Raw genomic sequence first — 72,089 nt, forward strand, 5'->3', positions numbered from 1 at the left:
AGCTGACATGGTTAATCGTGAATAACTTTATGATGCAGATACAAATCGACTAAGATGTCGATGGCGTTATGTTCACAAATACCTGAACTTATTGTATGACATCTGCGATATATTTATTTCGACTATCACTTACCGTTACAGCCATCTATTGCAAAACGGTGGAAGCAAAGTTGTACGTTTTATATAAATATTCATATAAATATCTTAATATAAATATATTTGAGAGGTTAGGCTTGATATCGGTGTAATCTGGGATTTGGTCCCAAAGAAAAACTCGCAGCCCATAACGGCAAACCCCCTCAAAATTTAAGGCTGGGACCGCCCTTGATTTGTCGTAATGGAAAGTTATTTGCATCAAATATTTTCATGTGAGGAAGGACGAAACGGTTTGTTCTAGGAAAAAAATCATGTAGAATTCCACCCTAGAATCAGCATAGTATACCGAGTGAATCTTCTAAAATCAGCTAACGATAAAATGTTTCCGAAAAAAAACTTTCATTTTCTAGACGGACACCCAGTGAAGGATCTACCGGCATAGTGACGGGGTCCAAGGGGCGGAGCCCCTTCGGCGAGCAGAGCGAGTCATGTTGATGAAAATGGTTGCTGCATATTTTCGACGAGGAAGAAGGGTTAAAATCAATTCTTCCTCAGCTTTCATCCAGTTCCCTTCAATTTGTCATCCTTTGGAAAACTGTGAATAAATATTTCCTTTACGTATGAAATTCAGAAGCTATTGGAAGATATAAATACTTACGAATGGAATTTCAACTTTTAGCTTTTTTCTAATCTAGCTGTACAATTGAAGGCTGTTCAAGTGTGAGGCATTTCATTTAAAATTAGTTCTTCTGGTGCTTTGAATTTCGGAATAGCAGATTGATTAACCTCTAGAAAAACATGAGCTTTCGATTAATTTTCAAGATGAAATCGGCCTTTCAATAAGTTTCATGAACTTATTGAAATTCGAGAAAGATTTCAGGGAATATTCACCGCTAATTTCTTTTTTTAGAATGTTCAACACTTTTACAAATCGAATCCATCAGATTAACTATGTTTTCAATTCAGAATGAGAGAAAAATTAGCGATTTTCTGAATGTGAGTTCAATGTTTTGATCATATGATTTTGACGTTGACCAAACTAGCTCCATCTCTCTTTTTCATATGCGGCATGCCAGAATTTCTCTCTAAAGGCTTGTCCATTTGATATTAGGTCTATGTGTTATACATAGAGTCAATTTCATTCGATCTGTTTCCAGACAGACTAGCAATAATATCCTGTGATCATAGAAATTTAAATGTCTAATTACTTTACATGTGCTTTCATTGTCAAAGTAACACTGATTCGATTTCACTAGTTCCGCTCATCAAATGACAAAATTCTGGATATATTTTTCTCTAATTCTGGTGCAAATCCGTTCATTTTGGCGCATCCTCTGAAACAAAATAGAATAGAACGGATTTATCTATTTTATCTGTCAAATTTGTGATACAGAAAACTGTTCTGTCAACCACATTCTTCAGTGCAAACGATATTTATGAAAATAATTCTATAATTTCAAATGAAATTCAGTGAATTAGAGAAAATAATATATAATACTCGTACAGAAGGCTCATTCAACCACTTGTTCATTTTGAACTTGTGGGAGAATATCAATTCCTTCTGCACTTGTATTATAAATTACATTATTGTTGCATTCATCATGAATATGGCATTCCATATTGACGATGAAAGCAATTATTGGTAGAACTCATCGAACATTAAATCAGAAATTTCCTCATCTTCATCATTTAAATGAGGAGATACATATCTTGATGGATGTTTCATACTTTGTGAATATCCTTTATACTAGAGTGGTAAATGTGGATAATTCTGATTAAATGCTCGACAAGTTCTCGAAACAATTCTGTTGCATTCACCGTGGATATGGAATAGATCCAAAATTTCATTATTTGAATACCGAGGATTTATTTCGTGAAATCATATTCTACTAGCTACAATAATTAATACACCTGTCACTTCGAAATAATTGCTGCTTTGTAACGCACTCTAGAAACAGATTGAATAAAATTGACCCTACGTATACATAAATTCATAAAATCTCCAAGAACTCTATTGAATTTGGAAGTATAGTCATGTTTGGACACTACTTTCATTTTTTCCGTAGAATCCAACGCAATCATAAAAAAATTGGGTTCTGATTTGAAAATCGAGAGTTATGATCAAATTTTGTTCACAATTTTTGGCACAATATTTGAAACACTATGTGATGATATTCCTCAAGTTCAAGATATGCACGATATTCCTACATCATTCTAGTTCTAGACAGTGAATCAAGTATACGCATAGGATATTCACAGTAGAAATAATTCACGTAATAGTGGAATATCTCAATATTTTGAAAACTATGAGGACTTACGCAAAAATTTCAGTGAGGAGTAATTGAGAATGGAAATTTTAATAATATCTAAGACAAAATGAAAAAAAAAAGTTTTTTTCGACACATTTTTTTCATTTCTTGTATAACCGGAAATGCCGGAGCTCTGAAAATATTTTAATTGAATAGGGCATCATGAACAATGTCATATTTCGAATTTTCAGATTTCAAATAGGCCCCGTTCTCCAAAAACGTCTAATAGGCAGTCGAACTTGAAACACTCTGTATATATACAAGTTGAATGTATAGGTACCTATATATATATATATATATATATATATAGCCCTACCAGCTAGCTTCAGTTCCTTGAATTCAAAGATCTACAAAGAATGATTTAAAGGCAGCTCACTTTATTCGATTAATGATTCATTTTGAAAATTTGATGAAAAAATGCATTTTATTAATTCGTTCATTATATACATTTCATAGTAACACCAGTTTTGGCTAAGAAATTGTCAATACTACTTTTGATGATTTGATCACTTTTTTTCACTAATCGGCAGTAGAAATTGGTTTCTGTTGTATTTACGTACAATGTTCTCTGCCTGATTGAAGATAAATCAAATAAGTATGTTTGCTTGAAACTAGATAACTTCGTAGAAAATAAACACAAGAATTCAAGAAAATAAACGCTACGCAATCCACTTACCGCAATGGAAATTGATAAACCAGAATTCAAATATCCTCAGAACATTGCCTGATTCATAAGAAAATAAAACAACTGATGGCATGTGCGCAAAAACACTGAACACATAAATCGGAATCGAATGTCTCCACTTAAGAGCTTGTTCGTCGCTTGCTTAGATATTTATTGTTGGAACGCATCCATCCAGTCACCAATTAATTTGTCTTGAGAGTTAGTAATTGAGCATTTCCTGCTACTGATAGGCGCTCGAATAAAGTAGGGATGATTAGTTTGTGACTGCCGATTTCAGATCCGATTACTGACAACGAGCAGACCATAAATAAAACGAACATTTATAAATACGAAAAACGAATAATTCAGTCTGGAAGTTCAAGATGACTTGCTGCAAAGTTATGACAATTGTGTATCTAAGTGCGCTATATCGATTTATTAGTTTCAAATCAATTCGGACAATCAATTTCAGAACTTGACCAAACACGTGAATAATTTGAACAAAATAGTCGAAAATGGTCGTCAGATTTGATGGGTATACAAAACCACACAAAAAAAGATGTCACCACCTTCGTGAGTTGAGCCTTGTAGGTAATCGCATAAAAACTTTCGATAGTTCTCATCAAAAATAGTACCTCTATAATGAATATTATGAAGATATTGTTGGCAACCCCTATAACAATAAGCCTATTCATTGTTACTTTCTGCTGACAGCAGCATTTATCATATCAATATAAAAGAAGCAGCACACCGCCATTAAATCAGTTCAGTTCTTTCATCCGAGCGGTATAGTTCATATTTTTCATCCGATCAGTTACGATCATTCTTCCGAGTAATCTTAATAAATATCGTTCTTAAAGATTTCGTATTCTTCCTTAACGAGTGCATCTCCTAAAAAACCCTAATAAGTGAAAGTTAAGTGTAACTACAAGTGAACTCAACCCATCATCGCATCTACCCTCAGCAATCTCTTTTCTTCTCATCTCATCAAGTTTTACGGAGCTTTCCTCAATAAAGCTGCCCTGGTGACAGCAATCCTGCTATTCTTTCTTCTACATCGTGCATTATTCCAAAGAGGAATACAACACGAAATCTGGTGACAAAGCGTTGGGAAAGCCACTTTAATTTTGGAAATAATTAAATATCTCCAAAGTGACGAAGCCTAGGTGAGAGGACAACACCTGACCATCTGTGTAACTGGATCAGTCGATTCACCGGACCATAGGGAGTCAACGCACAGAGCATTGGACCAGGATTCCTCCACTTCAGCATAGCTGTTCATAGGTCGTACCCTCTAAGCAACCCTCTAAAACCACCCCGCTACTCCACTTCTGTTACTGGATCTGAAGATCCACCGGACCATCGGGTGTCTACGCAGAAGCAACCCACTGTGCTACTGAGTCTGAAGATTCACCGGACCATCGGGGTGTACACACAGTTTTTTCTCTTCAAATAAACAAACTAAAGTATTAATGCAACAACAAATTTCCATTTTATCTTCAACTATTTCTAATTTCAACAGTTCTTTTCGTAAAATGAATGAAAATATCGAAATCCTCAATAATAATTTGAAAGCATTCTACGTTTATTCAAAACAAGTAGAGAGAATGAAAGAATCTTTTGAAATCGAAACTCATATCGCCAATCATTTATTGTTACTTATAGAAATGACTGATGAAGTATTGAATACTCTTGAAAATTATGTCAATGATTTCATTTTATTACAACATGGTATTATAAGCTATATAATACTTTTTCCAGAACAATTGCTTCATGAATTATCAATTATATCTTCAAAGTTCACTCTTCCAATTTCTCTTAACATTGAAAATGTTTATCTTTATTATAAAATCATGAATTTAAAATCATTTCTAACAAAAGACTTATTAATTATTGCTTTTGAGATACCTCTTGCTTCTCTTGAAAAACTTGACATTTATCATATGTTGTCATTACCTACTCCACATAAAAATGATAAAACTTTATTTTCCTATATTGAACCATCAAAATTCTTTCTCCTCATCTCCCATATGAGAACTAGTTATTTGATGGTCGATACTTTGGCAAATTGTGAAGAATACCATCCAAAGGAATGGATATGCAAGAAGATGCCTTTTCTTAGAAAGACCGATGCTGCATGTGAAGTTCAATTAATATCTGCTGTGAGAAAATCGATTCCAAAGTCATGTAAAACAAGAAATTTAATTGCTGACGCTGAAATCTGGCATGAAATTGACAACAATCTATGGCTATTTTCTGTTTCTACTCCAACTCAACTAACGATTATTTGCGATGAAGATCCTTTGAAAAATGAAGTTATCAAGCAAATGGGAACCTTAGAACTTAATCAAAATTGTAAAGCCTTCACCAACCAAGTCAATCTTGAAACCAATTCTATTTTGATGTCTACTAATTCAAGTTTTGAAATCCCTTCTACAAATATAGTCGATGATGACTGTTGTGAAAAATTAAAAGAAAATATTACTCTGAACTCCATACATTTGGAACCTCTCAAGTTCACACAAATTAATCTTCATGAGTTTAAATATGCTCAACACAAACTAAGTGAATTTGATGAGCAACTTCAACAACAACTGAACAAACCCTTTGTGATCCAACATTCATCATGGCTTCAAACAATAATTCCAATAATACTTGGCTTGATTACTCTCATCATTGGTTACAACATTCTAAAATGGTGTGGTTTCCTTCAATTCTTAAGAAGATACCTCTGCTGTACCAAGGAACCCAGAGCAATCGAAGGAAGTCCATGTTTCCAGATATTCAATCAATGCTGTACAACGCCAGTCGAGCAACCAATTCCAGTCTTCTACGATGTAGAGTTAGAGCGTCTCAACTACCCTTAACCTTCTACTTCACGTCCTTCTGAAGATACCATCAGTACCGGATCCCAGTCAATGAGAAGATCCAAGAGACTCCAAGGAATCAAGATTAATCCTTTATAACTTTATTTTCAGCTTACCTTGAACTTTTGAAAAGAATTTTGAATTTTAATAATCTCAACATATTTTGATATTTTAATAACATTCTTAATTTTCATGATTATTAATGTTTTCATATTTAATATTTTAATTCTGGAAAATGCCATGTTTTCTTATTTTATTGACTCATTTGTTATTTATAATATTGTACCTATGTATCAGCTCCATAACTCAGATATTTTTATGTTTTGTAAGGTGATCTGTTGCTTCTAGATTTTTGCTCTTTATTTAAAAAATGTAATCAAAAATCGTTTTAGGGGGGAGGTGTTGGCAACCCCTATAACAATAAGCCTATTCATTATTACTTTCTGCTGACAGCAGCATTTATCATATCAATATAAAAGAAGCAGCACACCGGCATTAAATCAGTTCAGTTCTTTCATCCGAGCGGTATAGTTCATATTTTTCATCCGATCAGTTACGATCATTCTTCCGAGTAATCTTAATAAATATCGTTCTTAAAGATTTCGTATTCTTCCTTAACGAGTGCATCTCCTAAAAAACCCTAATAAGTGAAAGTTAAGTGTAACTACAAGTGAACTCAACCCATCATCGCATCTACCCTCAGCAATCTCTTTTCTTCTCATCTCATCAAGTTTTACGGAGCTTTCCTTAATAAAGCTGCCCTGGTGACAGCAATCCTGCTATTGTTTCTTCTACATCGTGCATTATTCCAAAGAGGAATACAACAATATATTGACTAGATTTGAAGAACATATTAAAACATATACCATTCAATTGCAACAGATGGTGTTTGAATGCAGGATAATTTCCGCGTGAATACGTGTTTTTATGATTCCAATCACTGTACTGCAGATTGCCTCCTTCCACTAATTCTTGTTCCTTACCTTTGTTGCTTACCATTTCATTTCCGTGGCCAACCCTATCTGTATCTAAGCCTCTTTTATCGGCGCGAGAGAGTGAAATTCTGTGATTTTCTATTCTATTTCTGCTACAAATATCTGCCCTTTATGCTTTGTTCAGAACGAATTTCCTCTACGTTTTGGGATGGATGGTAGATCTCTTCGTGGTGAATCAATCTCCTCGTCGGCGCAGGTCGATTCTCAACAATTAAAGTCAGCTTCTCTGAGCTCAGATCAGTTTGCTTTACTCATGAGAAAACTGAATGAGATATCTACTGATATTTCCATAATTAAAGCTAATCAATAAATCCTTCAGTCAGATCTTTCTGAGTGTGAATCCATACTTGAGAAGCACTCGTCTGAAATACTTCGTCACAACGATATATTGGCCACCCATTCTCAAACCATTTATCAGCATGGTTTGGATATTGCCACTTGCTCCTCCAGGATTGATCTCTTGACTGAAAGCCACAGGTTCCTCAAATGTTTGAGGGACCTGTGGTTTGATTAGTAGAATCTACAGCGTCTGCTGTAGATTCTACTCTACTGAAGGCTATCAAGATTTAAAAAGTCTAAGCTCTCCACTAGTACCTGTCCTTATCCAAGCATGCAACCATCCGAAATGCTTGATCGTCTTCGGAGATCCCACAATGTTTTGATCTGTAGTGTACCCGAGACGAATATCAATGAGGATTCCTCTGTTGTTACGAGGATTCTTGATTGTGTAGCTTCTGAAGCAAAGTCGCACCGAATCTCAGTTGCAAGAATTGGCGCCCCTTCTACCGATCGTCCTAGAATTATAAAAGTTTCATTCACTAACCCAATGATTGCTACTAAGATCCTGAAGAATAAAACAATGATTAAAAATAAACCTGATTGCCGAAATTTTAGCATCTCGGACGACAAGACACCTATGCAAATCACGGCACTTAGCGAGTTATGTGAAGAGCTCAAGCGCAGAATAAATGCAGGAGAATCTAATATCAACATAAAATATCTATCTGGTACTCCTGTTATCACTAATATAACAGAAACCAAACAGCCAAAAAACTAAATAGGCCTGGTAAGTGGTATATCGTTTATACGAACGCACAGTATTTGCTGTCCAAATACCCTGAACTGATGGCCTATGTTGAATTTTACCGCTCGACTTTCAGTCTTGTGGCTGAATCCTGGCTTCACCCTTAAACCCCGAAGTACGATAGCACAACTACGATTGGTCACGAATTCCTTCTCGCCCCAGTCTTCAACACCTTGGCATTCAAATGAAATTGTGTAATTTTATTGTGTTATTTTTTTTTCTCCAGATAATCTCTGTTATTTTTCACTCCTCAAGCACTTTACCTTGTTCTCATCTTAAAATTTTTTTTTTCTAAGAGCTTATAGGCATTGCCTTAACTTTAAACGATGTTTAATAATCATTATAATAAAACATACTCATTCGGTATAGTTCCATGGAGCAAAACAAATTTAGAAAATCTGCAACGCAAAATGAGAACCTTGATGACAAAAGCACACAAGCGCCATCCGAGAAGTAGCATTGAGAGGACGACACTGCCGAGGAATAAAGGAGGAAAAGGTCTGCTAGACATCATGGAAGTTGCTAGTGGGCAGATAGAAAGCCTACGGAAATACTTCAGAGACCAAGCAAATACATCAGAGTTCTACAAAACTTTGTGTGAAGCAGACGAATCAACACCTTTACAACTTCACAAGGAGCAATTTTCATACAACCACCAGACAAACCAAGAAAAACTGCAAAGATGGAGTGAGAAGCCTCTGCATGGAAGACATTTCAACGAGGTGAACCAGGATCCTGTCGACATTGAAGCGTCGAACTATTGTCTCGCATCGGGTGCAATGTACCCAGAAACGGAAGGTTTTCTTCTAGCCATCCGAGATCAAGTGATCTCAACTATAAATTAGTGCAGGCATATTATGATGAAGGATCGAACTATCACTGACGATCGATGCCGATATGGGAGTCCAACAAATGAGACAATCCAACATATCACGGGAGGATGTCAAATGTTTGCAGGAAATGAATATAAAGACATACACGATGCAGTAGGAAAGATACTACACTCAGAATTGGCAACCATGTCAAAACTAATTCATTCTGGAAAAATGCCATATCACAAGTACCGACCGGAGACCATCCTGGAAAACGAACGCTATAAGCTGTACTGGGATCGTACAGTTTTGACTGATAAAACAGTCCCTCACAATTGACCAGATATATTACTAGCCCATAAACATAAGAAGACAGCAATACTCGTTGATGTAGTAATACCAAATAACAACAACTTGCTTCAAAAGGAGGTCGAAAAAATTTCAAAATATAGGTACCTCGAATTTCAGATAAAGCGTCAGTGGGGAATGATATCAACGAAACTATTCCAATTATCATCTCAACAACTGGAATAGTGCCCAAAAATCTCAAGAGCAATACCAAGCAACTGGGACTTGGTGAGTATACAGAGTGAGTCTTTGACTTGTATATATATTTTAACCGAAGATTCCTGAGGTCAAAGAAACACTTTTTTCCTTTACCGTTTTTTCTGATTCGGCCCGGTTAAAATAATACAGGCTGTTGAAAATCGATAAAAAAATGTGATTTTCGGCTATATCTCGTAAATGGTTCTATTGAAGGAAATGATTTTTGGAATATAGCTCTTCCTTGACATGACACATCTTTTCCGAACACAAGATTCCATACACATATTTCAGTTTCTTCATTATGAACATAACATACCAGAAATTCGAAGAACCCAACTTTTAAAAGTAATTTGAACGTTTATTCAAGAATATTCGGCTAATTTGAAAAATAAAAGTATTCTTCATATTTCCTCCTACAAAGCGCCGTTTTCGAGTAACTTGATTTAAGAAAAAAATTATCTGTGAAATTCAAAAAATTGGGTACTTTGGCTGAATGCATCTCTGTTCTGTTGTGGAAAAAAACCACAGAAATGTATATTTACTATGATGTCATGTCTCAGATTTTAGAATTGAGGTACTAGCCAATTTTAGTTTGAAAATGTGGTTATTTTAATAAGCTCACCTCAATTCCTTTATTTGATTACAAATTACTGAGCTTTGGCACAGCTCTGATAATAAGAAGATACTCCATTAAAATCAATATTCTATTTTGAAAAGTCCAGATCACCCATAAAGCCCATGTTTAAAAAAGTTTTCACAAAATAGTCCCATTATAATGACAACAATCAATATCCCACTAAAGACAGCTGCTATCGAACATTACTGTATTCTTCTTCAGGTCATTCAAACTCACATCGAAACATACCACTAGGTACATACTAGACAAATATTCATGTGATTGAGATTGAATACTTTTATTCTTTTGCTATTCCATAAATTCATCCTAGAGCATATGATTGACATACTTCCAAGAGTGCCATAATTGTTTTAATGTGAAAACAAATTGAGTGAGTTGAAAGAAACAGGATATTCAATTATGGATATTCATATTGAATACTTATCATTTATTGTCAATGGCAAAATCAAGATGAATCAAGTAGTAGAGTTGGCTATAATGTAGGTACATATTATAGAACAAATTTGATTACAAGTGGAGTCTAACATTTTCCATTGATTACAGATCCATAACATTTCATTCCAATATTTTCATACTGATGGCTTCAAAAATATTGATGCAGTTCAATATTTTTATGAGATAGTTGGAACAAATCGAATAATTCATTCCATAAAGAAATTGCTTTCTATCAGAATGCACAGTAATTTACTCAGTATCCACACAATTATTTTGCAAATTGTTTTTAAATTTCTCGAAAATATGTATGGAACTTCAATATTCTGTTGGGATTCTTCAAATCTTCGATGATTTTCATTTCATGCTAACATAATATCACCGATTACTAGTCTGTGATAATATTATCAAATATCATAATAACAACAACAGTGTAAACTGTAAATAAATATTTTAGGTTAGAACATAGATTATTAGAACAGCTGTGTTTAAATTTGCAACACTCGAAATTTGAAGTTCAAACTTAAAACCACAGATTACTAGTGTTAGAACATTCACAGATGAATATTATTTATTTGAGAATGTGAGATTAAATGGCAATTTTGTAGATACGAACTTAAATAAACAACGATATATTATAAATGCGATATAATAAATGAATGGATATGAATTATGAATATCAGAACTAAGCTAATTTGGGTGGTAGCGAGCTCAATTCGTTATGATTATCGAAAATGAAATAGAAAATCAAGAGAAAAATATTTAATCTTTATCGTCAATGAAATTGGAATAACTCATTTATTGTCTTGTAACGTTTTTCAGTTAATTAAATAAGTCAACTTCCTACTAATACTAATTTATTTATTGATTTACACATATGATTCACTTCAACTACATTAATTTATTTTCACTATTTATCTGTACTGGAGTGTACGGCACTGGAGCGTCAATCCGTCGACTGTGTCCTCCTCTGCATTAGCATTGGTTTAAATACTACCGGCATCTCTCTCTAGAAGACACTCGATCGTTCTAGCTTTGCCTGGACGCTTCGGGTCTGTTCCAGAAGAACGCAGTGGCGTAGGGCTTGCGATCTCGTTACACTGCCTCCTTCCTAGGCTGTTCAGTCCCTGAAGATGTTCGGTACGGTGACTAAATCGGCAGGATTCTCCACTTCTGCAGTTTCCTTGATGATGGAAATAGCACCCAACAGTCTTCTCAGGATTAGTGATTTTATTTAAGGTGCATACCAGAATTTGCAGCCCGGTTCCCTGAAAAATGAATTCAAGCATATTACGAACAATTCTCCAATTGAGTTGATCTAAACCACAACCCAACTTTGGAACGGCCAATATCTTTACATTGTGCTTCATTATCTCTTCCCTCAAACTCAACAAAGTTCTCCATAATTCTTGATAACTCGGTTTTTCGTGGGAGAGTTCTTTAGTTATTAGATAGAACAGGAACCGTTGACGGTCGAATAGCTTCAACGCCTTCCCAAGTTGAGGTTTCTGTCAGACCAACTCGCTCACACGGCCAAACTTCTTCCTGAAGACTACGGCTATTCCTCTGGACATACGCAGATCTTGTGCTACACAGTGGGCTAGTGAGTAGTCTCCTGGCACTAAAAAAAGATCTCGCTGCTCTTCGATGGTAACCCCAAATCTTGCCTTGCCGGTATCACCATAGTTAGCCATGAAGGTCTTAAAACTCATGTCTTCGTACTCCTCACTTATTGTTCGTCTAACTCGGTTGACGTCTGGAATAGAGTAGTCAGCCTCGTATTTTGCCAATCGGTTCACATGGACTACTCTCCTTTTACCCTTGGGGAAACTCTGGATACGATACACAACATCGTTCATCATCTTGATCACTTTATATGGGCCTTCCCAATCTCTTTGCAACTTTGGTGATAGTCTTCGTTTCCTCTGAGGGTTGTACAACCACACCAAATCACCAATATTGAAACCTCCCTCGGATGCTTTAATGTCGTAGCGGGTCTTCATGCGATCACTTGCTATCTGTAAATTCTCTCTCACTCTTTCATGAATATAATGTAGTATTTTCTTCAGAAGGTTGACAAAGGCTTCACCAACTACATCCTCACCAGGTTTGCATCCAAACTCGAGATCGCATGGCAACCGTATCTCTCGACCGAACATTACACATGCTGGAGTTTCTCCTGTTGATTCTTGTACTGATGATCGATAAGCCATTGTAAACAGATGCAGATATTTATCCCAGTCCCTTTGATGGTCAGAGACTACTTTAGTCAGATATTTTCCTACAGTCCTATTCATTCTTTCAACCATTCCATCAGACTGTGGGTGGAGAGCTGTTGTCTTTGTCTTGCGGATCCCTAATAACTCACAGACATTTTTAAATAGGTCGGATTCAAAGTTCCGTCCTTGATCGGAATGGAGTTCTAGTGGGACTCCAAACCGACTGAACATCTCTTTGATCAGAACTTCTGCAACTGTGGCGGCTTCTTGGTTTCGGATGGCATAGGCTTCGACCCATTTGGTGAAGTAATCCATCGCTACCAATATGTATTTGTTTCCTTCATCAGTTTCTGGGAATGGAACCGCAATATCGATTGCCACGCGTTCTAAGGGACTACCTACATTATATTTCCTCATGGGTGCTCTACGTCTTCCCCTCGTCCATTTGCGGAGGCACATAACTGGCACTTGCGGCACCATTCCTTTACGTCATCTTTACAGTTTATCCAGAAAAAACGTTCTCTTACTTTTTCTAATGTCTTTTTGATGCCAAAATGACCACCAGAAGTTCCGTCATGTAACTTCTTTAGTATTTCTGGTACTCGGCTTCTTGGGACTACCAGCTGATGTCTGGTTTCCGTACCATCGATATTCTCTACGGATCTTTTCAGCAGATCGTCATCTAAAACCAAGGAATCCCACTGGGCCCAGTACGACTTGATTTTAGGGTTAAGATGGCACACTCTTTCCCAGCTTGGTCTTTCTCCTTCTCTTTTCCATCCTATGAGAAATTTCAATTCTGGATCAGTTTCTTGGTCTTCCTTCAGCCTTTCTGGTTCCCAGTAGCTATCCACTACCGTCGTCCTCAAGCACTGCACCTTTTCCTCCATCTTGCTGCAATGCTTGCACTCTAATGGGCATGGTCTCCTTGACATTGCATCAGCATTCGAATGGATTTTTCCTGCACGATGTTCTACAGTGAAATCGTATTCTTGTAGTCTCTCTATCCATCTTGCGACCTGTCCTTCCGGATTCTTGAACTGCAGGAGCCATTTCAAGGCAGCATGGTCTGTCCGCAGTAAGAAGTTACGTCCATACAGATATTTATAAAAATGTTCCATAGACTTAATGGCCGCGAGAAGCTCTCTCCTGGTCACACAATAATTTCGTTCAGGTTTGGATAGCGGATAGCACTTTGCTGAAGTATCCTATGACCTTCTCCTGGCTATCTTGAATTTGCGAAAGCACACCACCTATGGCCATATTACTAGCGTCTGTATCCAGAATGAACATCCCATCTGCCTGAGGATAACTCAAAACGGGAGCTGATGTTAATGCCCGTTTCAAACAATTGAAAGCAGTCCTACATTTTTCATCCCAGACAAAATCTTTTCCGTCTTCGGTCAACCTAGTCAATGGCTTAGCAATATTTGCAAAGCCTAGGATGAACTTTCGATAATAAGTGCATAGTCCAAGAAAGCTTCGCACTTGATGCTTGTCTTGTGGTTCTGGCCACTCCTGCACTACCCGTATCTTATCTGGATCAGCACTGATACCTGTTTGGGACACGACATGTCCCAAGTACTTCACTTTTTTCTTGAAGATGTGACACTTTGCAGGGCTCAATTTGAGGTTGGCCGTTCGTGATCTTGTAAATGATATTCAAAATGTCACAAAAATGTTCACATTACTGTCCACAGAAATGTTGACGATTTAATTAACTCTTGGTTCGAAAACACACGCATATCCCACTTCTGACACCAATTGTAACGTTTTTCAGTTAATTAAATCAGTCAACTTCCTACTAATACTAATTTATTTATTGATTTACACATATGATTCACTTCAACTACATTAATTTATTTTCACTATTTATCTGTACTGGAGTGTACGGCACTGGAGCGTCAATATGTCGACTGTGTCCTCCTCTGCATTAGCATTGGTTTGAATACTACCGGCATCTCTCTCTAGAAGACACTCGATCGTTCTAGCTTTGCCTGGACGCTTCGGGTCTGTTCCAGAAGAACGCAGTGGCGTAGGGCTTGCGATCTCGTTACAGTATTATAAATACTACTGTGTTCAACGAATGGAATGTTAAAAGTGAGTTTATGATGGTTTTTCAAATTCAATAGCTTATTTCCAAGGTTCAAATGGTATATCTTATACTTGCGAAAACTTCAGTGTTCCGGTTCCCAGGGGTGAATTAGCTCATTATGAACATTTAAAATGGCTATATCTTTGTAACAGGGCCGAATCGGAAAAAATTGTAAATGAAAAAAGCGTTTCTTTTGACTTCAAGAATTTTCGGTTGAAATATATGTACAAGTCAAAGACTCACCCTGTATATGTAATATAATGCAAAAAGCTGTTCTTTTAGGTACTGCAAGGATGGTGAGAAAATTCCTAGGAAGCGAAGGACAGGCCCAAGGATCACTTGTAAGAGGACCAGAAGTTCGACGAGAACCAGGAGGACCACAAGGACCAGAAACGACCGAGCTCTACCCTTCTGATATATTAAATATCTGGGATTAAGTCAATGTGCCTCTTAGCGGGGAGTGAGAAGCCGACGCCGACGGCGAGAAGAAATCCTTCGGGTATAGGCAAAAGTCGGGGAATAATAAGAATAATGTGTTTTTCAGAATGTAAATCATAAAAATTTATACAGGTTGTCCCGGGAAAAATGCGAAAAACGGATACCATGAAATAAGGTCATCATAGAGGACTCGTAACAAAAGGTTTCAATCAGAGTGCCTTCGTTTGGGATATACAGGGTGGTGTACATCGTATGAGTAAAATTTCACAGTTCAATAACTCTTTAACTAATCGACCGAATAATTTCAAATATTGAAGGTTTGTCACCCATTACTATCGCCTTCCTTCAATATTTCTGAAATCGAGTAAATCAGATTCGGACTAGGAAAATTTCCGACTTTTCCTATTTTCGTGAATATTGGATCAACCTGTACGTGAACATTATTATTTTTTTCCGTTTTTGTAACCACAAACTATGAATTCATTATAAAAATTTCAAATCTCTGCTTGACACGGTCATACAGGGTGAACAATGAACATTCCCTTATGAATGAAATTTTTTTAGTTCAATAACTCTTCAACTAATCCTACGAATGATTTCAATTATTGAAGTTTTGTCACCCTTTACAATCGCCTTCCTTCAATATTTCTGAAATCGAGTAAATCAGATCAGAACTAGGAATTTCAGACTTTTCCTATTTTCGTAAACATTAGATCACACTGTAGGTGAATATTTTGATTTTTTTTCGTTTTCTTAACCAAAAAGAATTAATTCATGATAAAAATTCGTTCGTATCAATTTTCTTATTTATTACTTCTTCACTTTTCTTCATCTCAATCATTTCATGGATTAGTGTTTTTTGATAATTTTTCTCAGTTTATAAAACTTTACACCTTCGAAATATACACGGTGGTCCATATTATGTGCATATATAGCTAGAGCACATCTTTCTTTATATTTTGTTATATCCGATTTGTGTAGTGCTACTCTACTTTCAACCCGTTGGGAGGTTTGTCCAATGTAATTTCGTTTGCTATCTATACACTCTATTTGGTAGACAACGTTGCTTTCTAGTGGAATTGGTATGGGGTCTTTTATTCTACTATATAAATTTCTAACTGTTTTCGGATTATACACTGCAATTTTTACAGTCTCATCCTTGAATATATTTTTTAATTTTGTTGTTAAGTTGTCAATATTCGGGTATGATGCAAATTGTATTTTGGTCTTGTATTTGTTGTGATGTTTGGTTTTCATATTTGCATAGAGTAGTTCATTCAATATGTTATTTATGTACGTTAGTTTTGTGAACTTGCTATTTAAAATGTTTTTATTTAATATACAGGGTGTCGCATAAGTGGCACGTCATAGTGACACCGGAGGTAGGTCAGCTAAAGAGGGACCTAACCAGCCTAACATGACCCCAGTAAAAGTTGCATGGTTTTCGAGTTATTACCAAATTACGTTTTTTAGTGAATTTTCACCTTTTTTAACATTGTCAAGGTCAGAATTCTGCTGGAAAGCTCTCGAAGCTTATTTTTTTGTTGTAATGGAATCTTAAATAGTTATTTAAGATGACATGAGTATGATTCTGTCAAAAAGTTATGTGGATTTCCGTAAATTAATGGATAAATCTTGATTTCAATTGCTAGCAAAACGAGAACTTCGGCTTTGGACACCTGCTGTGAAAAAAAAATCCTTGAAACAAAACGAGCAAGTAACATCAAAAAATTGGGCATTTTAGACAGATTTAGAAATGGTACAATACACGAATCTTATGCCCATAAAACTAGGTATTTTCATCATTTTACCGATGCCCTACTTAACTAAGTTGAAACTAGGAACCCCGCTATCAGGTAATTTTGCCGCTTGCTATGACATTACATTTGATACCGGGCTTTGTTATCTATTCTATACTATATTAAACTCGTAAGCGCTCCTCCCACCGAAAATCGAACGATTTTGGACCGATTTTGCGGTCGAGTGTTCTCGGCTCTGGGAGAGATACGAGAAAAACTAAAAGTACGGGAAGAAAGAGAAAATGTCGAATTAACTCCCGCGGATATTCCCGTTTCCCGATTTTTCGGGATTACCTGGGAATGAACGGATAAAGTTTGTGAAATTTCCCGACGAATTTCCAGATTCACGTGAACGTGAACGACCAATAGGAAAATACTACGATGTCCTTGGGTAGCAACGGGCCTAGCAACGTCCGCGGCAATTGACGTTTCTAGAATATTTCTAATTGTCGATCGAACCAGAAATAATGATCAATTCATTTAATTATATCGATTCAAATACAGAAATTCCATATTTGACTAAAATATCGATACTAAATATGCCCCGATGGATGCTTTTCGAATTTTAGAAGCTGCAATAAGTCAATACTTGGACAGAAGACGACAAATGTCAAAATTTATTCATGCCGTGATTTCTTTCCATAATTAGATCATTGCATTGATTATATTAACGATGCAACGGTCAATATTATCATTCATCTCATTTTAGGACATTCTACAATTAATCATATTTTGAAATTAAATGGGAAATGAAATGATGCCTTTCATACTATTGTCCCGATCAGAATCCATTTAATGAGCCAATATTTAACATGTAAGTATAAATTTCTATAAGTATTGATATAAATATGCATTTAGTTTTATATTATTTGGCAGTGAATGCTATGGAATAGTGAATTGGATCAATTTTTTTTTGGTCTATTGTGAGAATGATTTCGTAGTATACACATATAATTATGTTTTTGCGTGATTTTCAAAGTACATATAAGAATAACGATTATACATTGTTTCTTTCAAGTTGCCTATTGGAGGTTTTTCGATAAACCGACCGATTTGAAATTTGAAATGAAAGGGATTCCTACATTTCTATATTATACAGGGTGAACAATTTTCGAGCGTCAATTATGCTTTTCTATAAAATTGAAAACTTATGAAATCTGAAAATTGAAATTTCAAGTTAGATTTCTCTCACAGAATTTGCGAAAATATACGTGCTAGAATAACGTTTATACAGAGTGTACAATTTCCGAGATGTCTCTGGAGAAGTGAAAACTTTTCTTATAGTTGTCATGTTAGCTCTATAGGTTATCATTCAATTGCATAATTCTTGAAGGTATACAGGTGGGGATTGACGATTATATACAGGGTGTACAATTTTCAAGCGCCAATTATACATTTCTGGAAAATCGAGACCTTATGAAATCTGAAAATTGGAATAAGAGCTTTAGATTTGTTTTCTCTTGCATAATTTGCGAAGATATACGTACGTACCATGAATATTTTTTATACAGAGTCCACAATTTTCGACTTCCAATTGGACGACTCTGGAGAACTGAAACCTGTTGAAATCTGATAGTTGAGATCTTAGATCCAGGTTATTTTTTTTTTGCATAATTCTTGAAGGTTTACACTAAGCGATTGACGATTTCATACAGGGTGTATGATTTTGAGTGACAATTAGACGTTTATGCAAAAATGTAACCTATTGAAACATCGGATCATAAGCTGCAAGTTATTCTTCGTTTTCATAATTTGTGAGGAATAATTTAATAATTGATTGAAAGTTATACAGGGTGTATTAAATTGGGATACCAATTTGATATTTTTGGAAAAATAGGCAAACTGAAATCTGGAAATTTGGATAATAGCTTTAGGTTAGTCTTAGACATTCCTGATTCCGTATGGAATTCGAGAATTGGTTTCATAGTATTTGCTTTTTCTGCCATCTTGAAAGTATTCGAATAACGAGTCGGGCATGTTCATTGGTGTTTTCGGTTGCTTTTTTGTGTTTCAACAAAAACTTGATATACAGGATGTTTAGTGTCGACTTGATTGAAATTATTCCTCAAATTACATACAGGCTGTGCGTTGTCTATTTGTCCGATATCGATAATACAGGAGATATTCAGTATTCGAATGAATTTCATATAGGGTGTACATCTGTGGCCAATGCAGATCTATGGACATTGAGGATCTATGGTCAATGTAGATCTACCTACAAGGTGTATCTACTGGCAATGCGGATCTATGAGCTACATTGATCTACCTGAAAGGTAGATCTATTGGCAACATTGATCTACCTACAAGGTATCTCTGTGGGCAACATTGATCTACCTACAAGGTAGATCTATGAGCAACATTGATCTACCTACAAGGTAGATCTATGGGCAACATTGATCTACCTACAAGATAGATCTATGGGCAACATTGATCTACCTTCAAGGAATATCTATGGGATATATTGATTTACCTACAAGGTAGATAAGGGCGCTTACTAGTCTATACTATATTAAACAGAGTGTACAATTTCCGAGATGTCTCTGGAGAACTGAAAACTTTTCTTATAGTTGTCATGTTAGCTCTATAGGTTATCATTCAATTGCATAATTCTTGAAGGTATACAGGTGGGGATTGACGATTATATACAAGGTGTACAATTTTCAAGCGCCTATTATACATTTCTGGAAAATCGAGACCTTATGAAATCTGGAAATTGGAATAAGAGCTTTAGATTTGTTTTCTCTTGCATAATTTGCGAAGATATACGTGCGATGAATATTTTTTATACAGTGCGATATCGATTTTACAGGAGATATGGAAGTATTTATGAATGAATTAAAATATGGATCTATGGGCTATATTGATCAACCTAAAAGGTAGATCTATGGGCTATGATGATCTACCTACAAGGTAGATCTATGGACAACATTGATCTACCTACAAGGTAGATCTGTGGGCAACATTTATCTACCTATTAGGTAGATCTACAGGATATATTGATCTACCTACAAGGTAGATCTATGGGCGTACTAGTTATTTGTTAAAGTCACAATAGGGAAAAAGATGGATTAGGGCAAGCGAAAAAGGAATATTATTAAAAAAAAAGGTAAATTAATTAAAAACAGACTTAACTTTCGATTATTTATTTAATTCCTAAATCTAACTTACAGTAAATGTTCAAACTGTTTCCCTCGGACTCTAATGCATAAATGACAACGTTTTATAAAATTACGATTCAATTTTCTTAAACTAATTTCCGATATGGTCCGGGCTGCGTCGAATAAGAAGCGAGGAAGAATTGCGTGAACGCGTATTCGACGCAGCCCGGACCATATCGGAAATTAGTTTAAGAAAATTGAATCGTATATATATATATTGGAATATATTTAAGGTATATAAGATACTAATACACAGTTGTTGATATTAATCGTTTATTATTAAACACTCTAGCTAGTCTCTGAGCAAGCTCTGTACAGAAGAGAAGTTTTGAAGGACTTGCTAACTCAGGTTATATCGCTGACATTTGCTCTCGATCATTGAAGGTCTTTCTTGTTCTTCCTCTCGATGGCCTCGTAACTCGCTTGAGCGCTAGCAGCGCTACGGTCGTGAGATGAAGTAACAAGAATAGGTAGCGAGTAATGTTGGTTGCCTCTCTCGGAATTTGTTCAGATGAAGTAATACTCTAACACTCCCTCCCTTCATCGAACTACAACCAGCATTATCCACTCTAAGATTAATCTGTAAACAGAATTCAATAAGCTTATACTCTAGAAATATTCTGAAAACAAAAATTCAATTAAGTTTTTGAGTCAATCTCTTATGACCGTCTGATGGTAAAGGTTTTGTCATTATGTCAGCCACATTCTCCTTGGTTGGAATCCATCTCACTGTGATTTTCTTTTCTTCAACACATTGTTTTATGAAATCACCATGTGTTTCAGCCATGTGTCTTCTGAGTCCAGATTTCTCTCTATGTAGTAGGTCGTCATTTATTACCTCTAAATGATCATCAAATACTTTTAGTTTGTGGCTACCATCTTTTTTGGTGCAGTCTCCAGCGGATTTGTTATCACACCAGACTGTTATAGGAAACATAGTTTTTCCTACCACAAATCTAAGTGCCTTATCGAGAGATATTAATTCTTGACACGCATCACTCATAGCTAGGTATTCGGCTTGACAGGTGGACAATGTGACATATGTTTGTTTATGGCTTCTCCAAGCTATTACGTCTCCAAACAATGTAATAACATACCCTCCAGTTGATGAAGAGTCAGTATGGTCCCTAAAGCTTGCATCGGTAAATGCTTCTAAGCCTTCAGTTTGAGCAGTGAATTTAAGGCCCAAATTCACAGTACCTTTCAAATACCTGAAGATTCTCTTTACATCTTTCCAATCAGCTTCGGTGGGCTTTAGTTGTTTTCTCGCTAAATAGTTAACGGCAAATGTTATATCTGGCCGTGTACCATTTGAGAGATACATTAGGCTACCAATCGCTTCTCTATAAGGAACTCTCTTCATCTCTTGTTCATCTGAGTCATTTTGTTGATTTGCTGATTGATTTTTCTTAGTCCTGTTTTCTACCTGTCTGGTTACCATAGGAGTATTTTGAGCATTGCAATCATTCATATTAAATCTCTCTAATATATTCAAAGTATAATTTGATTGATCAATTTTTATATATCTATCTTCTCGGTTTCTTTTTATATTTATACCTAGAAAGTTTTTAGGTTCTCCCAGATCCTTCATTTCAAATGCTGCTCGCAAATGGTCTTTTATTTCTTGCAGTTTTTTTATGTCATTACTGGCTAGCAGTATATCATCTACATATATGACTAGTACTGCCATTTTACCATTTCTCCTCCAAGTATATAAGCAGGGCTCATGTAAATCATTCTCCAAACCTAGTTTCTTGATTTCTTCGGTGAATCTCTTATTCCATCGCTTTGGACTTATCTTTAGTCCATAGAGAGCTTTCTGGAGTTTACATACATGAGATCGTTTGATCTCATTGTCGATGTCTACTCCATCTGGAATCTCCATATAAATTTCCTCCTCTATAGTGCCATTTAGAAAAGCAGTTTTTACATCTAATTGACAAGCATGTAAGTCATACTTATTTATTATTGCGAATGTAGCTCTAATTACAGGAAGTCTTGATACTGGTGCATACGTCTCTTTAAGGTCATAAATATTTTTGTCCTTGAAGCCTCGTATGACTAATCTTGCCTTATATCGTGTAAGGCCGTTTGCCTCTAATTTTCTCTTAAATACCCATTTCGAGTCTATAATGTTTGCCCGTTTTCCAGATATTTGAAGATTCCTTTTATCTACCAAAATCCAAACCTTGTTTTGTATCATGGAATCAATTTCTTCTTTTATAGCTTTCTTCCATAAGTGGCCTTCTTTAGAATTTATAGCTTCCTCAAATTTTATTGGTTCTTTATTTAATGAAGAAATGAGATAAAGCCTCATTTCTTCTTCTCTATCGGTTTTCTCATATTTCTCTAAAATATTATTCTCAGAGTAATTAAGAAACCTCGCATAGCTTACGTCCTCTACGGTTTTCTCTAAGTGTACCAGATTCCTTGCCTTTTCATCGGCATTTCCCTTATTTTGACTCCTCGTATATGGTTTCGAGGTGTTAACTGTATCTCCAAGTTTTGGAATATTTGATTTAGTTTCTTTTCTAGGCCTGCCTCGTTTCCTCGGTTCGGCCATCTCTACTTCTTGTTGTTCCTCATTGGTCTCTTCAATGTTTTTCATCCAATCCCAGTCTATTATATTTTCCTGGGTCTCTAATTTTGCTCTTGTGTCTTCGAGTTGTTTATTTTTATAAACATCTTTGTAGACAAGTTTCTCGTTACATCTCACATGTCGAGATTCGAAGAACTTTCCGGAGCTTGGATGCCACATCAAGTATCCTGTAGCGGTGTAACCCACTAAGACAGCTTTCAGGGCACGTTCTCCAAATTTCAAGCTGGGTTTTGGAATTTTTACGTATGCAATACATCCAAATCTCTTGATTTGATCAAAGTGGCATTTTGCATTTGGTACAAACTTTGTCAATGGTGTTTCATATCCGATAGACTTGTGTGGTGTTCTGTTGTACGCATGTATAGATGCATCAACAGCAAGCTCCCACATACTCTTAGGTAGTCCGGAATCAAACATGTATGCACGAACCTTCTTTTGGATTGTAGAGTTAAACCTTTCTGCTACTCCGTTGTGTTCAGGCGTATATGGTGCTGCAAACTCGTTCTCTATATTTTCTCTACTTAGTAATTCTAGGAATTTCTTTCCGGTAAATTCTGTTCCTTGATCTGACCTGATGTAACACACCTTCTCATTTTTCCCCAACAAGTTTCTTGTTGATATTAGGAATTTTTCTAATGCTTCAGCCGACTTGCTTTAGCAAGTCTCGAATAATCGTCTATGTAGACGTTAATGTATCTTTTCTGACCTGGATGAGATGGTGGTTTGATAGGTCCCATCGTGTCAGTGTGTATCAGCTGGAGTTGTCTCTCAGCTCTCATTCTAGTTTCTTTAAACGGTAGTTTCTCCATTTTTGACATTATACATACTTCACATTCTAAAATAGATTCGTCAAATATGACTTTCTTAAGTTTGTCATTTAACTTCTGCATTTTCTTAAGATAGTTAAGTGAAGCATGTCCAAGTCTACAATGCCATAACATTGCTTCGTTAATTTTTCCTGAATTATATGAGTTATTGTCTAATGGACTTACGATACATAATTCCTCTAAGTTTTGCAGTGATTCCAAGTCATCGATCTTAATTACATTTCTACTGATATGACTGCAGTCCCAATTTTTCTCTTGTTGCTCAGATTTCATTTCGTCTGTTTCGTCAGTTGACACTTGTAGAAGTTTCTTTTTAGGTGAAGAGATGAGATTATTCTCTTTCTCCCTCCCAATCGCAGATTCCGGTTCTCCCTCCGAACCTAATAACTGGTTATTGGAATGTGTCTGCGATTGCAAGCTCATCTCATCTTCTTCGCTTATCGTTGCTCTGCAACAATAAACTTCGTACTGATTTTCAGTTTCAGTTTCATCGGAAGTCTGCTTTCTCACTTTGAAGTTTAGAATCCAGTTCGGTTTTTCATACTGTCCCTCTAAAACAATCTCATTATTAACCTTGTTGTAAACTCTAAGAACTTTGTTATCTAGGTAAATCTTGAACCCAGAGTCTGCAAGTTTACGTAAGGAAAGCAAATTCTCAGAAACATCTTTGGCTGCAAATACATTTTGCAATTTCATCGTTTTCTCACCTCTAAAATCTGAATCCAAGATTAACTCACCTTTACCATCGATTACAATATCTGCTATCTCCTTTTTATTAGCACTCTTTATACTCGTATTTTGACATCTCTCAAAATTTCTCAAAATCAGACTATCATTTACGATATGGTGTGTTGCTCCAGAATCTGCAATGAAGGTAATGGTTCGACTGAGCTTACCTGTTTTGTTTTTGGGTTCTCTCGACTCTATACTTCCAACCCTTCTTGCCTTGACATGAACATCTTTGACGAGTCTTCCGTTTCCTCTCATTCTCCTCTGGCCTATGTGGCCCTGTCTCGTAGTCCTCGTCTTCGTGTTGAAGCTTGACTTGATTAACCTGCCTCTACTCGATCCTCTGAATTTAACAGGCCTAGTCTTGTTCGTATTACTGTTGTTAGGGCAATCCTCCTTCTTATGGCTCTTGATTTCCCCACAGCCGAAGCAGTACCATTTATTTTGTTGCCTCAGATTGCACTCTGTTGACCAGTGTCCCTCTTCGTTGCAGCGGAAGCATTTCAATTTTTGTACCCGTTGAATTGTTGGGATCTCCTTTTTAATCTCAGACCTCTTCTCAGCCTCTAATCGAGAGATGAAAGTCTTGATCTCATCTAGGGTCATTTCTTGATTTGAGGTCTGTCTCCGGATCAGATCTGCATTTCTTAGTTCGGGTGTGACTGGTGATACAGCCTGGTAAAAAGCAGATCTCATCTCTTGGGCGGTGAGCTCGATCACATCCTCGCACGCTTCATATTCTATCACTATTGAGTCAAATCTTTCGCAGAAATCATCTACTGTTTCGTGTCTCTCCATTTTGATGGAGTACAAGCGAGATCTTACTGAAGTGTGCGTCACATTCGATTCGCACTTCCTGGAGGACCTCAAAATTTTAATTATCTCAACAGGATCTCGGATATTGAGAATTTTCTTATGGTAGTTCTCGTCAATCCTGTTGATGATTATATCTCGTACCCAATTGCTTCTTTTAGATTTGTTTGCCTCTGACCAAGTGTGGTCACTCGTACTTGGCTCTATGACATCCAACAAATCATTTGTCAAAAGCTCGGATCTCAGACTGTCGATCCAGATCTCAAAATTTGCATTTTTCTTGAGCTTATATTCCCTCTTAATACTCATCTTGTTGCTAAGCAGCTCTTGCTCCGACAAGTCTCTCGATCCTTCTTCCTGGTTTGAGCTGTTGTCCACAGAAGTTTTTGCCCTTTTTGCCGCGGTCCCATTGTCTTCCGTGGTTTTTCTTTTTGGGGCTTGAGCTTCCGCTTGAACAAGGTTCCTGTTCTTTTCTTCGATAATTTTGAGACGGGTTTTCTCTGCTTCCAGATTGTTTTGTGATAGCTGTGTTAGAGCCTGTACCATTTGTCTAGCACTGTTCATCACTTCCTTCAATATAATGGAGGACTCTAGTAATTGATCAGCCATCACTTTATTCCTCTTGGCCACCTCTTTAGTCCTATTCTCTAACAATCTCAGCCGTTCTCCAGCAGCTTGAATTGTTATATTTTCTACTAGGTTAATTTCATTGTTTTGTCCTACATTTTCGGATCCCTCTGTAACATGGATTTGTTTTATAAACCTGGGTTCTCTCACACTCTACATCTCTAAAATTAACCTCTAAAAAAATATTCTCACAACTCTAAATCTCTAAAATTTAATAAAAATTATTCTCATAACACTAGTTACCTCTGTAACATGAATTAATTTTTATATACCTGGGTTTTCTAATACTCTTATATTCTCATAACTCTACTTTTTTTGTTTTATAAACCTGGGTTCTCTCACACTCTACATCTCTAAAATTAACCTCTAAAAAAATATTCTCACAACTCTAAATCTCTAAAATTTAATAAAAATTATTCTCATAACACTAGTTACCTCTGTAACATGAATTAATTTTTATATACCTGGGTTTTCTAATACTCTTATATTCTCATAACTCTACTCTCTCTATTGTCGACAATTTCTCCTCTCTCAAATCTCTAATATCTCAAAAGGGGTCAATTCTCTAAAATATTTCATTTAGTCTCTTAAGTATCACTCATTGATACTGCTCTAATCAAGTAAAATCAAGTAAATGGCAACTATTAATCTCAGAAGAAACTTACGTTGGTTCTGCCAATTCTCTCTTTCCTCGTTATGTATGAACCCTCTGTGTTCTGCACTTATGGAAGTGCTGGAATCTGAATCACTATCATACTCCACCAATGGGTTTCCTTGATTTTCTTTGGCTGCCATCTATTTCAGGTTTTATGAAACAAAAATATTTATATCATGTATTTCAAGCAATTTTTGTGAATTATATGCTCTCTTAGTACATCTAATATTTTCTACTACCAGGTATAGGATATAAAATTATGTTTCGTGCTTCTGAATTGTCTCAGACGCACAGCAATCTAATACAATTCGAAACAGGCTATGAAGTTTTCAAAATATCACCACCTCATATATATACACCTTACTACAAAAAGCGGTATCACGCACTGCAATGAATACCTGTTGAGTTAGGTATGGCCATTGTACAGATACGGGGTGAATACTTGAATTCTATAATAACCCTAGCTTACAAACAAACAACACAGCACAGCAAGCATTGTATGAGAGAAGCCCTGAAATATTGATTATCACTAATCTTACCATACTGCAGTTTTTGTAGTTTAGTGAAATAAATAGTTCCCCAAAATTTTATCAGGCATTATGAATATATATACTTTCAAAATATCTACATCTCTGGCTTATGTATGTGGAATGTGAAACATCCAATTTTACATTACCAAACCTCTAGGTGCTGTAGGTATGTAGAATCTTCAAATCTAAAACAGACAGTATGTTAGCAAAATCACTATAGTAAAACTAAAGTTCAACCTCTGAATCTAAATCTATAAATCATGTGTATAGTAAAATATCTCATTTCTCTAATAGAAAGGTAAACACATTATTTCCAAATACAATATATACTGTATAACAGGAATTCTCTATTTCAGGAATGAATATGAAATAATTCATTTCCATTCACTGAACTAAATAAAATATCTTGTATTGTAATTTTGTTGAAATTCAACTCACCTCAATATTTATCTCGTGTGTACAGAACAGTTGTTTACCTCGTTGCGCAGTTTAAAGCGTGCACTGAGCCTATAACCTATTGGAATATATTTAAGGTATATAAGATACTAATACACAGTTGTTGATATTAATCGTTTATTAGTAGTCTCTAAGCAAGCTCTGTACAGAAGAGAAGTTTTGAAGGACTTGCTAACTCAGGTTATATCGCTGACATTTGCTCTCGATCATTGAAGGTCTTTCTTGTTCTTCCTCTCGATGGCCTCGTAACTCGCTTGAGCGCTAGCAGCGCTACGGTCGTGAGATGAAGTAACAAGAATAGGTAGCGAGTAATGTTGGTTGCCTCTCTCGGAATTTGTTCAGATGAAGTAATACTCTAACAATATATATATATATATATATATATATATATATATATATATATATATATATATATATATATATATATATATATATATATATATATATATATATATATATATATGTATATATATATTCATATAGTTATAAGTTTGATGAGGGGTGTGGGAAAATTGATAAGTGTTATAGTGTTATAATGTCACTCTTCTTTATTTCATTTAGTCGACGTTTCGATCCCGATGGGGACCTTCTTCAGGACTCTACAATAGCAATAGAAAACAGTCAAAACATGGCAATCACCAAACATGTAAAAATAGTACGTACCGAAATACAGAGTTGTAAAGATCTTATTTGAACACAAATCTATAACTCTCAAGAAAGCAATGAACAAAAACATCAACAAATTTAGCGAAAAAAGATCTGATACTTCGTCAGCAAAGGAGTAGAAATCAATTTTAATATGTAAATAAGGTAAACAGAATAATAAACAAAATGAGAGGTTGTAGAAAATGTTGTCAACCAGACTTGCCACAGAATACACGCACATGACAGATGAAACATAGAATAGCATTAAATCACATTGGTACGTACTATTTTTACATGTTTTGTGATTGCCATGTTTTGACAGTTTTCTATTGCTATTGTAGAGTCCTGAAGAAGGTCCCCATCGGGAGCGAAACGTCGACTAAATGAAATAAAGAAGAGTGACATTATTGTTCACGTGGATTTTGATTGGGTGTGATCCTTGCTCATTGATAAAGAAAAATACGTATAAACTACTGAAAACTTTATTGTAAAACAATAATCAAAAACTGAAATCTTAGCGTAAGAAATACAGTTATAAATTACAATGTGACTGTCGTTGCTTGCTTCTTATCTTTCACTGGGGATGGGCCGCTGGTGGTCGTTATGAAAAGATGGCCGCTTTGGCGTCACCCGGTCGTACCCGATTTCGTAAGGGTTCGCCCGAAGTCCCTGGTTGCCAGGATTGACTAGCGGCTGGCGTGAACATTCCGGCCCCCTTGAAAGTCTTGACTTTCGAAATCGATTGGTAACGGGCAAATCTTGGTCACAGATCTTCGATATTCTCCATTCATAGTTCGTACTGATGCAACTCGGATCTGACCATCTTGCCCTGGAAAAACCTCAATTATACGTCCTAATGGCCATTTAAGGGGCGGGGTCTTCTCGTCCTTAATCAGCACCATTCTACCCATAAGGAGTTGTTCATTTGCTGCAGTCTTCCCTTTCCATTTGGTACGTTGGTGTAGAGTTGTTAGATACTCCTTCTTCCAACGTGCCCAGAAGTGCTGTAACATTTGCTGCAACATCTTATATTTGGTGAGTTTATTCATTTGGATTGCGGTGACATCGACCTGAGGGATGCTTGTTAAAGCATCGCCGATCAGAAAGTGAGCTGGGGTGAGGGCAACAAGGTCGGTAGGTTCAGAGGAAATTGGGATAAGAGGTCGTGAATTCAGGACGGCTTCTATCTGCATCAGAACAGTACTTAATTCTTCATAAGTCAAACTGACGTTACCGACTACTCGAGCTAAGTGAAATTTCGCAGACTTCACCGCCGCTTCATAAAGACCACCAAAATGTGGTGATCGTGCTGGTGCAAAGTGCCACCTTACGTGATTTTCTAAAAAATATTTATTTATCTGCTCATTGTGAGGAGCCTCAGAAAAAAGGGCATATATCTCCTTCAACTCATTATTGGCACCAACAAAGTTAGTGCCGTTATCCGAATAAATGTCCGTGCACAATCCTCGTCTGGATACAAACCGCTTGAATGCGTTTAAGAAACTCTCTGTTGTGAGATCGCCCACTAACTCTATATGTACCGCCTTTGTGGAAAAACAGACAAAGATACATATGTATGCCTTAACTAGCCTCCGATTTCTCAGTCTTCCATCCTTAATTAAAAATGGTCCTGCGAAATCAGTGCCACCCTGGTCTGCAGGGTGTCACCCTACTCGCTGGCAATTCTGCCATCTGTTGCGTTATAAATTTTGGCTTGAATCGAAAGCATGTGACACATTTATTCAAGATCTTTTTGACAGTTGACTTTCCTTTAATGATCCAAAACCGTTGCCTGATTGCCGTAAGAGTAGTTTGTACTCCAGCGTGTAAGTGGCGTTTATGTTCATAAATGATCAGTATGTTGGTGAAATGATGATTATGTGGCAATAAAATCGGAAATTTGGTATCATATGCCAATGTAGCTCTAGCAATTCTACTTTCCACTCTGAGAATACCCTGGTCGTCTATGAATGGATTCATTGCAAGAATGCTACTGGACGCCTTAAGAGGTTTGCTACCCTTAAGAGCATTTAGTTCATCCGAGAACGCGTGAAGTTGAACCATTTTAACTATTACAGTCAAGGACTGATCTAATTCTTCTACATTCAATTTATCTGTTTGAGATCTAGCTTTATTTCTGCAATTGAACGCAAATCTTAATATATACGCCACAATATTAATCAATTTGGACATTGATGAGTATTTTTTGATCAAGTCGAAGTGATCATCTATATGCGATAGAGAACATACTTGTAACTCAGGCAATTTCTTTCTTTCGGGTAAAGAATCAGGTCTCAATCAGGTAATAATCAATTTAGGCCAATAATATTGATCTTCAACTAGCCAAGTTGGTCCAGACCACCACAGGTCGCAAGTTTTCAAATTATCTGGATCCAAACCCCTGGAAATCACATCTGCAGGATTATCCTCACCTTTTACGTGTCTCCAACCTTCACGATCAGTAAGTTGTTGGATTTCCGCGACGCGATTAGCAACAAAAGTCTGCCAATTGGTAGACTCTGATCGAATCCAGTGTAATACTATGCTGGAATCAGTCCAATAGAATTTGGAGTTCAATTCAATTTTCAAGGCATCTACTGCCTTACTAACTAGTCGCGCGAGCAAAAGGGCTCCACTGAGCTCCAAACGAGGTAAAGTTAAAACCTTGAGCGGCGCGACTCTCGATTTTGCGCAAAGTAATCTGCACCCCCGATTTCCCAACTCGTCCTCTGACAACAAATAAATGCACGCCCCATAGGCTTTCTGAGATGCGTCACAGAATGAATGCATGCTTATTGATATGCAATTGCGAAGAACAGCTTGTCTAGGAACGTAACACTGACCCAAGTCCGCTAGATGATCCCTGAAAGATTTAAACTTCGATTCTAAGATTGGTGGTACAGGATCATCCCATCCAATATTTGAATGCCACAACTCCTGTAAAATTATTTTCGCCTTTATTGATACTGGTCCAACTAACCCCATAGGATCAAAAATTTGAGCTATGGTGGATAAAATTGTTCGTTTATTGACGTTCTTGTTACATTTTAAATTGATCTTATAATGCAAGGTATCTGAATCAGACTGCCATTGAACGCCTAAGGTTTTATGGCTGGCATCCTTCGCAATAAAATGTTCAGATCCTTGATTTTCCTCACGATCGCTTTCAAGTATGGACATGTCGTTACTAGCCCATTTTCTCAAATTGAACCCATGTGCACTCAACATGCTTGAAATTTCGTGTTTCAATGTGATTGATTCGTGGACTGTATTGGCTCCGGTGATCAAATCATCGACATAGAAGTCTGAGAGGACAACCTCTGCGGACTCCGGAAAAGATTCGCGTTTTTCGAAAGCGCATTCATGTAGGCATCTGGTAGCAATGAAACTAGCAGGACTTGTGCCATACGTTAGTGTATTGAGACGGTAATGGGAAATCGGTTGGCTGGAATTAAATCGCCAAACTATACGCTGAAGGTCCTTTTGCGATTCACAGACCTCGATCATCCGATACATTTTCTCGATATCAGCGATCATGACAAAATTATGTTTTCTGAATCTGAGAAGAATGCTGAATATATCTTCCTGTATACATGGACCTGCTAATAACACGTTGTTCAGAGATACTCCATTACCACTTTTCGCGCTGGCATCGAAAACAACCCTCAATTTCGTCGTAATACTGTCCTCCTTTAGGACACCATGATGTGGCATATAAAATATCATCTGTTCAATTTGATCCCCAATTTGTGATTCAGTCAACTCAGACATATGTCCCAACGATTGGTACTCTGTCATGAAATCGTGATATCTCCTATGCAATTCTGGGTCTCTGTTCAATTCTCTTTCCAACGCATAAAATCGGGAAATCGCCGTGTCCAATGAATTGCCCAACCTCAGACCTGAATTTACCATAGGAAGCTGAACTACATATCGGCCTGATTCGTTTGTGTTTAAAGTTTCCCTGAATATGCGTTCACATTCAGATTCCTTACGAACTGATGGAATTTCCACGTCTTCAATATGCCAAAATTGTTCTAGTATGTTCTAAACAGCTTGATTAGAAGACAAGTTACAATGCCTTGTCTGTTTCGGATCATGAAATAAAATCGGACCTGACAAAATCCACCCTAGCCTCGACTTCACCAGGGTAGGCTTACCAGTACCCAACTTTATTCTTCCTATTTCTAATAAATCATGATATATTTCCGCACCAATTAATACGTCTATCTGATTTGAAACATTGAAGGTAGGATCGGCTAATGTTACCGATTCAGGAATTTCTAATTTACTGGCATCAAATGAGACCGTGGGAATACATTCCGTGATTTTGTTAACTACTAAAAATGATAATTTTACTGAAAAATTACTTGTTGAAGATTTTATTGTGGCTGTTGTTCTCAGGCATGCATTAGATGTAGCACTATTTAAACCAATGACCTTTATATCAACTTTCCTTACAGGTAAATTCAATCTCGAGCATAGTTCTCTCGTCATAAAGTTGCTCTGTGAGCCTGCATCTAAAATGACTCTAGCGTTTTCAAAGTTTCCGCTATTGCCAATAACATTGACAATCGCTGTAGACAAAAGAACGTATGGTTCTTTTCCCACTTGTCTCGATTCCGAATGCATCGCAATTGAGACTGATTCGGTTGTTGCACCCTGTAATCGTGACGAAGGTGCCACGGATGATAACATGTTCAAGCTAGCTTGTTCAGTGGTGCCATTAGCAACATAAGTGTTTGAATTTTCGGTTTTCTCGAAATGAAGTAGCGAATTGTGTTTTTTATTGCACTTTCTACAACCGCTTGACTTGCAATCTGACAATTTATGACCCTTTCTTAGGCAATTAATGCATAATCCTAATTTTGCGGCTTCATTGTAGCGAGATTTTTCTGACAAATCAAGGAATTTTTTACAAGTGTATAAATAATGTGCACCCTTGCAAAGAAAGCATGAAAGGTTTTGGGAAAAATGCGCTAATGTTTTTTCTTGTGGCCTGACCGAAGTTTTTCTATTTGACTCAATTGATTCTAGAAAATGACACCTTTCCGTAAGAAATTGCATGAGTTCTTTAATTGTTGGCTGAGTAAGTTTGGATGATTCTCTATTCCATTCTTTTTGCGTGTTTATATCTAATTTAGATGATACAAGATATACCAATAAAGTACTCCACTGATCAGTAGGTTCACCTAAGTTATTCAATGCTCTGATATTCTTCTGAAAGTCATCTACCAATCTTTGTAAATTGGAAGATGCTTCCTTTGAAATGGTTGGTAATTCAAAAATTGCTCTAACATGAGTATGACAAATCAACTTTCTGTTCTCAAACCTGTCTTGTAAAAGTTTCCATGCAACATTATAATTACTATCCGTGGCCTCTAAATCTGCTATCACCTCTGAGGCAACTCCTGTGACCGATAATTTAAGATAAAAGAACTTTTGTACGTTTGCTAAAGTTTTATTTTTATCAATTAAAGCGTCAAAAGCATCCTTGAAGGCCATCCATTTGTCGTACCTTCCATCAAATTTTGGTAAGTTAATGGAGGGTAGCTGTACACCTGAAGAGTGTACAGCGTTGAAAGCAGAATTGCCCGAACTACACTGCATTCGAGAATTGTGCAAGGTCGCTGCATCAGCTAAAATGCCCTTAGCGCGAGATACGACTTCGAAATACGTATCCTCAAATTCAGCCCTATGTTCTTCTTGTTTTTCAGAATCGTCAATGAACTCGATCTTAGTTTGGACGTCGTCAAATTCCGTCCAAACGCATTCAATTTTCTCTAATCTATCCTGTAATTCAGGTACTGCGGAATTTGCTCTACTTAGAAATGAAGTGAATCTTGTAATTTGCCCTTTTATCTTACCACGTCTCGCAACGAGAGCTCTTAATCCATCGGCTGCCACTGATTCTTCGGCATTCGACATGATTATGTGAAGGAATAAACGAAACTACTATGAAAACTGCACTATCAAATAGCTCGAATATAATAAATGATGATCGGAAAGATAAAACGATATTAAATTGTTCTGATGCAATGATAAGAAATAAGGTGATATGGAAAGGAATATAGGACTCACTCTGATACTTTTGTAGACTCCCTGTTTACTTGAAACTTCTTTGTACGATGCTCTGCTTGAATCCTTTGTTCGATGCTCTGCTTGAAATTCCTTTGTTCGGTGCTCTGCTTAAATCCGTCTCGAAGTTTGACCAAATTATGTTCACGTGGATTTTGATTGGGTGTGATCCTTGCTCATTGATGAAGAAAAATACGTATAAACTACTGAAAACTTTATTGTAAAACAATAATCAAAAACTGAAATCTTAGCGTAAGAAATACAGTTATAAATTACAATGTGACTGTCGTTGCTTGCTTCTTATCTTTCACTGGGGATGGGCCGCTGGTGGTCGTTATGAAAAGATGGCCGCTTTGGCGTCACCCGGTCGTACCCGATTTCGTAAGGGTTCGCCCGAAGTCCCTGGTTGCCAGGATTGACTAGCGGCTGGCGTGAACAATTATAACACTTATCAATTCTCCCACACCCCTTATCAAACTAATAACTATTGTTGTATATTGGGAATTAAAATTGTTGATATATATATACAGGATGTTTGATCATAAACTGGACAAACATATATATTCGTGTAGAGGACATCGGGAGAATTATTTTAGCCTTATACAATATATCCCGTTTTCGACGCATAAGCGAGATACAGGGTGTTAAACGTCAATTTTGAGCAAGATTCTTATGGGTGTGGTCAGTTTTGTATAACACTCAAAGAAACGGTTTTTGGTCAAATCTCAGTATTTTTGGGTCCTCTATTCAGAAAAGTTTATGAAATCCGAAAAAAAATTACAAAATGGCGGAAAACCTGCAACGTTCCTAATTTTTTTTTCCGGTGGTCAAATTGAATTTTAGTTTCTTAATGAACACAATTTTCTAAGAATTTCTGTGCAAATATTTTTTTCAAAAATCGAACACAAATGGATGAAATTTTGTACAATTTTACTCCTTTAATTATCTATCACGAATATAAAAACAGAATTCTAAAATATCAAACGGTTTCGTTACTACAGCCATTCAAATGTTTCGTTCAAACCTCCAAAAAAAATTTAGAATGGCTTCTTACAGTCAAAATTATTAAATTATTGCTATTTCCAAAAATTGCGGATGCTAAAATGTATTTATACAAAAACAATTCGGTAAAACTTAGTTGGGAGTCGAACCCTCGATTCCAACGTAAGTATTAATGAAGAAATTAAGACAGTTCTAAGGATATTAATATTCGTTGCTAAGCAACGGAATTTCGTAGCTCATAGAATTCTACTGGTAATTTGAATGTCACTGAATATAATTTCGCAAGTATCGTGACACGAATTTGTTTGGAACGAAAATGAAATATTCTCTTTTGGAAAAAAATGATATTGTGCACGCTTATTATGAAGCGAATTGCTCAGGCAGAAAAGCAAGGGAAATTTACTCCCGCAGATTTTCAAGCAGAAATTTGCCAAACTTCAAAACTTTTTAGAAACAGTACGCAAATTACGTGAAGAAGGAAGTTTGCGCCGGAAAAAGAAGAAAACAATAAGAACAAACGATGATCGCATCCTTAATTTAGTAGAAGATAACCCAATGATTCCAACAAGAACTCTTTCGAACCACCCTTCAGTGAATAAAAGTAAAATTACTGTTTAGAGAGTACTCAAAAGGCTCCAGCTTCCATCCGTTCCATTTCCAACTTTGCCAAACTTTAGAAGACGGTGATTTTCATAGAAGAAAAGAATTCTGTCAGTTTATTTTGAGATGAGAACGTGGAAATAGGGATTTTCTGCATCAAATTTTATTTACGGTTGAAGCTTTCATAGGGATGATTTCTTCAACAGAAAAAATAATATTTTATGGCATAGAGAAAATCTGCAAGCAACGGTATCAAAAAATAGCCAGAAGAGGTTTTCAGTTAATGTTTGGGCGGGAATAAAAGATAAATTCATTATTGGACCATACATTTTTCCTCAAACATTGACTGGAAAAGACTATTATCACTTCCTGATGGAGATTCTGCCAGATTTTCTTGAAGATATTCCGCTGAGTCAGATTCAGGGCATACGGTACCAGCATGATGGTTGCCCTGCCCAAACAACTCGTGATGTAGGAGGGTATCTAGATGAAGAATACCCACACCGATGGATTGGCCGATTAGGACCTATCGCATGGCCTCCTTGTTCGCCGGATCTCACACCACTTGATTTTCATTTCTGGGGACATCTCAAAAGTCTTGTTTATGATAAGAGAGCTCCAGTAAACTCAAAGGAAGAACTTATTCAACGAATTGAAACAGCTGCCGAGGAGATCCGGCAAAACCCCGAAATGATACGTTCAGCGGTCGATAGTGTTGCGAAAAGGGCGAGAATGTGTATTCTTAAAAATGGAAACATCTTCGAAAACGATTCATAAATTGATTTTTCCACTAATCTGTTTTTTTTGTGCATATAAAATGTAGAATTATTAGTAAAAAATTCAGGTTTATTCCTTGAATAATTCGTTTAATAATAAGCATGAATCATGAAATTTTTTCCAAAAGAGAATATTTCATTTTCGTTTCCAAACAAAATCGTGTCACGATTCTTGCGAAATTATATTCAGTGAAATTCAAATAACCAGTAGAATTCTATGAGCTACGAACTCCCGTTTCTTAGCAATGAATATTAATATCCTTAGAACTGTCTTAATTTCTTCATTAATACTTACGTTGGAATCGAGGGTTCGACTCCCAACTAAGTTTCACCGAATTTTTTTTGTATAAATACATTTTAGCATCCGGAATTTTTGGAAATAGCAATAATTTAATAAATTTGACTCTAAGAAGCCATTCTAAATTTTTTTTGGAGGTTTGAACGAAACATTTGAATGGCTGTAGTAACGAAACCGTTTGATATTTTACAATTCTGTTTTCATCTTCGTGATTGATAATTGAAGGAGTAAAATTGTACAAAATTTCATCCATTTCGGGTGAAATTTTTTTATCGCTGTAGACATGTAAAAAAATTTGTGTTCGATTTTTGAAAAAAATTTTTGTATAGAAATTCCTAGAAAATTGTGTTCATTCACAAACTAAAATTCAATTTGACCACCGGAAAAAAAAATTAGGAACGTTGCAGGTTTTCCGCCATTTTCTAATTCTTTTTTCGGATTTCATCAACTTTTCTGAATAGAGGACCCAAAAATACTGAGATTTGACCAAAAACCATTTCTTTGAGTGTTATATATATATATATATATATATATATATATATATATATATATATATATATATATATATATATATATATATATATAACACTCAAAGAAATGGTTTTTGGTCAAATCTCAGTATTTTTGGGTCCTCTATTCAGAAAAGTTGATGAAATCCGAAAAAAGAATTAGAAAATGGCGGAAAACCTGCAACGTTCCTAATTTTTTTTTCCGGTGGTCAAATTGAATTTTAGTTTGTGAATGAACACAATTTTCTAGGAATTTCTATACAAAAATTTTTTTCAAAAATCGAACACAAATTTTTTTACATGTCTACAGCGATAAAAAAATTTCACCCGAAATGGATGAAATTTTGTACAATTTTACTCCTTCAATTATCAATCACGAAGATGAAAACAGAATTGTAAAATATCAAACGGTTTCGTTATATATATATATATATATATATATATATATATATATATATATATATATATATATATATATATATATATATTTGATTAGTTAACAGTCGTACTATAAATGTCTGCAATTTTAAGGGATATCGACTGAAGCGAGGTAGATTTAAATACTCTTTATTTCTTGCCTAGCTTTCGGAAAACTTTGTTTCCATCATCAGGGCCAAAAATGTTGAGGTTATTCCTCAGTAATTACAAATAAACTTGAAAACATTGAGACAACAGTTCACAAGACAAGTAGTCAATTTTTAAAACGCAATAAATTATGCTTCGATAAATCTAACCTTAAAATAATTGATCACAGAGTATACAAATCAGTCCACAGATTATTCTGTCATAATGTTGTTCTTCTCTGACTTATTCATCCAACGGTCCATCATAAAAATTTTTTCGTTCTTTAATGTTCGGGTATGTGAGTAGATAGGTATATACATTACTTAGTTTCTGTACGTCGGTCTTTTTATTTATTGGGTCTTTCTGGTTCCTTATGTTTATCATCTCGAGTATGAGTCTTTTGTTATACTTTTTCTGAGTTGCCACTATCTCTGCACTGTCGAAGTCAATCCTATGTCCTTTCTCTACCGCATGTATGGTTAAAGCACATCGCTGGTTGTTTTTTGTGATGTCACTTTTGTGTAAGGCCAATCTGCTTTTTAGCCACTGGGACGTGTGACCAATATATGTGCACTCACATTCCGCACAATTCATCTTATAGACAACATTTGACCTAAGTAGTGTTGGTGTTTGATCTTTTATTCTGCTGTATAATCTTGAAATGCTTTTTGTATTATACGTTGCTATCTTTATATTTTCCTCCTTGAAACAATTTTTGATCTTACTAGTCAAATCTCTAATATTTGGCAGGGAACCATATTTTGTGTTTTCTGGCATTCTGTTATCATCTCCTTCTGCTGCTTCAGGTGGTTTTGGTTCAGGTTTAGGTTGTTCTGGATTATTATTTGACTCGTACAATAATTTGTTTAGTAATCCTCTCGGATAAGAGTTTTCTTGAAATATCCGGTATAATTTCTTCAGATTCGCATCCACCAAATCTGGGTGACAAATGTTCTTGATCCTGGCTTTCATTTCTTTAACACAATTTATTTTTACTTGTATTGGATGTTCTGACTGATAGTTGATGAACTTATTGGATGCTGAATTCTTTCTGTACCAGTCTAGTTTAATTGTGTTATTTATTCTACATACCTTCGTGTCTAAAAAGGGTACTGTTTTATTTTCATCTTCTCTCTCTATTGTAAATTGTATGTGTGGATCATAGCTGTTGAAAATTTGTTGTATTTCATCTATGCCTGTGTGAGGCAGTGCAAGGATTAGGTCGTCAACAAATTTCTTCAGGAAAATGAGATTGAATGACAGCAACGGTATACATACATCCAGTAGATGGTCCATTACATATTGTGACAAGATCGGGCTAAGCTTCGATCCCATGGCGCAGCCAAATGTTTGCACATAGAATTCATTCTGAAAGCAGAAGTAGTTGTTTTTTAGAATAAACTGTATTATCTCCATGAACAATGACCTAGGAATGTTGCAGTGTTCCTCAATTTTAGTCCACTTTATATCGATTACCTTCAATACCAATTCATTGTAAATATTGCCAAATAAATTTATCACATCGAGTGATGCTAGCTCATATCCTTCTGGAATGACTAGGTTGTTCATGCATTTGGAAAACTCAAAGGTGTCTTTTATGTAGTACTCATTATTTCTTTCATATGCATTCGATAGAATATTCGCCAGAAATTCCGCCAAATTTGATGTTGGGCTCTGTATGCTAGCAACTATTGGTCGAAGTGGGTGTCCTGATTTATGAACCTTTGGATTTCCATAAACTTTTGGACAAACTGAGTTGTAGCATTTCATGGCCTTTGCTTGTTCTTTACTGATAGAGTTAGATTTAAAAAGTCTACTTACATAGTCATTGCATTTGTTTTGCAATGTGGTTGTAGGATCTCTCGGTATTTGTTTGAAACTTTCTGAATTTATTATTGTATACATTTTTTGAGTATAGTCTTCTCTGTCCATGGCCACAGTGACTGCTCCTTTGTCGCTATTAAGGATGATAAGATTTTCATTAGCTTTCAGAAATTCCCTTGCAATTCTATATGGTCTGTCTGTTTGGTACATTATGTCCCTATTTTTGTGAATATAACTGGCTATGATGCTGGATACTTTTGCTCGGTATAGGTCTTGATTCTTCTCAGTTGTCTTTTGAATAATATCTTCCACATCGGCAATGAGATTGTCCATCGATATCTCCCCCACAGGTACAGCCATGCTGAACTTCGATCCTAACGATAGAAAATTTTCTATTTCTTTAGGAATCTGTATTGACGACAGATTCCTAAACCATTTTTCTTGATTCTTCCAATTTGGCTTATTCATCTCTTCCAGTTTTCCAATCTTTTTGATGTTTGTCAGTTTTATTATATGGAATCGTTTGTTGTATAGAATTCTCTGTCTTTTCTTAAACTCCATTAACAATTCTCGTGACATGATGTCCTTTAACATCCTCATAATATCCTCATTAGCTGTTTCTAAATGACTGATTCTTAAGTTTACATGATTAACCTCCAAGCGTGAGATAGAACTAGTTAACTTGTTGTTGAAATTATCGATTTTCTTATTTAGTTTTTTCCCTCCTTCAATTTCAAAAAGCTTCTGAACACTTTTAATGCTGTGATTTATATGATCAGGTACCAGATTTCTTCTCTTACACTCCAACAGGAATATTCTCCTATTTCGGGCAGATGCCAGCTTGATATTATTTGAGCTCCACCTTTTAAGTCTTGTTGCCTCTTCTTGTCCATAAGTTGTGGCGATGTCATCCTTCTGGAATGACTAGGTTCATTCCAGAAGGATATGAGCTAGCATCACTCGATGTGATAAATTTATTTGGCAATATTTACAATGAATTGGTATTGAAGGTAATCGATATAAAGTGGACTAAAATTGAGGAACACTGCAACATTCCTAGGTCATTGTTCATGGAGATAATACAGTTTATTCTAAAAAACAACTACTTCTGCTTTCAGAATGAATTCTATGTGCAAACATTTGGCTGCGCCATGGGATCGAAGCTTAGCCCGATCTTGTCACAATATGTAATGGACCATCTACTGGATGTATGTATACCGTTGCTGTCATTCAATCTCATTTTCCTGAAGAAATTTGTTGACGACCTAATCCTTGCACTGCCTCACACAGGCATAGATGAAATACAACAAATTTTCAACAGCTATGATCCACACATACAATTTACAATAGAGAGAGAAGATGAAAATAAAACAGTACCCTTTTTAGACACGAAGGTATGTAGAATAAATAACACAATTAAACTAGACTGGTACAGAAAGAATTCAGCATCCAATAAGTTCATCAACTATCAGTCAGAACATCCAATACAAGTAAAAATAAATTGTGTTAAAGAAATGAAAGCCAGGATCAAGAACATTTGTCACCCAGATTTGGTGGATGCGAATCTGAAGAAATTATACCGGATATTTCAAGAAAACTCTTATCCGAGAGGATTACTAAACAAATTATTGTACGAGTCAAATAATAATCCAGAACAACCTAAACCTGAACCAAAACCACCTGAAGCAGCAGAAGGAGATGATAACAGAATGCCAGAAAACACAAAATATGGTTCCCTGCCAAATATTAGAGATTTGACTAGTAAGATCAAAAATTGTTTCAAGGAGGAAAATATAAAGATAGCAACGTATAATACAAAAAGCATTTCAAGATTATACAGCAGAATAAAAGATCAAACACCAACACTACTTAGGTCAAATGTTGTCTATAAGATGAATTGTGCGGAATGTGAGTGCACATATATTGGTCACACGTCCCAGTGGCTAAAAAGCAGATTGGCCTTACACAAAAGTGACATCACAAAAAACAACCAGCGATGTGCTTTAACCATACATGCGGTAGAGAAAGGACATAGGATTGACTTCGACAGTGCAGAGATAGTGGCAACTCAGAAAAAGTATAACAAAAGACTCATACTCGAGATGATAAACATAAGGAACCAGAAAGACCCAATAAATAAAAAGACCGACGTACAGAAACTAAGTAATGTATATACCTATCTACTCACATACCCTAACATTAAAGAACGAAAAAATTTTTATGATGGACCGTTGGATGAATAAGTCAGAGAAGAACAACATTATGACAGAATAATCTGTGGACTGATTTGTATACTCTGTGATCAATTATTTTAAGGTTAGATTTATCGAAGCATAATTTATTGCGTTTTAAAAATTGACTACTTGTCTTGTGAACTGTTGTCTCAATGTTTTCAAGTTTATTTGTAATTACTGAGGAATAACCTCAACATTTTTGGCCCTGATGATGGAAACAAAGTTTTCCGAAAGCTAGGCAAGAAATAAAGAGTATTTAAATCTACCTCGCTTCAGTCGATATCCCTTAAAATTGCAGACATTTATAGTACGACTGTTAACTAATCAAATATATATATATATATATATATATATATATATATATATATATATATATATATATATATATATATATATATATATATATATATATATATATATACATATTTATATATATATAGGCCTCAGAAAGACATCTATAGTGCCACTCATAATATATATATATATATATATATATATATATATATATATATATATATATATTATATATATATATATATATATATATATATATATATATATATATATATATATATATATATATATATATATATATATATATATATATATATATATATATATATATAGTTATAAGTATGATAAGGGGTGTGGGAAAATTGATAAGTGTTATAATTTCACTCTTCTTTATTTCATTTAGTCGACGTTTCGATCCCGATGGGGACCTTCTTCAGGACTCTACAATAGCAATAGAAAACAGTCAAAAACATGGCAATCACAAAACATGTAAAAATAGTACATACCGAAATACAGAGTTGTAAAGATCTTATTTGAACACAAATCAATAGCTCTCAAGAAAGCAATGAACAAGAACATCAACAAATTTAGCGAAAAAAGATCTGATATTTCGTTAGCACAAGAGTAGAAATCAATTATCATATGTAAATAAGGTAAACAGTAAAATCAACAAAATGAGAGGTTGTCAAAAATGTTGTCAACCAGACTTGCCACAGAATACACGCACATGACAATTGAAACATAGAATAGTATTAAATCACACTTGGTCGCAGTAATTCACTCTCACCGAACTCAGAACAAATGCGATTATTGAAAGACTCCATGAACCGAATCCAATCCCCTCTCACAGAAATAGTCCGGAACACAGATTTCATTATTACGTTATCCCGACTGTAGAACTTGTGAAAATATTCATTCCATTTGATTCATGTGCGTGTATTCTGTGGCAAGTCTGGTTGACAACATTTTTGACAACCTCTCATTTTGTTGATTTTTCTGTTTACCTTATTTACATATGATAATTGATTTCTACTCTTGTGCTAACGAAATATCAGATCTTTTTTCGCTAAATTTGTTGATGTTCTTGTTCATTGCTTTCTTGAGAGCTATTGATTTGTGTTCAAATAAGATCTTTACAACTCTGTATTTCGGTATGTACTATTTTTACATGTTTTGTGATTGCCATGTTTTTGACTGTTTTCTATTGCTATTGTAGAGTCCTGAAGAAGGTCCCCATCGGGATCGAAACGTCGACTAAATGAAATAAAGAAGAGTGAAATTATAACACTTATCAATTTTCCCACACCCCTTATCATACTTATAACTATTGTTGTATATTGGGAATTAAAATTGTTGATATATATATATATATATATATATATATATATATATATATATATATATATATATGTTCGGATAGGTTTTCGCGGTAGGAAATATTTGAACGCTACCTGAATGCAAATTCACACCATCATCCATCTCAAATCAACTCCGTATTGAACTCCTTAATCTATAGATCCATAAAACTGACAGATAACCTACACATTCAAAAAGAAATCAACATCCTTCAAACTGCCCTACAACAGAATGGCTACAACAGTCAACAAGTTCAGAAAGCCATCAACCGACATCAGACCCATACACAACAGCCCAAAAATCCTCCAGAAAATTTCCCTCATAAAGCTTTTCTACCTTTTATCAAAGGTGTCACTGACAAAATCAGTCGCATACTACGAAAACAGGATATAAAAACAGTTTTCACAGCCGATAACCAAATTTCCAAATTTCTTCGAACACCAAAGGATACGATCGATAACGAGTCTCAAGGAGTATACGAGATACCATGTTCCGCATGTCCTAGAACATACATAGGACAAACCAACAGACGTATAACTAACAGAGTATATGAGCACCAACTTGCAATACGCCAAGGAGATCCAACATCTGCCCTATTTAAACACTACTCTGAAAAAGGACATAACGTTATTTTGAGGGATGTAAGACCATCTCTGCAGAGAGAACCCTCACATATAGGATAATCCGTGAAGCACTCGAGATTGAAAAACGACCCAATTGTCTCAACAAACGGGATGATGGTCAAAGATTACCCAACACTTGGAAACCTTTGATTTCCCGTCTCATGGCAACACATCGATCGATAACTCAGCCCCCGACAACAACTCGATCGACAGTTCAGCTTCATACCACCCGCACCAGGCTCCCAGTTGCCACCCGTTCGATAACAACCCGATCGATGACTCGAAGTCACGTGACATCACCATCGGTTCCTGCACAATCGATAACAACTCGATCGACAACAAACCGATCGAAAACAACTCGATCAATAACAACTCGATCGATGACAACTCGATCAATGACTGGAGGCTGCCTAACAGCTGCGCTACCGGCTCCTGCGCAACCTCCATCACGTGGGTCACCTCCTTCTACTATGAATACAGGACCTCTCGTGGTTAACATTCAGTTGCCTCGAAGGACGGAAGATAACCACACCTACGAGAATGCTCTTGTTGATGATACCTGGGGAGTAGGCAGATTGAGACCCCGGCGTAAAGTCAACGGTTCTTGAGAATGGCTTCAAAATCGGAGCCGAAACGTCGAACACGACAAAATATTAGACGCGGTCCAATCCGGAACACACAAAGTTCAATTATATATATATATATATATATATATATATATATATATATATATATATATATATATATATATATTTTTTTTTTTTTTTTGAGTCTTTTTTCTACGACTGTCCGGGCTTCAGAAGCCAAGGGCAGCCTCAGCGGTCACAGCGGGAAGACTGTCTGATGATAGCCACCGTTCGTAGCACTACAGCTTTCTTCATTCAGGTAATTGTATTATTCAGTAGTTGAAGCTCGGCTAAGTGTAACTACATTCTAGAATCTATATCACAATAATTCAAAAATTCTGAAACAGAGTGAGGTTCTATATTTATTATCAAGTCTGTGAGATCTTTCTTGAATTTCCTAATATCAACTATATCTAGTACATCTTTGGGTAACTTTTCATAAAAATTATACTTGGTTTTTCTTTTAGTTAATGTCATTTTATGCATCGAAGAGTGAAAGAGAATATTACGTCTTGTGTTTTTAATATTTCTTAGATTCTCAAAATAGTGGGGACTCATTTTCACTGAAAGAAATAGTTCAGTTCATTTGGTACTGAAATAATTATTCATATTAAATAGAATTTAATTCAACCTGTTGTGATCCTATCAGAAAAGAGCAGCGAATACCTCTGATGGATATCTATAATCGCTTAAGAGTCGTGTACTATTCAATGACGTAAAAAATAAAACTAAATATTCCACAGTGAAGAGGATCAATGGGTTTAGAATTTCAACTAGTTTTCTTTTTTGCGATTCGTTGAGCAATAAATTAACACAAATCCATTCAAATCGCGTAATGCAGACAGAAAAGTCGATACAGTAAATGCGAAAACCAGTTATTGGTAGAACATGTTAAAAGGATGCTTGTGAATGACATGAAATGAAACACAAGACCATGTCAATCAAAGTAGGCTCCGTTTTTGGATAGTATAAAAACTTTCTCGCTAGTATTCTGATGATAATACAAAAAGAACTTTTCAATTCGACATTGTACTGGCGATCTATGTCTACTTTCCTTTGCGAGTAGTTTTTAACATTCGTTTTTATCGACGTCACATTGAAATTTTATGTTGCGTAACTCTCGGAGCATACTAATGTTTTGATGAAGGGGTTCGTTCTCCAGGTTCAACTCGTCAAATTAATTGAAGTGTAAATGAGGTGATTATAAAGTTACCTTGAAGAATATTTCAAAGATCAACTACAAATCAAGAATACTCAAGAATATAGAGTCAAGATTTTTATTAAAAAATCTTGAACTAAGATGAACTTTTCCGTTTCAAAATGTGTATAACCTAGACAGCACTTATAAGCAAAGGCTCAATATCTCGATTCACTAAAATCTAATCGAAGATGGAATTTGTAATCATATGCTACAACAACCCGCAGAGTGCAGATTTCGATAAATTTCTCGATTATTGTTTCGAGTATTAATAATGAAGCAGTTCATTATTCAGCATAAGAATACAATAATTTTCAATTTGTTTGATAAAAATGAACGGAGCTACCTAATCTCGGGCTTGTACTCGTGGTCTACTTGAGTTTTCCCTTTCAGTTCCTTATGGTTTAGTTGGGGTGCGATGTATTGCCGGTATCCAGTCGCTATATAAACGATTCATGCCTCTTATCGATGTTATTGGATGTTGGATATTGAATCAAATTTTCGCGGGTTGTTTTTTGAATTGACCGAGTACTAGGATTTGAGAGGAATTATCTCCATATTTAAATCCTTTCTCAGATCCTGACTTTCCCATCCCCTCCACAATTCTAGCACACTTGGTTTCCCGCATCCACAACGGACGTTACGCACTGTCATTTTCAATGGTTTTTCGCTAATCCTAAATAAGGAAAAATCGCAGTTTCGCACAAAAACTCAATTAGTTTTTGAGTTCGTTAACAGCTTCGTGAGAGGACACATCATAGTTGAGTGAAGAAGATTGTTTAGTTTAAGTTTTCAAGGTGGAAAATCAGAGAATCAACGGAGGTCGGAGACCAGGTGAGTCCCTTTCATGTTAGAATTTTCCTTCTTATTGGTGACTGTTCCGGGTGGTATTTCCTCTCAAATCTCAGAAATTAAGCGAATTTCATTTCTTTCATATCGGATAATTCACAAACTTGTGTGGCGGAGCAATCCAATTAATAATAACATACATAATACAGTCCACTAGAATAACTTTTAAATATAATTTGGATTGATCCGTAACATTGGATTTCTTGTATATTTTAATTTCTACTATTTTCATTCTTTGGAAATAGTAGTGGGATTTGTGGTAGAATGTTTAGACAATAACGTTTATTTGCTCGAAGTGTTATATCAAAATTGAACGTTTTTATTAAACGTACAAACACGATTTTATTATGATATCGACACTCACATATAAAAACAATTGTTTATATATTGAAGTATTTTATATGACAAAAGAAGACACTTATAAATTATTCTGGTGATATTTCTGGTACATATTCCAAATACAATGTTTGGCGAAACGTTTTCTTCGAATAAAGCTAATTTTTGAGGGATTGCGTTGTTTTATCCTGAGATCACTGATAGATTCGTCTGTTTGACACTCTGTGATCTCGCCTCCCATTTTTATAGCGCTGGACGTTGCCTGAAGGAAATAAACGCAAAGGTCACGCGGTGATCCTAAGTGGTCACCCATGCAAGTCCTAACCGCGCTCGGCGCTACTTGGGTTGAGTATTTCAACGTGAACTGACAATTTCAGCGAGTTATAGGTGACTATTCTATTTCTTTGAAATTTAAGGATCAGATACACGAGCTGGGTGGTTCGATAAGAGAACCTGCAGACGGACAATAGAACAATTTTCCTTTCAATTTCTGTGTTGGAGAAACAAACCTAGATTTTCATAATACGCATTAAATCATATGGTATCAGGAATCTAGTTCGTTATCCCCCCCTCATCAAGTAGACAATTCGTCAGTCATAAAAGACAATCGCTATAGTATACATGTATCGCCGCTTACATTTTTCTGCTTTCGTTTTCGCTTTTGCTTTACTATTCTAGTTTCGCTGAAACTAGTGAAAGTGCTGTGCTGCTGTGCACAATAGGAATTCAACTCTGAGTTACTATAGACTTGAGGAAGAATCAAATCACCCTCTATCGCCCTTGAATATTTGGAACTACCCCATCCAGGTAAGACTTCTGATACCATTGCTTTTCAAATACAGTCCACTTTATCTCTCAACTTAAGAGCTATCGTTTTCGCCAATATTTTGATCCTTCTGTAGCCGCATATAAGCCATAGTTTCATTAAAATTCAAAATTTTCATTTCAGTTTCAAATTGATCGCATATGCGTAAAGATCGCCAATCAATCAAGTGGTCGAACAGTAACCGCTTTCAATAGAAGCTCGTCATATTTTCAATTTATTTGATGCAATTATTATATTTCTAAGAGATATATAATTCAGGTTATCGTTTTTTCAATACAAATGCAGTAATTGAAATCGAACATCTGCTCCGCCATATTAATAAGTTCTTCAGCATTTCAAAACACAGCGACCTTGAACCTGAAAATTCATCTCGCGCATTAACGCGTGTCTGTTGCATAGAAGTCAGCTGCAAGAGTTCATTGACCTTTTATTTTTCCGATCAGCTGATTTCACGGTAATTCGTCTGAATAACAGAGCGCGATGGATAAATTAAAGAAATCCAAAACATTTCGAAATAATTCGATCACCGATATGAAGGCGCTTCATATTCTAGCTCAGAAGGCTAAAACTGATAGAACTCAACACGTCTCATTCAAGGTGCGCTATCAAGATATACAGACGATTCACGATGAATTTTTTGATCATCACAACAAGGTAATTTCCGCGCTTTTGACTGATCCTGAGTCCGATTTGAAACCGGAAAATTTGATTCGAGAGAGTTTTCTTTCTGATTACTACGATGTGAAAACATGCTCTACCGAATTATTTGACGAATACGTAAGTTCACCATCAGGACCAAGTCATAATAGTACAATGTTAGGTCCACCCTCTAATCATGGAAATGTTCGACTGCCTAAAATATCATTAATGAAATTCAGTGGTGATTACAAAGATTTCACATCTTTTCGAGATCAGTTTGATGCACTTGTGCACAACAATCCATCCTTAACTCCAATAGAAAAATTCACTTACTTGGTTAGTTCTGTTCAAGGCTCTGCACTTTCTTTAGTTAAAACGTTACCTTTAACATCGCCGAATTACGTCATCGCCTATAAAAGTATTGTTGAACGTTTTTCCAATCGCCGCTTACAATCTCAGAGTCTGTGGACCGAAATAGAGAACGCTCCTAAGATCACAGTTCCTTCTGCGGAATCTTATAGGAAATTGATAGTTACCTTCACTGAAAACGTTGCTGCTTTAAACAACCTTAAATTTCCAACTGACTCTTGGGATTTTATTTTAGTCATGATGATTATAAAACGCCTTGACAAGAATACGCTTACACGTTTTGAAATGGAACATCAATCCACCGAAGTTCCAGCATTCAGTGGAGTAATTGATTTCATTAATAGACATTGTCTTGTTTTAGAAAGGCTGGGATCTTCAACTTCGCTAACAATCAATGATAAACAAAATACAATGCGAAAATCTGCTTCATTTATACGTCCCGCTTCATCTCGTACTAATGCATTGTTCGTCAATAAATCGCCCGCCGCTACTTGTATTTTTTGCCAAGCCAATCATTCGCTCTATACTTGCTCTATATTCGCTAATAAGCCTGTTTCTGATCGCTATCATTTTTGTAAAGTAAACAAGCTATGTTTCAATTGTTTAAGTTCCTCTCATGATTTACGATCTTGCAGATCCTGCCATACATGTAAAGTATGTAAGTCAAAATTTCATCACACGCTTCTCCATGACAACACTAAACTTCGCTCTGCTAATGCTTTAAGTTCTTCACCATCTGCAATATCCGCTATGTCAAATGGTCAAGAATCATTTCGATCGCAAACTAACTCAAATCGCCCTGATAATGATTCGACTTTCGTTGGTGCTGGAGTCATGGCACTTCCCAGTCATGTTCTTTTGTCTACTGCTTATGTTGATGTTTGTGATGGCCGCGGTGCTTATCAATCTCTTAGATGTTTAATAGATTCGGGTAGTATGACTTGTTTCATCACGAAAAAGGCAGTAAGACGTCTGAACTTGCGTAAAGTTCCTAATTCTGTTGAGGTCAGAGGATTGGGATCCATGAATACTAAATTGAGTGGTGGATCAGTGTCACTATCATTGAAACCAGTAATGTCAAATAATCCGATTTTATTTACTGATGCTATAGTTCTTGATAAAATTTGTGAAAACATACCTGTACATCCAGTTTGTACTAATTCATGGAATCATATTCGTAATTTACCCCTAGCTGATCCATCATTTCATTGTCCCGGTGCCATAGATTTGCTCCTGGGAGCAGAAATCTTTTCTCGAATTATTTTGTCCGACTGCATTACCGCTAATGATAATCTACCCGTGGCTATAAATACTGTATTCGGGTATATTTTACTTGGTAAAACCAATAATAGTTTTCCGCATCCTGTTTCATCTTTTTTCATAAATTCACTCGAAAATGTGCACGACGGTGACATACAAAAATTTTGGGAAGCGGAAACTGTCCCCGAGGTCGAACATTTAAGTCAGAAAGAAGTTGATTGTGAAAGACATTTTCTTGAAACGGTATCTCGCGCCGATGACGGAAAATTTGTTCTCTTTGCCTTTCTTTGAAAATTCAACGCCACAGTTCATGAATATGCGTGATTTCGCTTTATCTCGATTTTACTCTCTTGAACGTCGTCTATTAAAGAATCCGCAGTTGCATATACAATACAAAGAATTTATGATGGATTATCTTAAATCACACCATATGGAAGTTATTCCTGCCGATGAAATACGGTCGAATTCGTACTATTTAGTTCATCATTGCGTACTAAAACCTGAAGGCATCTCAACCAAATTGCAAGTTGTTTTTAACGGATCTTATAAATTTAACTCTCAAAAAACCCTTAACGATCATCTAATGACAGGTCCAAAATTGCAACCCGATATTTCAAAAATAATAACTAGTTTTCGTCTTTTCCCATTTGTTATATGCTGTGATATACGCCAAATGTATCGTATGATTTGGGTGGACTCTAGTCATTGTGATTTTCAGAGAATTCTCTTTCGCTTTTCCCCGAATGATGAAGTACAAGACTTTCGTTTGAAAACCGTCACTTATGGACTACGATCGAGCCCATATTTAGCACTTCGCGTTTTGCGCAAACTCGCAGAAGATGAAAGATCGAATCATCCACATGCCGCCGAAATTATTTCAAATAATTCCTATATCAATGATTTTATATTTAGTGCACCCACCATTGAAGACGCTCGCATACTGCGCGATGATTTAATTTCTTTGTTGGAGAAAGCTGGATTTCTATTGCGTAAGTTTTGTAGTAATGAACCATCACTTCTGAATGATTTACCAGCATCGCATTTGTCTGTTGACTCACTATCATTCGACAATGGGTCACAAACATTTTCATTAAAAGTTTTGGGATTGAATTGGAATCCCAGCAGTGATTACTTTAGTTTTTTCTGCAAACCCATTGATGACTCATCATGTACGAAAAGGATTATGCTCTCTGAGTTAGCAAAAGTGTATGATCCCCTAGGATTTGTTGCACCTACGATTTTTCTCGCAAAAAACCTAATCCAACAACTTTGGATATCAAAAATTGATTGGGATGAAACGCCGCCCCCTGACATTATTCGTGTCTGGCGACAATATAAATCAGAACTACCGTTACTCTCTGAGTTGAAAATTTCACGCCTTATTATTCCAACTGAGATTTCCGGTTACGAGATCCATGGGTTTTGTGACGCTAGTGAGAGGGGATACGCATGCGTCATTTATTCAAGGGCGCTGAATGATTTTTCGATTTCTACTCATTTTTTATGTGCAAAATCTAAACTTGCGCCTTTAAAGAAGATAACTATTCCTCGCCTCGAACTTTGCGCTGCCGTCTTATTGAGCAAATTGATGAAATTTACTGTCAAAATTTTGGAACCAACCATACATATAAAGAAAGTGGTCTCTTGGTCAGATTCGCAAATCGTGCTTCATTGGCTAAACGGCGAATCTACTCGTTGGAAACCGTTCGTGGCCAATCGTGTTTTGTTTGTACAAACAAATTTACCACAAAATTCATGGTATTATATTAATACAGAAAATAACCCCGCAGACATCGCTTCCCGAGGTGTACTACCTTCTCGTCTTCTCTTTGTAAGATGGTGGTTTACCGGTCCACCACTGTTGCAAGAACGCGAGATATCAAGTTTCATTCCGACCTCTTCCTCTTCATATCCAGTGGAGGAGCAGCGTAAATTAGTTCTGTTAAGCGTCCCCAATGATGAAAATTTAGTTGACAATTTGCTAGAAAGATTCTCATCATTCAATACCTTGTTACGTGTTACAACGTATGTTTTGCGATTTATAAATAATGTAAGGAATCGGACCGTCAAATTTATTGATAGTCTGTCATCCAGTGAGATGTACTCCGCTCTTTTGTTGCTTGTCAAGTTCACCCAACATAAGTATTTTGCTCAGGAATATGAAGGCAAAAAGTTTTCGTTTCCTCTTCGAAAATTGCACGCATTCATTGATTCTGAGGGTGTTTCACGAGTGGGAGGACGAATTAAACACGCTCATCTGCCACATGACGCGAAGTTTCCGATGCTCCTGCCGCATCAGAGCCGCTTAACTTTTTTGATCATAGATCATTACCATAAAATCTATTTGCATGCTGGGTGCCGCACCACCCAATACTCAATCTCTCAAAAATTCTGGATTCTGGCTAGCAAACGCGCCATCAATTCAGCAATTTCAAAATGCGTTCGTTGCTAGAAAATTGCTCCTAAACCTTATCAACCCCCTATGGCTTCACTACCTGAAAATCGAGTTATGCAAGCTAAACCATTTCTTAATTCTGCAGTTGATTTCGGAGGTCCTTATTACATAACTTTGACCCGTCATCGTGGTGTCAAAGCTTGCAAAGCTTATATATGTGTTTTTGTATGCCTTGTTACAAAAGCTGTGCATTTAGAGCTGGCTAGCGATCTATCGTCGGAGACGTTTCTTTCTGCCTTGCAGCGTTTCATTGCAAGAAGAGGAAGAATTCAGACAATTTTTTGTGACAACGCCACTAACTTCGTCGGAGCAAGTAAACAATTAAAGCTGATGCAAACTGCAGCTCAACAAGAATTTATCAATTTTAAGTTTTCACCACCCTCTGGTCCCCATTTCAACGGACTAGCAGAGGCAGGTATCAAATCCGTGAAACTCCATTTAACGAAAGTAATTGGCGATCAAGTGCTTTCGTACGAAGAATTCAACACCATTTTGACGTTGGTCGAATCCAGTTTGAATTCGCGTCCGCTGACACCGCTGTCCTCAGACATTGAAAGTGTTGATATTTTGACGCCTGGACACTTTCTCATGATGGAACCGCCATCTGCAGTTCCCACTCCAGAGTTTTCTGAAATACCTCTAAACCGTTTATCGAGATGGCAACTTCTACAACGCATTCATCAAGATTTTTGGCGTCGTTGGCGTCAAGAGTATTTACATACGCTTCAACAGCGTTCCAAGTGGCTAGACCCACTTTCACCCCCTAAAATTGGCACAATGGTCTTAATAATAGACGATAATTTTCCACCAGGCAAATGGAATTTAGGAAGAATCCTTGATTTGCACCCTGGTGACGATAAAGTTGCTCGCGTCGCCACCATTAAAACCTCTACAGGTTTACTAAAGCGCCCACTTGTAAAACTTTGCCCTCTTCCCAGTGAGCCATCTTAGAAATAGTTGCATCAAATATGTTATTTTTTTTGTTTTTTTTTTGTTGAATTTCTTATTTGTATGAAGTGATTTTCTCTCTTTGCGCATCTGCGATCAACGATAAAATTTTTTGTTTTTTTTTCTCTAACTCAAATTTAATAATTTTTTTTTATTAAGTAGTTTCAAAATTCATTCTTCATTTTCCCGGGGGCAGGATGTTGGAGAAACAAACCTAGATTTTCATAATACGCATTAAATCATATGGTATCAGGAATCTAGTTCGTTATCCCCCCCTCATCAAAAAGACAATTCGTCAGTCATAAAAGACAATCGCTATAGTATACATGTATCGCCGCTTATATTTTTCTGCTTTCGTTTTCGCTTTTGCTTTACTATTCTAGTTTCGCTGAAACTAGTGAAAGTGCTGTGCACAATAGGAATTCAACTCTGAGTTACTATAGAATTGAGGAAGAATCAAATCACCTTCTATCGCCCTTGAATATTTGGAACTACCCCATCCAGGTAAGACTTCTGATACCATTGCTTTTCAAATACAGTCCACTTTATCTCTCAACTTAAGAGCTATCGTTTTCGCCAACATTCTGGTTGCAGTTATATATTCCAAAACATAAACTGAGAAAATTTGAGGAGGGGAAAAAACGATTTAAAAGATTCTGAAGATATTTGATGAAGTAATTAGGTGGTGTGAGGAGATAATAAAATAGTTACGAATCAAAATCAATGGTACCTACCTTCATTCATTTCAATCGAAAGTCATAAAAGGAAATAAAATTAATAATAATAAACTTTGAAACGGTTTTCGTAGCAACGAGATGACACATTTACAGGATACGCTAAAACGGACCAAATATTTGGACCCGATCGATGATTCGGGTATATTCGTGAATCGGCTGCGTCGTACATCCTCGAGTTCCCAAACTCTGCAACTAAAATCATTACTTGACACTTGTCAATTATCATGAATAGACACAGTGACACTGACTAACATTTGCCTCTATTTGGGTATATTCGAATTTTTCAAGTGAAGAAGTGTTAAAGAGCAATTTTTATTGCTTAATTCATACAAATATATTGGTTAATGAGGAAGAATAAATTTCACCCAAATTCCTAAATTATCTGAAAAAGTAAGCAGAATTTGGCAGATTGTTTCTAACGAAACAAATCATGGATATTTCTGAGTCATTACTTTCAAAATCAACAGAGAATAATGATGTGGCCTATTGTTAAAGAATAGGAGCAGGTATTCATACAAATATGGCGATAGAGAGCTTGAATAAATATCTGGAATCTAATAAAATAGAAGGAAAAGAAAATAAGGTATTATACATAATTCTGTTCTTGCAATTATCAATTTACGAGTATTCATTGTTTTAGAGTTGAAAAGCTATCAGATTTGTTGGAAGAAATAGTTGATGAGAAGATGTGGATGAAAATTATGAGAAATGAAAGACCTAACTCCAACAACTATCAACAAAAAATTTCTGTAGAATCTCATAAAAAAGCAGAAACAATGAAAGACTTAATAGAGGAGGTCTGTATATGATGATAAATATCATGTGATCCAGATTGTGGCTTAGGATATTGTAGTCATTGTTAAATATGCTTGCACAAATATAAATGTGAGTGTTCTACTAATAGCATCAAAGTTATATTGTGCAAGCATTTGCATGCTGTTACTATGTTCGGACAAAGAATCAATTCTGTTTCAGATGACGACAACAATTTAGAAATTAATGAGCCATCAACAAGTTAACTATAATGAAGATGTGGGACATTTTATAGATGAAACCATTTCTAGTTCACACAATTTCACATCTATAAGCAATGACAAAGAAAATGTAAGTTAAAACAAGCTCAATTTAAGTTTTTGAATAATTCAACCTTCAACTGTTTTAGGGTTTGCTGAAATGTACAAAACAATATATGCTCATAAAATTTTGTTTTATTTTAAAATTTATAAGAGTTTGTAATTGTTGTTACCTACTTCTGAATAAACTTTCTTTCTAATTGAAGACTCTCAATCCATAAGGAAAGAGGAGATTATTCGCAACTATCAATGGAAAATTTTTCGAACATAAGGTCAATGCCAAGAAGAACTAACATCTAAGAAGTGAAAATTGAGAAGCAAATCTATTTCCCAAGAAAAAAAATGAATAGTATGCATCTTCTATAAAAATGATTTTCTATAAATTCATATTCTTTTTTCATTTTTAGTAGAGACTACCAGAACTCCATAGCAAATAATTTAGAACATTGAAATGAGATTGACAAAAATTCGAGGTAACAAATTCTAACTGAACCAGCATATTACATATATGAGAGACGTACAATGTTCAAATGTGGATAGAAGTACCAGTCGATATCAAAATAAAATATGATATACATCCTTTACATAAATTAATGAAATTAATTATAATTAATATATTACATATAATATAATTATAGTATAAGGATAAGGACAGTCCCTCTCAGAGAAATACTAACCGTAGACACGTGTTTCGGGCTTTCGGCCCTCATCAGTACGCTGAACAAGTGTTAGGATGTGCAACACTTGAAAGAAACAACAAACAAACAGAGTCAACGACAGAAGCCAGCAGTCCATTTGTGGTTTCAGCAGGAAGACCCAAAGTTTTTTCGGCAACAACCGACATCACCACGCGGAAAGCTATAGCTAACTGCGTGACATCCGAGTCCAGGAATAATACATGTAGGAAGGATAACGAGGGTAATTAAAACAAAGTATAAGGATGAGGACAGTCCCTTTCAGAGAAATACTAACCGTAGACACGTGTTTCGGGCTTTCGGCCCTCATCAGTACGGCGAACAAGTGTTAGGATGTGCAACACTTGAAAGAAACAACAAACAAACAAAGTCAACAACAGGAGCCAGCAGTCCATTTGTGGTTTCATCACGTGTCTACGGTTAGTATTTCTCTGAGAGGGACTGTCCTTATCCTTATACTTTGTTTTAATTACCCTCGTTATCCTTCCCACATATAATATAAATATATATAATTTTACAAATGTATGTTTTCTTACAATGAACTACTTCCTGTATTGATTATACGATTTCATTTCCCATAATTATATCAAAGTGAGTAATGTAGATTGAGAATAACTCAATGAAAGTGTATTCTTAACTGTATTGAACAGACAAAATTCTCTTTACTGTAAAGAATTTGATACAGACTTTATTATATTTCCATTATATGCATTATATCCTAATCTGAAAATAAAATTATCTCATTTTTAGTAATGGGGCATCTGCCCAGTAATATCGTTAAACTTTTCAGTATATTATTATAGAGTGCAAGAAAACCTAAAAATTAACAATTTGAATTTCTTATTAAAAAAAAAAAATATATTAAATTCATATTTATTATGATACAAGTGACAAAATTGGTGCTCCATTTTTTTATGAATCATATACTTATTATTGTCCCTAGTGTTTACTTAACCATAATCACTGAATGATATTACCCTATTCTGTATTGAAAACCCAAGAGAAATCTTGTTTGAGATTCATGAGTGGTTTCTGAACAATCTATATATAATAATATAAGGGATGCTACAATCTGAAATAATCTTTTTCTTGCCCTGATTCTTCACATAGCACATTGATTAAAATTCTGAAATTATTATCAAGGTGAAATGTCAAACTTATTCTAATATGAAACAAGCTAGTAGTACTTTTAAAAATCCATTTCTAGATGTTTTAATGTAATTTCTTAAAGTTCAATCCATTATTACCAACAATAAATTTTTTAATTCACATAAAATAATTGAGAAGCTTTAATTTGAATACTCATTCATAGTAACAAAAGGGCACTTTCGATTCAATCTCATCATACAAAATTCTCTTTCATATTATCAAATCACATTAATTAATCAACCTACAAATGAATATAATAATAATAAACAACTTCTATCATATTCGCATCAATGGTCACTTTAGTTCTATGTTGTGTAGCCTTTAGAAGAGTTTCCTTGAAAATTTTTGTCGTCTATCCCTTATTGGCACTAGTTCATTTCTGTATAGTGTGTTTATATTCGAAAATAGGTCTGCAGAAGATTTTGTTTATTTTTGTAGCTGTTGATATAATAACACCAAATTTCATCTACAAAGAAAGCTAAATTAGACCAATTTTGGAAAATTCTACATATATACCTACCTGTTTCATCCCACTCTGCAATTGAAATGGGAAACAACAGAAAATGTAAATTTTGTTGTTGTTTGGAAGAAAATAACATCAACGTCAAAATCGTATTTGAAGGGAATTCTCGGCATTTTCGCGCATGACAGTTAGGATCTTTGGGAGAACCTGTAACTCATGAGCTTCGGGTCCAAATATTTGGTCCGTTTTAGCGTATCCTCATATTTACTGATATATTTATGGGATGGACGGCAAGTATGGACGTGAATAATTTAATAAAGCTGTACATAAAACCCAGCGCTTCATTATTACGAACATATACTCAATTTTTGTCAATCGATACTCACGTGGGCGAATATTCGAGCAAACACAAGCGATTACAGATAAACAACACGATTTTTCTTTATAAAAGAATTCCGAAACGGGTCCCAATATCTCCTTATCCGCAATAACACCAAAAGGTGTCGTACAAAATGTCATGCGACACGGAATTGAACCAGTTCTACCACACCCCGAAACCGAATCGGCGTCAGAAACGGAATTGGCGCTATTTAAAATGATTCAAGTCACTAAAAGCGGGCAATAACCATAAGAGCATCCATATCATACTCCTGCTGGTCTGGTTGACGAGCCGGACCACCATAGTGGCCCCTCCGTGTGCCCTGACCCCGATCCTATTACAAATATTCTCGCATATCTCACACCCATTATGTTGCGCCCGCTGTCACCTAGAGTGTTCAGGTCCGGATCGCCAAAAGGTCAACCTAGGCCGTGACCGAGGGAGTAAATAACGAGAATTGTCGAATTTCAGATGCCGTCCGGTTACTTGAGAAATAATTATGTTTCTCATTTTAAAGTATGAAAAATCAAATCATGCAATTATGCAAATAGAGTGGGATAAGAGATTCAATTATTGCTGTAGGATTTTCAACTGAAAGCAAACACATTTGACTGCGCAGAGAAAACGTTTTCGCTTCCACGAATAAACTTTACAGGGTTATTTATTAGCTCACCAACACACATTGCCATATGAAAAGTCGTGTAATTTTAACAGAAAAATTTATAGGAACATATTTCACATTTTAATTATTCAAGGAAATTAATGGATTCAAAAGCTTCATTCCTGTCTATTTATATGAAGATATGATTAATTAATCACAAAAAAGGATGTTTCGAAAGAAACGTGATTATAGTCTTGTAGGCCTACAGCGCGAAATAATATGCCGATATTATATTCTCTTATTGTTACTGCAATTAGGATAACTATTGACAAGTGTATTCACAATTGTTTCTGAACATACTTTTCTGTTATTACTAAATTATATCAATAGACGTTACTAGTTCCAACTTTTGAAGTAATTTATTTCCTTAAATAATTGACGTCGAATAAATGATCATACAATTGATATTTTTTTTGTATAAACTATGATCTTTTATATTGCGAAGTTTGTCGGTGAGCTCATGAATTACATATATTATCAACTATGGTATAACCTACATATCATTATAATTGCTATCATTCAGGATAATGAAGTTTCAGTGTAGGTCAAAGAATAATTTCGTAAATCACTGGAATACTTGCTCCAAGACCATTTATCATTTCCTAGATACATAGAATAAGTACATGATGTCGAACTCAGAATAAATATCCTATCTATGCAGGATAGGGACCAAAAAATTTTTTTTTCAATCAGCGATACGGGGTTTGGGTCTTCGATAGTACCGGTCCACACTGTGGACAAGATGCCATCAGGAGGTGCTGAGGAACCTTCGCACAATTCTGGTGGTGCCAAAAATCACCTGCTTTTGTGCGGTACTTATCAAATCTTTTTGTAGACCAAGACGTAAAATATTTTCCTCCAGGTGCACCTCGACCTATCCATTGGTGGAAATAATCAGGGGGAGGATTATGGCTGATCTGAATGCGTACGCGGCTTTCAATTCGAAGGCGAGGTCCTGGTATTTCGTCAGTTTCTCGGTGAATGCTTTAGACACATTGTCGTCAGCCGGAACAGTGACATCCATGATGGTAACAGTTTTCTCCTTCTTATCAAATAACACCAAATATGGTCTATTATGCGCCATTTGTTTGTCTGTTATTATGACCATATCCCAATTGAGCTTGTATGCTTCGTTTTCCAGTACTCTACTCGGGCGATACTCAAATATTCGTTTTTTGTGCCTCACCAGCCCAGTTTTTTCAGCAAGGGCCTGATGGAAGACGTTGGCCATACCATTATGCCTTTCCATGTACTTTGTCGAGGCCAAAATGGGGCAAGAAGAAACGATGTGCTGTATGGCTTGAGAGCATTTTCTGCATTTGTCGATTGGTATGTTTCTTTCTGTTATATTTTTAATGTAGGCCCGTGTCGGTACCACATGGTCTTGGATGGCAGCGAGTCTGCTCTCTGTTTCTGGGTATAGGTTAGTAAGTGATTGTACCTTATTAATGTTATTTTTTCCAGGTTTCCAGAATATCTACCATGGAGAGCTTTGCCGTGCCACTCCTGGTGAAATTGCTCAGCTGTCAAATCTCGGGCTAATCTTTCTCGGTCGATAAGATTCAGTGGGCTTGAATTCTAGTCATTCCGACAAATAGCCTGCAACAAAGGTGAGTTTTGTACATGAAAATACTTCCTCATGCTTGTTATTGTTTCACTGTGTATTATTTCTATATTCTTTAGTTCTCGTCCTCCTTCCTGTTGTGATGTACCCAGCTAGGGTAGGTTCGGTCAATCGTTATACAGTTGAAGGAATGGTTAATTAATACTCTCCAGACTCATCAAAGGGTATTTATTTCTTACTGCACACTGTACTGATCACAGATGAAAACTCACATGATGTAATTCAAGAATGTGAGCATCAAATGAATGAATTACAGACTACTATTCAATAAGATCATTCTTACTACTTTATGTATCTAGCGACATGATATATATTTACTATTTATATTGTATATTCACAACAACCTTGCGAGTTGATAAATACAACACGATCGACAAGGGTAAACATAGTAAATATATTTATATTTTAAGATGGTGTTTGGTTATACGGACCTTGTCGTCTCAAGTATGAAAATATACAGGTTCTTCATACTGATACATATTACACCTTCCCTCTTAGAGAGAAAAAAATTTTCTATACAAATATAAAAATTTTATTTTTTCGACTTATCTATAGCTTAATATCTATATATACATAATACGTTTCATAATCTCAATGGATCTTACATCTAAAAGGTTTAATACAGTATTTTCCTAATTAAAAATTACATCAGTCTCTTAATTCTAGCACTGTTCAGTAATTATTACTTGCTATGAGAAATACGGTTTTACTCTGTTCTTGTGTACTTCTTTGAGTTTGTTCTTGTCCGTTTTCACTATGATGTTCAGGTTTCGCACTTCAACTATTTCGTAGGGACCGTTAAATAGGGGGTCAAGTTTATTGTCAATGTTCTTATTATTCAAGAGCACCTTATCTCCTACTTTATAGTTTATTTCATTACATTTTTTGTCGAAAATCTTTTTTCTTTTCAATTTTGCCTTCACCAAGTTTTCTCTAGCATCTTTCCATGCCGTTTGCAACCTATATTTTAGTTCAAGAGGATAGTTATCGAAATTGTAGATTGGATCTACTTGGCTGTTTAAATTTTGTGGAAATCTACTAGGTTTTCCGAAAACTAATTCGTAAGAAGTAAAGAAGTATATTTGCCTTAATTCTCTGTATTCGATTCGCGTTACATCTCTTATTATTTTAATCTTTAAAGATGTTCCTAGAATTTCATTCTCATAATTTGTCAACATATTCAAAAATTCTTTAATATAAATCAAATAATTTGACAACTTTGTGTCTAATCCTTCACAATAATATATCTGTATGATATATTCAGTTTATTTTTGTCTTGGAATATATTCCAATTCTTAAAATGACAAATTTAATAATCAACCAAAAGAAAAATTCAAAATGACTAAAATTGTACAAATTGAGCAAACGGTTAATAAATTGAACAACTAAATTAACATAAAGACAGACGTACGTTTCGGAATTTTTGTATTTAATAATACAATTTTTCCTCATCAGTGCCTTATAGTTCAACGGAATTATTAAATTTACAAACTTACCACGTGTATATCTACCTCAACAAAATTGCAAGTAAGAAACTACAAACTAACTGAACGTATCAGTTGTTCTGGTGAGGATTCACAGAACAAGCCATTACTTAAGGTAGTCATAGATTTCTTCATTGTTTTTCTTTTGAAATACATATACAAGTCGACATTTACAATTGAATAAACAATTTCAGAAATTTTAAATTTTATCAATTGGTTGATACTGACTCTCTAATCAATAAATGATTACATCAAATTATAAAAGTTTAATGAGTCTTCTTGATGAAGGATATTTAATATAAATCAAATAATTTGACAACTTTGTGTCTAATCCTTCACAATAATATATCTGTATGATATTTTCAGTTTATTTTTGTCTTGGAATATATTCCAATTCTAAAAATGACAAATTTAATTATCAACCAAAAGAAAAATTCAAAATGACTAAAATTGTACAAATTGAGCAAACGGTTAATAAATTGAACAACTAAATTAACATAAAGACAGACGTACGTTTCGGAATTTTTGTATTTAATAATACAATTTTTCCTCATCAGTGCCTTATAGTTCAACGGAATTATTAAATTTACAAACTTACCACGTGTATATCTACCTCAACAAAATTGCAAGTAAGAAACTACAAACTAACTGAACGTATCAGTTGTTCTGGTGAGGATTCACAGAACAAGCCATTACTTAAGGTAGTCATAGATTTCTTCATTGTTTTTCTTTTGAAATACATATACAAGTCGACATTTACAATTGAATAAACAATTTCAGAAATTTTAAGTTTTATCAATTGGTTGATACTGACTCTCTAATCAATATATGATTACATCAAATTATAAAAGTTTAATGAGTCTTCTTGATGAAGGATATTTAATATAAATCAAATAATTCGACAACTTTGTGTCTAATCCTTCACAATAATATATCTGTATGATATATTCAGTTTATTTTTGTCTTGGAATATATTCCAATTCTTAAAATGACAAATTTAATAATCAACCAAAAGAAAAATTCAAAATGACTAAAATTGTACAAATTGAGCAAACGGTTAATAAATTGAACAACTAAATTAACATAAAGACAGACGTACGTTTCGGAATTTTTGTATTTAATAATACAATTTTTCCTCATCAGTGCCTTATAGTTCAACGGAATTATTAAATTTACAAACTTACCACGTGTATATCTACCTCAACAAAATTGCAAGTAAGAAACTACAAACTAACTGAACGTATCAGTTGTTCTGGTGAGGATTCACAGAACAAGCCATTACTTAAGGTAGTCATAGATTTCTTCATTGTTTTTCTTTTGAAATACATATACAAGTCGACATTTACAATTGAATAAACAATTTGTCATTTTTAGAATTGGAATATATTCCAAGACAAAAATAAACTGAATATATCATACAGATATATTATTGTGAAGGATTAGACACAAAGTTGTCAAATTATTTGATTTATATTAAATATCCTTCATCAAGAAGACTCATCAAACTTTTATAATTTGATGTAATCATTTATTGATTAGAGAGTCAGTATCAACCAATTGATAAAATTTAAAATTTCTGAAATTGTTTATTCAATTGTTAATGTCGACTTGTATATGTATTTCAAAAGAAAAACAATGAAGAAATCTATGACTACCTTAAGTAATGGCTTGTTCTGTGAATCCTCACCAGAACAACTGATACGTTCAGTTAGTTTGTAGTTTCTTACTTGCAATTTTGTTGAGGTAGATATACACGTGGTAAGTTTGTAAATTTAATAATTCCGTTGAACTATAAGGCACTGATGAGGAAAAATTGTATTATTGAATACAAAAATTCCGAAACGTACGTCTGTCTTTATGTTAATTTAGTTGTTCAATTTATTAACCGTTTGCTCAATTTGTACAATTTTAGTCATTTTGAATTTTTCTTTTGGTTGATAATTAAATTTGTCATTTTTAGAATTGGAATATATTCCAAGACAAAAATAAACTGAATATATCATACAGATATATTATTGTGAAGGATTAGACACAAAGTTGTCAAATTATTTGATTTATATTAAATATCCTTCATCAAGAAGACTCATTAAACTTTTATAATTTGATGTAATCATTCATTGATTAGAGAGTCAGTATCAACCAATTGATAAAATTTAAAATTTCTGAAATTGTTTATTCAATTGTAAATGTCGACTTGTATATGTATTTCAAAAGAAAAACAATGAAGAAATCTATGACTACCTTAAGTAATGGCTTGTTCTGTGAATCCTCACCAGAACAACTGATACGTTCAGTTAGTTTGTAGTTTCTTACTTGCAATTTTGTTGAGGTAGATATACACGTGGTAAGTTTGTAAATTTAATAATTCCGTTGAACTATAAGGCACTGATGAGGAAAAATTGTATTATTAAATACAAAAATTCCGAAACGTACGTCTGTCTTTATGTTAATTTAGTTGTTCAATTTATTAACCGTTTGCTCAATTTGTACAATTTTAGTCATTTTGAATTTTTCTTTTGGTTGATTATTAAATTTGTCATTTTTAGAATTGGAATATATTCCAAGACAAAAATAAACTGAATATATCATACAGATATATTATTGTGAAGGATTAGACACAAAGTTGTCAAATTATTTGATTTATATTAAATATCCTTCATCAAGAAGACTCATTAAACTTTTATAATTTGATGTAATCATTTATTGATTAGAGAGTCAGTATCAACCAATTGATAAAATTTAAAATTTCTGAAATTGTTTATTCAATTGTAAATGTCGACTTGTATATGTATTTCAAAAGAAAAACAATGAAGAAATCTATGACTACCTTAAGTAATGGCTTGTTCTGTGAATCCTCACCAGAACAACTGATACGTTCAGTTAGTTTGTAGTTTCTTACTTGCAATTTTGTTGAGGTAGATATACACGTGGTAAGTTTGTAAATTTAATAATTCCGTTGAACTATAAGGCACTGATGAGGAAAAATTGTATTATTAAATACAAAAATTCCGAAACGTACGTCTGTCTTTATGTTAATTTAGTTGTTCAATTTATTAACCGTTTGCTCAATTTGTACAATTTTAGTCATTTTGAATTTTTCTTTTGGTTGATTATTAAATTTGCCATTTTTAGAATTGGAATATATTCCAAGACAAAAATAAACTGAATATATCATACAGATATATTATTGTGAAGGATTAGACACAAAGTTGTCAAATTATTTGATTTATATTAAATATCCTTCATCAAGAAGACTCATTAAACTTTTACAAAAATTCTTTATTACTAGCTAGCTTTATGAGGTACAATTCTAATATATTATTTTCTGCGCATAATTTTTCCAGTTTCCTCAACGATGTACCTAAGTCGTACGCTGATCGGATGTTTTGGTTAATGAAAATAATTTGTGAATTCACATTATATATTAAATTTTTATTGTAATCCTCTAAATGTTGATTTTTCAAATTACGAAATTCTTTTTCTGAAAGTGGTCTCAACTCAACACTTTCTGTTGGACGTTTTAAAACTTCGACAACAACAGGGTGAGCAATCCTTTTGCCATCGGAGGCATTCGTCTCGTGTTATGTAGAACCTACTTCATTTTGACGTTCTTCCGAATCTATTTTAATACGCGATAAGGCATCTGCTGTAAAATTTTCTGAATATTTTACATAATGAACCGTGAAGTCATATTCTTCTAAAACCAAAAGGATTTTGGTTAATCTACTAGAAGGATTAGTCATATTGATGAGGTATTATTATTGTTTTTTTAATTTTGTTATTGTTTTTGAAATGATTGATGAACTGGCGACCGCGACCTTGCCCGTGATTATTTTTCGCTGCATTGTAATTCTGCTTGCTGCGGTCACGACCTCGATTTGAATGGTCAAAATTTCCTTTCGCTAAGCATTTTCCGAGAGTTTGATTGTCTCAGTCATTACTTGTCGGAAATTCATCTTGATGATTAAAAAGTAAAATAACTTATTTCCGCTTTATATATTTTCCGAGATTTTGAAAGTGAATTTGTAAGACTTGTTTGGTGAGGTTTGCTTTGAGAAAATTTGGATCCGACTTGATAATTCCATTTAATTTATTAAATTAAACTTGACTAAAAAAAATTTTTTTTTGTTTTTGACTATCGGCCCGTTCCCTACGTTTTCGCGGCTCTTTCTTGACATTTTCAAAGAATTATACACACCACTTAAGTCAGCAAATAGTTCATCACTATCCATGGAAAATCAGACATAAAAAGGAGGAAGCTACATTTTTCTTACGGTTTTATACCAAATCCTGATGGCTTCTCCTAATCGTCTTCTTGATGGCCCATTCGACATACAGGATGGCTCCAACTCCCGGGATTTCTGGTACTGACCGGAACTTGGCTGCAATCTTTGGAGATCCCATCTTGGAATGGCGGTGGAACTAGGATCTTCTACTGGAGTCACATAACCATATGTTGATAAGAACCATAGTCCTCTAACTGTATAGAACTGGCAGGATCGCCATGTGATGTACCCAGCTAGGGTAGGTTCGGTCAATCGTTACACAGTTGAAGGAATGGTTAATTAATACTCTCCAGACTCATCAAGGGGTATTTATTTCTTACTGCACACTGTACTGATCACAGATGAAAACTCACATGATGTAATTCAAGAATGTGAGCATCAAATGAATGAATTACAGACTACTATTCAATAAGATCATTCTTACTACTTTATGTATCTAGCGACATGATATATTTACTATTTATATTGTATATTCACAACAACCTTGCGAGTTGATAAATACAACACGATCGACAAGGGTAAACATAGTAAATATATTTATATTTTAAGATGGTGTTTGGTTATACGGACCTTGTCGTCTCAAGTATGAAAATATACAGGTTCTTCATACTGATACATATTACACTGTCTCTTTATGTAAAGACGATGCAACAATGTATGGGGGTGGTGAATTCCATGCCTGGTGAGGAGTGCGCGTGTTCTAATATCAAGCTGTTTTAGTTCTGCATTCGTCCATCTCATTATTCCGAATGAGTATGTCAAGCATGGGAGGGCACATATATTTACTGATGTAAACATTGCCTTAGAGTTTAGCCTGGATTGTAGAATTTTTTTTAACCGTACAAAATATTTTTCCCAAAAGATGTTCTTCATTACATTACTCTTTATATCCAAAGCCTGTTGTACCCCTAGGTATCTGTAATGTTCATTAGCACCTAGCCTATGTATTGTGACGTCTTCCATAACCGTGAGCCCTACTCCTTCTTGTATTTGACCCCTCCTGACATGAACAACCGCAAACTTTTCCGCTCCAATTTCCATTCCGATAGTTTTCGCAAAAGATGCTACTATCCTTAGAAGTTGTTTCATTTCTTCCTCTTTGGCAGCATATAATTTCAAGTCATCGATGTACATTTGGTGAATTATTTTGATGTTTCGCGCTCTCTCTACCATGTAGCCATATTTCTGTTTGTTAATGAGTTAGCTAAGGAAGTTCATCGCCAGGCAAAACCACAGGGGCTGAGCGTGTCACCCTGGAAAATGCCATTTCTGATATTTATCGTGTCCGTTTTGTAGTTTGTGTGTTCTGTGTGTACATTCAGCGTCATGCGCCATGATTCCATTAGGTGCCCTAGGAGAGGAATGATCATCTCACGGATCTCATAGAGCTCCAGACCTTTGATCAATCAGGTGTGTGGCACCGATTCGAAAGCTTTTTTATAGTCCAGCCAGGCGATCGATATGCTTCGCAGTTTCTTTTTCACCTGTTTCGTGATTACAAAATCTGTGATCAAGAGTTCCTTACATCCTCAGGAGTTTTCGCGATACTCGCCCTGCTCACGAGCAAGTATGTTGTTTCTGTTGATGTGTTTCCAGATGTGTCGCGTTAAAACTCCCGTAAGTATCTTATACAGTGTGGAAAGGTAGGTGATCGGTTTATAATTGTTGGGATCGGTTGTTAATTTTCCCTTGGGGATCATAGTGGTAGTTCCAAGGATGAGAAAATGTGGTATTAGGGTGGGATCATGTAAAGCTTGTTGGAAAAGACTCGCTAGATGTTGGTGATTCGCTGTGAAGTATTTCTGCAACCCGTCTACTCCTGGAACTGACCAGTTGTTGGTTTTGCGGAGCACGGATTGTATGTCCTCCTTGGTGATTTCTACTCGCTCGTTGGTGTACCTTAACGATTCTCTTTCTACCTCTTTGATCCATGGTGCTTGATCGTTATATGTTTTTCCTATGTCCCATACCTCCCTCCAAAACTGATACACGGACTTTTTCTCGAGGGGTTCTCCTTCCTCTGAGTGTCCTTCTTCTAAGCTTCTGAAATATTGTTGTTGATTTTGGTAGTATAATTTGTTGTTTTTATACTTCTTTATCCTCTCATTATAGCGCCTTATTCTGTTTCTTAATATTTTGACCTTCTGATTAAGGATATCAGAAATGACACCTAACTGTTATCTTAAGTTTCCACTTCTGCCTATTCGGTAATAAATATATATATATATATATATATATATATATATATATATATATATATATATATACAGGGTGGCCACTTTTTTAATAGGATTGTATTGGTAACTTTTAAACCATAAGAGTTAGAAAGTCGGTCAAATGGAGCAAAAGTTGCATGCATAGAAGCATTATCAAGCAGTTCAAACAAATCGAAATTATCAGGGCCGGTTATTGAGATATCATAAGAAAAGTAAATTATGTCATTTTGATATTTCTTTTTTTCCCACTTTATTTCAAATATCATCAAAAAATGTTACAGGAATTTTTAATTCGACAGTAAATTATCCTCAATTTGACGTAATCAGATTTCGTTTCCAACGTTTCGTACTCTCTGGGAGACCCTCAACCTCAATTTTTTCAATACGGACCTGCATATTTTATGACATTTTTCGAAATAACTTTCAACGCTGAATTCAACGATATATCATACAATATCATTCAAAGTAGATTTTCAGGTGATTTTGACCCTTATCCAATTTTCTTTGGGTCGGATCTGTATTACCTTTATTCAGTTTAATTGACAACATGCAATATGCAATAAATTTCGATGAGAAAGTCAACTTACCCATCTTGAACTAAATGGAACATATTAGAATCAAAGCAAGAAACCAGTATACTGGTTTCTTGGTTCTTCTTTTATAGTAATCATTTAAATATTTCAATTCATAATAATTAAACGGAAGTATCATTTAACGAAAGAAAAATCAGATGATTATTCGAAAGTAAATGAAAATTAATGAAGTAAGTGTTTGAAATGTCCACCATTTTGTAAAATACACTTTACGGTTCTGGACCCCATACTTCTTATACATTTGCTTGTTTGGTCTCCTTGAATACCTTTCGAAACATTCTCAATTTTCTCGCGAGGTATCACTATTGTTGTATTTGTCATTTGTTCCGTTGAAACAAATTACAGAATCGAACTTTATTTTCAGATCATTACGATATAATTTGTGCAAGGCTTGGTATTCAAATTTAAAATCATTGTATTCGAGTCTGTTGACTATTTTATTAACAGCAGTTTTTGAAAAATTCCATTCACTGGCCACAGTTCTCGATTTTTTTTCTGGGTTCGATTGAATTTGGGTCAGAACATTGATATCGTTAATAAACTTATTTTTTCTTACATACACACCATTAAAGGTGAGGGTCAAAATCATCTGAAAATCAACTTTGAATGACATTGTATGATATATCGTTGAATTCAGCGTTAAAAGTTATTTCGAAAAATGTCATAAAATATGCAGGTCCGTATTGAATAAAATGAGGTTGAGGGTTTCCTAGAGAGTACGGAACGCTGGATACGAAATCTGAATACGTCAAATTGAGGATAATTTACTGTCGAATAAACAATTCCTGTAACATTTTTTGATAATATTCGAAATAAAGTGGGAAAAAAAGAAAAATCAAAATGACATAATTTACTTTTTTTATGATATCTCAATAACCGGCCCTGATAATCTCGATTTGTTTGAACTGCTTTATAATGCTTCTATGTATCCAATTTTTTCTCCATTTGACCGACCTTCTAACTCTTATGGTAAGCTACCAATAGATTCCCATTAAAAAAGTGGCCACTCTGTATATATATATATATATATATATATATATATATATATATATATATATGTATATATATATATATATAAATATATATATATATATATATATATATATATATATATATATATATATATATATATATATATATATATATATATATATATATATATATATATATATATATATTGGATATATATATATATATATATATATATTGGATGCAGAAGGCCGTTGTACTGGGGACGGTTAACATCATCCGCCAGGTGCTTTACTCCTATTGAAGGTGACGACAGGATTTTTACCTTGGTGCTCCCACCCGGTTGATCCTATATAACCACGAAAGTGTGAAGGGAAAAAAAAAAAAAAAAAAAAAAAAAAAAAAAAAAAAAAAAAAAAAAAAATATATATATATATATATATATATATATATATATATATATATATATATATACTTCGAAAATGTGATTACGAGATCCCTGTAAAATTTCAACGCTACGAGGTCCATGTCTTATAAACCAACAATCCGAGATCCTTTCCTATATACCCTATATACATTGTATACCGCGTGGCAATGAGATCCGTTCAACGTTGCCACTAAGACGGATCTCGTTAGATGCGAGATAAGTATCAAAATCTTTGTATATCGATAAGGGTCAAAATCGCATATTCGTCGGATCTCGCAAGATGCAGAACATGTCGTGTACTTGGAATATGTATTTATGCCAACGCCAGAGTCAATCATTGTAGCAGGTGTTCCTATTTCATCATTTTTAGGGCTGAACTCTGTCATAATCTCACCTATTTTTGAGTGGTCGAAATTTAAGTTTCGACTCCCTGTTGATGAATTCGTCTTCAAATGTAAATCTGTTTGCGTGTTTGTATACACGAAACATTCGAGATGAAGGACAGTGTACTTGGGTGGTTTCGTATCGCGAAGTTCGTTAACTGGTAAAATCTGACCAAGATTTTAGTGAATATGTCTTTTAGAAATGTTGAGTTTCTATTTATTTCAAAACTATGAGTTTGACTTGAATGAAATTACGCACTCCCTTGAAATACGACAATTTGAAGCCTTCCGTGAAATTTCATGTTGCTCAGTGAACCAGAACCATAGAGCAATTGAAAAGGATATCGAAAGGCGACTATCAAATATCTCTGATACCACAGAACCGATAGGATCGAGTTTTCAGAGGCTTTAACTAAAACACAGCCCGGAACTGTGCGAAATATAAAGCTGATCAAATCATCAGTATAATCAAATATAGACCAAGGATAATTCAAGAAAAATATGGAAGATGCCATAATGAGAATTTCGGTAATTGATCTTTCGAACGGGTTGCATTTTTACGCATATATATGAAATAAGCATTTCAAGCTTGTTGCAAAATTTCGAGTGCCTTGCTAGAATAAGGTTTGAAGTAGTCATACTCATTTCAATTAATTTGAAGAATAATTGATAAAAGTAGTTTTTCCTCCACGATTTCTTGCCAACACTTATATGTAGGGTTTAGCCAATAACTGAATTGTAGTTTGATTAATTCAATAATTTTGGTTTGAATCGAATTTCAGTATTGAATTTAGGTGAAAATTCAACATTTTGAGTTTCAAGGAACATTATAGATCGAATATTTCCTCTCACTTATCAATCAGATTTAAAAATGTTATTATCAGAAGTGGAAGTGACGCTTTTTATTAGGCCGTATATTGAACATAACTAAAAACATATATTTCAGTAACAAAACATTCATTTTATGGAAATTAAACAGATAATAATCTACAACAGTATCAGTTATTAATGAATAATGAATACATTATTCCTAGTGAAAACACTGTCCATTTCGTTATAAATGTTATTTGCCTCAAAATTTTGGTCACCGAATCAATTTAATCATTCTGAAAGGTTTTCGATATAATTTGCAAAATACAGACGGAACGGAAATATATTCTAATAACGTCTGACGTCATGGCGACTTCAACAAGCTTCTCCAAATTTCCTCGAATGTCAGTATTAACACTTTCATTGATTCCCCTAAATGCTCTT

The 72,089-nt window shown here is 35.1% G+C and overlaps 4 protein-coding genes and 1 long non-coding RNA gene across 5 annotated transcripts; 2 read left to right on the forward strand and 3 right to left on the reverse strand.

Annotated features, from left to right (window-relative positions):
- Nucleotides 1-24,001: 24,001 nt before the first annotated feature.
- LOC123673351 lies at nt 24,002-27,507 on the reverse strand. The gene is made up of 3 exons (XM_045607836.1): nt 26,075-27,507; nt 24,088-25,882; nt 24,002-24,025 (listed from the first exon to the last, which is right to left on the reverse strand). Exons 2-3 carry the CDS (start codon nt 25,726-25,728, stop codon nt 24,002-24,004), a joined length of 1,665 nt encoding a protein of 554 aa, XP_045463792.1. The 5' UTR covers nt 25,729-25,882; nt 26,075-27,507.
- Nucleotides 27,508-30,330: 2,823 nt separating this feature from the next.
- LOC123673352 lies at nt 30,331-33,960 on the reverse strand. Its single transcript, XM_045607837.1, has 2 exons — nt 32,193-33,960; nt 30,331-32,048 (listed from the first exon to the last, which is right to left on the reverse strand). Exons 1-2 carry the CDS (start codon nt 33,958-33,960, stop codon nt 30,331-30,333), a joined length of 3,486 nt encoding a protein of 1,161 aa, XP_045463793.1.
- A 3,886-nt stretch (nt 33,961-37,846) lies between these two features.
- Nucleotides 37,847-40,433, reverse strand: LOC123672797. Its single transcript, XM_045607087.1, has 2 exons — nt 39,681-40,433; nt 37,847-39,227 (listed from the first exon to the last, which is right to left on the reverse strand). Exons 1-2 carry the CDS (start codon nt 40,281-40,283, stop codon nt 38,103-38,105), a joined length of 1,728 nt encoding a protein of 575 aa, XP_045463043.1. The 5' UTR covers nt 40,284-40,433; the 3' UTR covers nt 37,847-38,102.
- A 401-nt stretch (nt 40,434-40,834) lies between these two features.
- LOC123673353 lies at nt 40,835-41,926 on the forward strand. The gene has a single exon (XM_045607838.1). The coding sequence runs from the start codon at nt 40,835-40,837 to the stop codon at nt 41,924-41,926; it is 1,092 nt and encodes a 363-aa protein (XP_045463794.1).
- Nucleotides 41,927-54,774: 12,848 nt separating this feature from the next.
- On the forward strand, nt 54,775-55,537 carry LOC123673026. Its single transcript, XR_006746407.1, has 4 exons — nt 54,775-54,823; nt 54,879-55,016; nt 55,074-55,230; nt 55,409-55,537. It is a non-coding gene; the product is annotated as an uncharacterized LOC123673026 (long non-coding RNA).
- Nucleotides 55,538-72,089: the final 16,552 nt, after the last annotated feature.

The sequence above is a fragment of the Harmonia axyridis genome, chromosome 2, assembly GCF_914767665.1.
Source record: "Harmonia axyridis chromosome 2, icHarAxyr1.1, whole genome shotgun sequence".
Taxonomy (NCBI): domain Eukaryota; kingdom Metazoa; phylum Arthropoda; class Insecta; order Coleoptera; family Coccinellidae; genus Harmonia; species Harmonia axyridis.

Excerpts from the sequence above, each read along its gene's own strand:
- LOC123673351 (XM_045607836.1), bottom strand. The coding sequence starts at position 25,728 with ATGGCTGATCAATTACTAGAGTCCTCCATTATATTGAAGGAAGTGATG. Across the intron at positions 24,026-24,087 it reads ACTGGATTCTAAACTTCAAA|AGCAACGATAAGCGAAGAAG; the intron begins GTGAGAAAGCAG and ends TTATTGTTGCAG.
- LOC123673352 (XM_045607837.1), bottom strand. The coding sequence starts at position 33,960 with ATGTCGAATGCCGAAGAATCAGTGGCAGCCGATGGATTAAGAGCTCTC. Across the intron at positions 32,049-32,192 it reads AAGAATAAAGTTGGGTACTG|ACGTGGAAATTCCATCAGTT; the intron begins GTAAGCCTACCC and ends GGCATATTGAAG.
- LOC123672797 (XM_045607087.1), bottom strand. The coding sequence starts at position 40,283 with ATGAGGATGTTAAAGGACATCATGTCACGAGAATTGTTAATGGAGTTT. Across the intron at positions 39,228-39,680 it reads AAAACAAATGCAATGACTAT|AATGAATTCTATGTGCAAAC; the intron begins GTAAGTAGACTT and ends TTCTGCTTTCAG.
- LOC123673353 (XM_045607838.1), top strand. The coding sequence starts at position 40,835 with ATGGGATCGAAGCTTAGCCCGATCTTGTCACAATATGTAATGGACCAT.